Source organism: Pipra filicauda, unplaced genomic scaffold, assembly GCF_003945595.2.
Source record: "Pipra filicauda isolate LSUMZ 115617 unplaced genomic scaffold, ASM394559v2 scaffold51_size4534324_pilon, whole genome shotgun sequence".
Classification (NCBI taxonomy): domain Eukaryota; kingdom Metazoa; phylum Chordata; class Aves; order Passeriformes; family Pipridae; genus Pipra; species Pipra filicauda.
Window position 1 is genome coordinate 821,755 of NW_024104665.1, and position 72,089 is coordinate 893,843.

General features: G+C 42.4%; 1 protein-coding gene across 1 annotated transcript; it reads left to right on the plus strand.

Annotated features, from left to right (window-relative positions):
• The first annotated feature begins 4,907 nt into the window (after positions 1 to 4,907).
• On the plus strand, positions 4,908 to 41,275 carry PKDCC (protein kinase domain containing, cytoplasmic). The gene is made up of 7 exons (XM_027750306.2): positions 4,908 to 5,890; positions 19,852 to 19,974; positions 23,008 to 23,279; positions 27,092 to 27,171; positions 28,014 to 28,121; positions 37,917 to 38,090; positions 40,014 to 41,275. The coding sequence occupies exons 1-7, from the start codon at positions 5,225 to 5,227 to the stop codon at positions 40,097 to 40,099; spliced, it is 1,509 nt and encodes a 502-aa protein (XP_027606107.2). The 5' UTR covers positions 4,908 to 5,224; the 3' UTR covers positions 40,100 to 41,275.
• Positions 41,276 to 72,089: the final 30,814 nt, after the last annotated feature.

A 72,089-nucleotide genomic window follows, 5' to 3' on the forward strand; every position in this document is an offset into this window, starting at 1 on the left:
ACCTCTCTGATACAGGGAAGCTTTAATCTCAACTGCCTGAAGAATCAGGGCACACTGACATCTGGCACATAAAAACTGAACTGCTGCGCTTTGAGAATAACAGGTTAGGAGATAAAACACTTTCTCCCACTTACAGATGCTGTATTCACAAAAAATGCAAGAATCATCACAATTCACAAATGTAGTGAAAAAGGCTCAGTGCCCCAGCATCTCTTCCCAAGCTCTCTAAACCCCAGTGTTCATATTTTGCCTTGAAAAAATGCAGAGCACTGCAGGTAAAGTCCAAGCTTTTCCTTTTTCACAGGCTATCTGAGCTCGTAGGTTTTTGCTGGCTCTGCTAGTGACCATTTATTTTGGACTCATACCACACATCCAGTGTTTCATTATGCATTTTTGCTCCAGCCAGAACTAATACAATTGGCTGCATCTCAGCTTGCTTCAAATATACACGGGAGTGGGTTTCCTGAGAGAAAAGGAAGAAAACATCAGAAAAAGAGACCCTGCTTAAAGTAAAAAGCACTATAAAGATTTTGCCATGTAATAAAACTTACAAAAGGCTACAAAATATACATGTGCAAGGGTTCAGTGCTGGCCCCACATCCATGAGGGAAGAGAAGCTTTCCACGCTGCACTGAAAGCTGACAAATCCTTGGCAAAGCAGGGAATGACGGAGAGATTGGACATGGAAGACTCCTCAGCGAAAAGGCATGCAGGACGTGGACTCTATTTTCAAGGGACTTCTGGCCTCATGTCTGAGGCTGGACTTTCCAAGAAAGCTCTCTTTCCACATCAGCCAGAACAGGTGGCCAGGAATTCAAAAGGTAATGAAGTAATTAAAAAAAAAAATTAACTCCTTCATTGTCAAAGGGGAATCATGTGAGCACAAGACACTTCTGGAAGAACAAACTTCCTCAGGAGAAGCTCTGAACAATTCCGGCTCCCAATTTCCAGTTGCAGTTTAAGTAAGATCTTGAAGCTACCGATGCTTGAAAATGTGGGACTTCCTTTTTGGGGCCTGCCATCAAAATCCCTTGAGACCAACAGTGGTACTCGCTTGAAGATGCGTGCTTGTAAATGTACAACAGGGATAGTGGAGCTTAGCTTAGCAAATTTCATTGACCCCACAGACTAGTGATGCCCATGCAGCCAGGCTGGGAGCACAGAGTGGGACAGGAGCATAGGCACTTCAGACTGCTCCTAGTTGGGTTCGGAGGCTGACTCCTGAACATCTTTCCCATCACCCATTCCTGAAACACAAGCTTTGCCTCCAGGATGGCCATGGCTCCTGCAGCAACAAAATTATTTCCCCAAGGAGCAGTAAATGTATTGCCACGATCTTAATCTTATTTAGCGTGGCAGCATGGTTTTAATTTTTCCATGTTTGATCCCTCAGCTTTAGGAATATTGATAGCAATAGGGGCTGTGAAGATCAAATAAAGAGCAGCTTGTTGCATATGAAAAAATACCCTTCAGTCCTCACTCTCTCCGCGGTGATTCAGCTTTTCCAACTGCGCTGCCGAGATAAAAGGCTCGCATGTGAGCAGAAGTGTTAGCAAGGTCTGTAATGCTTTCAGCGCAGCCCCTTGAAAAAGAGTCTTGGCTGCGGGAGCAGATACTTTCTGCTCGCAAACCTCCTCCCGCGGCTGGGAGGCGCTGGGGGCGCAGCAAAGGCTGCTGCCCCCTTCTCACGCCAGCACTGGATGAGGCTCGCTGTTGACTTTAGCTCTGATGATGCACCCGTGTCGTTTTCCTGGGCAGGGCGGATTGAGGAGGCAGGCTGTCCCTCCTCGCCCAGCCGGGCCGAGCCGGGCCGAGCCGAGCCGGGCTGCGCCCCCACGGGCCGCCGCTTCGGCATCACCCCGGCACCGCCGCCCTAATCAGTGGCAGGCCCCGGGCTTGGGGTAATTAGAAACATCGAAGGGGCTTTCTGTCTTTTGAAATCTGTCTCTCAACATCAAAGTGTTCCGTGCAAGTCATCCTCCAGAGGCCGGCTCCCATATCTAAATGAGTGATGTATTTCATGGTATCTGTCGGGAGGGATATAATGAAGAAAACTGGCTTTGAGATGGAGCATGATGTGAAAAACAGGTGGACGGCTGTTACGGAGCATCTGTTTTGCGGTCCGGTTGTGTTCCAGTAAACTGCACAAACACGGTGGGCGCGCAACCTCCGCGGGCGCACAGCCTCTGCGGCGCCTGGGAACGCACCGTGTCACTGCGGACCTTGTCCCTCCCGTCCTGCAGGAAAAGCGGGCACTGCCCCTGCCTCAAGAAGATGTGCACTCCTCCAAACACTCGGGGATGCGGGTACCATGCGAGGTACCTGGCAAAGCAGGATCTCCTCTCGCTCCGCGCTGGCCCTGCCCCTCCCACGGGGCTGCCTTCATCGCCAGGGCCACCCTCCGCTTTCGTGGCGCGCTCGGCCCCTGGGAGAAGCCGGCTCCCCCCTCCATGAGGCAGTTGGCCTCGATTCGCCTCCGATTTGGCCTGTAAGTAATATTCCGCTGTTTTCACACCACTTGCTGGTAACGATTCCAGGGCCGCCTCCTCTGTCGGCTTGCACAACCGCGCCGACTGTATTCTGCCTCTATCTGTGCAATAATAGAACGTGTTGGCTCGTATCAACCAAGCCGTAAATCCAGCCGACCGTGCAAGTTTGAAGCGCACGGGCAAATCGCCGGGATTTCCCCGGAGGACGTGCAGGACGGCGGGTTGCGCGGCGGCTGCGCGCCTTCTGCGCGCCGCGCTAACAGCGCACCGGTGGCCCCCTCAGCGGTGGCTTGGCCTACAACGCACGGTTTAGGATGATCGGCTGGGTAATATTGCACGTTATCTTTTCAAGAGCCCTCTGCCCTGCCAGGGGTCGGGGGAAGAAGGGCTCCGCAGCGGGGGAGGTCCGGTACAGTCAGATCTCCCACACCTACCGCGGGAAGGCAACCCGAGCCTCCCGTCGCCTGCGGGGACTGGGGGATCCCACTCAAAACAGGGAGGGCTGCAGGTGTCACAACATCTCTGGAAACTCATATCATACCGTTATGAGCCCGCTTACTTTGAAAAAAAAATATTCCGGCTTGCAACGCGTGCTCTACACTCGTGAAATTCCACTGACTGCAGCGGGAACGAGCTGGCTCGGGAAGCCCGCAACCAAGCTGCCTTGGCACGGCTGAAAGGTAAAACGCTGCTCTCACTACATAAGAACAGAAACGATTACAAGAAAACAAAACAAAGGAAAAAAAAGAAAATAAAACAACTCCCAAAAAACCAACCAACCAACCAAAAAAAAAATCCTCCCCAAAAGCACAAAAACCCCAACACACCTTCTTCCCTCCTCCAAAAAAAAAGAAAAAGGCCTCCCCCCCCATGGGTTGCAGAAAGCATAAAACCCCGACTCTTCAACACCCGCATCGTGCCTCCCCCCGACCCGTGGTCTCCGTACCCGGGGGGAGGGCAGGTGGCACTGCCCCGGCGGGCGGAGCGAGTACCGCGGGGCGGCCCGCAGCGGGGTGCGGGAGCGGAGCGCCCGTGGAGGCTGGGCTGGGCGCCCGGGAGCCTGGTGCCCCGCCGGGTACAGACACCCCCCCCATCCCCCAGTTGTTATTTTTATTTTAATTGGTGATTACGCGCCCTCCCGTCACTTTTCTGCAGAGGTTAGTGGCTGCCTCGGGAGTCCCGCGGGGATGGGGCGCCCAGTTCCGCAGCAGTCCGTGCCTTTGCCACCCCGTGTGCGGGGCCGCGGGTGGGCTGTGCTCCCGGTTCCTGCGGAGGGCTCTCGGGAAGCAGCGACAGAAAGGCTCCGAGGCTGCTGGGAGAGACGGTCCGTCTCCACATCCCCTGCCGAGGCTGCCTCCGCCCGCCTCCTCTCGGTCTCGCCGCTGCCTCCGGTCCCCGGGCGCTTCCCCGCGGGTCTGGGCGCCGGCAGCGGCAGCTGAGGTTCCATGAGCTCCGTTTTCTGTCAGCACTGGAGGAAACGCTGGCGATCACAGCTCGCTGGTTCCCGGGAACCGCTGCTGGGGTTTTTTTTGTTTGTTTTGGTTTTTTTTTTTTTTTTTTTTTTTTTTACACTGTCTATCCGATGTGTATTACCGAATTGTCTCGTCCCTTTCCCTTATTGGCAATGATTTCCCGCTTCCATTGTGGTGAACTTTGCCTCGCCTGACTCTTTACGGCTTTTCTCTTGTTGATGGTCTCTCCTTTGTGGAAGTTTCGCGGGCTGATTGTATTTGTTAATTAGTTGCTAACAGCATCGTAATGTGGGCTTGATGGATAACCACGTCATTAGCGCTCACCCCTGCAATTCACATTTCCAACGGGGCAGGGGCTACCCCATGCCGAGCCCGTGATTTGTGGCTGTACTTTCCAATGGGTGACACGCACCCCCATCCCCTCTCTCCTCTCCTGTGTCGCGGCTGGAGGGGGCGCGACCGATGCAATTTTCACTCCGAATGACGAACCCAATAGCTCCCGGCTGCAGCCGCCTCCTTTCGCTTTATTTTGGTGGGGAAAAGGTATCGAGCCTCCCTCCTTTGTGTGGCTCTGTGGGTACGTGGGTGCTTGCACAACACACCCCCACACACCCCGTGGCTGCCTGAAGGGGGGCGGACACAAGAGCATCCCACACAAACCGCTGCCGGGGCGACTGTCTCCGCGCTGCGCGGACACGCGTAGGAAGCACCACAGCTCCCACCCCGCCTGGCGGCAGCGCCCCTGGCCCGCCCTGCCCGGCAGCCCCCGGCGGTAGCGCCCGACGGGGGGGGTCCACCCGCCTGCCCCGCCTCTCTCCGCGCCTTCCCCGCCGGGGGGCTCGGCCGAGCTTGGGAGATGTAGTCCCGGCTCCCGGGCTCGCCGGCGGCCGGCGGGACTTCTCCGGGGGACTACGTTTCCCAGGCCCCCCTGCTGCTCGGCCGGGCCGCGGGAAGGGCCGGGCTGTCAATCAGCGCGCGTCGGCGGGGGCAGCGGGACGGGGATCCCCCCCGCCCTCCCCGCGTCCCGCTAATAATAAGTGCTTCAGAGCCTTTAAAGCAGGGAGGCAAGTGTCATGCGGGCACGCCGTAAGGGGCTGAGCTCCGGCTGAGCGCCCGGGGCCGCTCTGCCGCCGGCATAGCCAGGAGTTTAAAAAAAAGAGGGGAGAAAAAAAAGGAGGAAAAAAAAGCCTCGGAGCTGGTTCCCGGGAAAGGGGCGAAAGGAGAGAAGCCCGAAGGGCTGGACAAGCCGTCAGCGAAGTGGCGATGAGGCGCAGGAAGACGGCGGTGGCGGCTGGCTGCTGCCTCGCCTTCCTCCTGGGCACCCTGCTCAACCTTCTCTTCATCCCCGGCTCCGAGCACCCGCCGCCGCCCCGCGATGAGGTGCCCTCCTCCCCGCCCGGCGCCCCCCTCTACCCGCCGGAGGAGGAGATCGGCGGCGGCCAGGCCGCCCTGGCGCGGCAGATCCGCGAGCGCTACGAGGAGGTGCTGCGCTACCGGCAGCACCGGGCGGCGGCGGCGGCGGGGCGGCGGCCGCTGCGGCCGCGGGAGCGGCGCCTGATGGACCTGGCGCCGCCGCGCACCTCGGCGGAGCAGCCGCGGCCGCCGGGGCCGCGGGGCCGAGCGGCGGCGGGGCCGTGGGCGGGCGCCTCGGCCGAGCTCTCGCTGGAGCCGCCGCTGCTGGGCTGCCGCGACATCCGCGATGTCAGCGGCGTCCAGTACCTGGGCTCGGGATACACCAAGGCGGTCTACAAGGCGGTCCTCAACCGCACGCTGGCCGTAGCTCTGAAAGCTGTGGACTTCGGCGGGCACGACATCGCCCATTGCGTGCGGCAGTTCTCCGCCCTGGGGGACTGCTACCGCCTGGCCGCCTACAAGATCGTCAAAGAGATGATCCTGCTGCAGCGGCTGCGCCACGCCAACGTCCTGCAGGTACGCGGGTCGGGCGCGGGTGGGTCGCGCTGATTTTCCACCGTTTTCTTAGTCCTGCCGCGGGCAACCTGTCGGAGCCGCCGCCACCGCTCCCAGCGCGCGCGGGGAGCGGGCTGGGACCGTGATGTGGAGCTCCCGGGAATTTGCACACACCTCCCCTGCCCTGTTCCGTGGGGAGCCGCAACCCCGCCGAGAGGCGCGGTGGGGGCCGAGACAGATGTCCCTGTCCCTGGCACGGCGGCTCCGCACCTCCTCTCCCCATCAGATATCCGCGGGGAAGGCAAGAGGCGCGTCGATGGGCGCTTTCCGCTGGCAGTAGCGGTTCTCACCCCCCGTTGACAAGTGAATCGCCCTGGCCGGGTCCGGGGGCACGGTCGGGGCACGGTGCGGCATGCGGCGCGTTCCCCCTACCGCCCGGCATCCCCCCGCGGCGGCTGGCCCTGCGGCTCCCTCTCTGATCTGTCTTCCTCGTAAACAAAATGAATATTGAGGTGGGGAAAGGGGCGAGGGAGAAGGCTGAGGAAGAACTGGGAGATCCAAAAGTACTCCCCAAATGCGGGAAATAAAGGCCGGCTTGAACGCGAGAGCCGCAGGCTCCGGACACCCCCGGAGAGAAGGCGGCGGCAGGGTCACCCCGGCAGCCTCTGCTTGGGCTCCCGGCGGGCGCAGCCTCGGCGGCGGCGCCTGCTAATTCTACGCAGCCCCCGCACACGAGTCAGCCCACGACGTGCTCACCCGGGACAGGCCGGGTGTGAGTCTTGCTGGCCGGTGCGCCGGCACCGCAGCACTTGCCAGAAGGGGCTGCATTGTAGGACTGTTACACATCAGCATGAATCTCAGCGGGTCCATTTGGATGTAAATGCTGGTATGGAAATTCCTATTGCGTTTCGCATAGCATGAGCGTTGCAGTAGAATAAAAAATGAACGTTAGACCAGACGGTCTCACAGTAGGTGCTTTTTGAACTGAATCGGGTAAAGGAGTTTTGTGTTTCTTCTTCAGCAGCTGCAGCAGGAGTACCAGCTCCCCCACGAGAACTTCGGGTCCCAGCGATCAAAGCTCTCGAGTTTCATATACTGTTCAAAGGCTGGTCATTATTTATCCATGCAAGAAAATAGATATTAACCAACCTTCCTTCATTCATTCCTTCCTATTTCCATATTCTTTCCTCTGTGGTGCTAGGTCCACCTATAATGCATAGGGTGAACAACATCTTGCAATACGCAAATACCTGTGCTCTTAGGAAGGATGTTAGTTGTTCCTGTTATGCTCTGATAAATTCTTTTTGGAAAAGCCGTGCTTGGGTGCAGCCATCGTTACTGACTGTATTGACAGCAAGAAACACACCCTAATTGTAAGCTGTGAGAGGATTTTTCTTTCCCCCCAAGATTGTCTTTTTTTTTTGCTCAGTGTGAGTTGGCCAGGTTGAACTTGAAGTGTGTATTTTTAAAGTCGTGAGTCATTTTGGTAGGTACTAGTGTTTCTTTCCCGTGTTATTTGTGTATAGTTTTCTTCTCTGGAAAAATTAATTTGTCATTAATTTGGAGCCAGCCACCCCCCCCCCCCCCCCAGAATGTAAGGGGGTTGTGTTGTCTGTCCCTTGCATGTGCGGGCAAGGGGGTCCTCCAATAGTGCTGTCGAAGCTGCCCACAGCCCCGCCCCCCCCCCCGAAAACCTTGGAGAAGTTGCAGTAATTCACTCCTCCATTCTGGGATGTCAGGTGGACTCTGGAGGGGGAAGCAAAGGTGAGATGTGGGGTGTCTTGTGGCGGGGAGCTGGAGCAGAAGCAGCTGGAAGATGTGCAGGCGCTTCCACCAGCGCTGGAAGAAACACGCCCAGCCTCCGTGCTGGGAAAATGCTCTCATGGGCAAAAATCCTGTCTGTTAATTAGGGCTTCATATTTACATGCCACCCAATTTAAAAATAGATTACATTTAAATCAGAAACATGTTTTCAATTTCGTTCTGATTTTGTGGTTGCGTTTTCTTTTGCCTGCCCTCCGGCAACATCAGCCCCGGTGGTGCTGCCAGGCTGGGAGCAGGAGCCCCTGAACGTTTCTCCCCCTTGTTGTTTAACACACTGCATTCTAGGGGTGCACAGGGACGGATCGCTGTGGCCTGGTTGAGGGTCAAACGTATGATAGGGGACTGTAAAAATCAACCTGACAGTGTCTGTCTGGGCACTGTTGGGGCAGCACTGTGGGCCAGGAGCAAGTCTCTGGTGTCATGCGGGAGCTCTACAAGTGGTGCAGAAAATGGGCATCGGCAAACAACATGAAATGTATTGATTATGTCTCTGTTAAAATGTCAAAGGGGACAGGATTGGCCGACCTCATGATGGATTTTTAACTTGTTTTCAACGGAAGCAGACCCGGGGCTTAGAATTCACTGTCCAGGGTTTGCTGCCGAGGCAGAGGAAATCAGTTCAAAAGTCAACGTCTTCTCCCCTCCCCTGCCTTTTGACAGGCGCTTCAGCTCATATTAGCTGGCGGACCGCACCAGCGACGGATGCCAAAGGCACGACACCACATCTATTGGGCCAGCAAGGGCCGGGAACTTTCCTGCTTTTGCTTCTTACCTCGTTTTTGCTCCTTTCCCCTCCCTCCTTGGCGACTCCCGGCGTACCCAAATAAGAGTCGGCTGCTATAAATAGCAGGAAGGACATGCCACCCTCCTGCCACCCTGCCGTGCCGAGGGAGGGCAAGGCTCGCGGGCAGCCCGCAGCAACCCCGGCTGAGGCAGGTGGGGGGAACCGGGAGGGTTTGGGCAGGGCGGCGACACCCGCCCGGTCACCCCTCCGGCTGCGGCCGGCGGGGTCCCCCCAGCCCCCGCCCGGGGCTGGAGGCGAACCGGGGCTGCTGGAAGCAAGTCTTCCTCCGCCTCCCCACGCTGCGGGCGTGGGAGGGAGCGGCCCCGGGGACCCATCCACGCAGGCGGCCGGCAGCCGCCCTGCCTTGAGCCCTCCCTGCTCTCCAGAGCATCCCCGGCCCCGGTCAGGGGCTAGTCGGGGTGAGTGCATATTCGAGTTTCTTTTGCTGGAAATAAAGTTTTGTGTCGGTTCAGTCCTAGGAAAGGGGATTTTCCTGTAAATCTCTGGCAGCTGACAGCCTGAAGTGTAGTTTGTAAGATAACAGGCTTGTTCTTTACTGTCTCAGCAGTTCTCATTCTGGCCTGTCTCTTGTCAAAATCAGCTTTTTTTTTTTTTAGCCATCCTTTTTAAAAGACTTGATTACTGTACAGTATATGATAGAAGGGAAAAGAGCTCTTTCCAGAAAGTACCAGTGCCTTCAGACAACATGCTGACATATTCACTGTGCCCTCTGCCTGGGGAAGGAGCCAGATGTGTCAGCTCTGGCAGATGTGGTGAATCAAGTCTAGCAAAAGAAACGCGGAAAACCAACAAGAGGGAGAGTGGTTTCACATTAGGCAATGCTGAGGCAAAGGCAGCTTGCCTTCCTGTTTTTATTTCTGTGCTCTGCCCATCACTTGCACGAAGGACCAGCACTGGGCCGTCGCCCCCCTTGCCCGTGCAGTCTGGGGCTACCCGAGGCTTCCTGGGGTGGCAGCCGCTGGGAAGGGCAGGTGCAGGCTGCAGTGGAAATATATTTGCTTTGGAGTGGGGAAGAGAGGGGTAGTTCATTAAAGTTGATTTTATAATGAAGGGCACTGGGGAAGAGGGGGAATTGGGTCACTGATTTATTGTAACAGAGGATTTAGTAGCCCGCTAATTGCTTTGCAGTCACTCTGTGTCAAATGCAGTGCCCGATCTCTTCCTTTCCCTCCATGCTGTGGTTTCTTTTCTTGCAGAGTTCAAATGCTGCTGTCTGAATCCTGGCTTTCCGTGCATTTTAGTGGGGAAGATGATTTAGTGTGCTTTAATTCCTCCCTGCCCATATTTGAGGAAGAAAAGAAAATCAAACCATTTGCAGTTAATTTCAAACAACGAGCACGATTGTAGTGACACAAAGGCAGTGTTTGATTTACTGTAATAACGTAATTATAGCCCTGGAGTATCAGAATTAAGGGTGTTGCCATTCTTTCTTCGTTTGCATTGCTGAAGAGAAGGGGAGGGAAGGTCTGAAACTGCAGATGTTTGGAAAAGTGCAAGCTTATTTCTGTGACAGCTATTTATCAGCACTTCCAGTGTGAGTTCACAATGATTCGTTTAAGAAGGAGCTACCACTTTCTTAAAAATACACACAAAAGCTCAGGGAAAAGGGTTGGCTTTGTCTGAGGCTGATGGAAGACACTAGCTGCTAACAGCACCGTTGGCTTGCTGGCAGCCCAGACAAGGCCGGTTCATTTGGTGTAAAGTTTAAACGTGCAGATGAAATACGAAGATGGCATCTGCACTAAAAAAGTCACCATCCAAATATCAAAACAGTTTCTGTATGAATTGGTTCAGTTAGTTCTATTGTATTTTTAAGTAGTCATGATTACAGTGAGAATATTTGTTTCTTGGAAAATTAATTGAGTACAATAGTGCTGCAAATAATACATCACTTGCTGCTGACAAGTAGACTTAAGATATTGTGCTAGCCAATCACAATATTTTTAAATACCTATTTTAAAATAAGATTTTCTTTTCTTTACATGTGATAATTAACAGAAGTTTTTACCCTGATGGTTTCCCTATACTTGTGCATAGCCAGCAGGATAGGGCATTTTTAATTTTAATGTGAGAATTAAAATAATAAAGCTTTTTATCCAGTTTTCTTATTCCAGGTGGAAGTAGACAATCTTTCCAAGTCTGAAGAAAGTCAATATACAATTAATTTCCGGTGCAAACACATTTGCATAGGGAGTGTATGGACTCTTGAAGATCTGGTCCTTCACCATCCTTCTTGCAGCAATCCACAATTGTTTTTGCAGAAGGCTGGGGGAAGGGGAGATCATGCTATGGTGGAAACAGCTACTCAGGGACTTCAGGGACTGCCAGCGGGTGGGCACTGAATCCCTTTTGTGATGGTAGTGGTGCAGGATTCCCAGCAATAAGTCTCGATCCCTGTCTGGCTGGACTTTGATCATCACATCTTTGAGAACTGCTAGCCTGTGAAAAGTGCTGCAATTGCTGGATGAGTACACAGAGAATTTGTGATTCTGAATTTTGGATGGGGCAGCAGAGGTTTCCAGCTCTTGGGGATCAAACCTTTCAAAACCATGTACCTAATGAGAATTAACCTTCCAGGCTGGAGCTGGTGTCGGTTGGGGTCTGACCATGTACCCCACATATACTCATCAGTAAGGCATTGATGCAAGTAGGAGGGTCATTTTACATTGGGAATGCTTTCTAATGCTTTTCTAAAATAGCTCAGTTGAGCTTTTTCTGGGACAGGTTGGCTAAAGATGAATGAGGCCACTACGCGGTGCAAGACCTGGCTGACACTGTTTAAATGGCATTTGTATCAGAGGAACTTCAGGTCTCAGACAGATGAGCCTGCCAGGTCTTGTCAGTGGCAGGAGAGGTTTGCAGCTCTTGCTGGCCACCTCTGGAAGTTGCTGCCACCACTGCTGCCCGGTGAGCAGTGATGGAGCTGCTTCTTTGTCCCAGTCAGTTCATTGCTTGACATTGCCATAGGTGCACCTTGAAGGAGATGAGACATCTAAGTCTCTTGGGTACCCTTCAAAATTGTTAGTGGTGGTTTGATATAAGGTGTTGGGACTGGACATTCATGTGGGTGGAGAGAAAAAAGCAGGCAGTGCCACCTACTGATGGCTCGGTGGAGACAGCCCGCAGCTGGTAACACATGTCCCCACAGCCCCAAGGAGCTCGGGTGGAGTGGAGAAGGGCAGTGAGAGCAGACAGATGCGGTTTGGCGAGGAAAGAAGAATTACACAAAGTGCTTCTTTATTGCAAGACTGCTTCCCAAAAGGCCCAGATGTTATCCTGCACTTTTAAGAGTGAAGAAAGGATCTGTTAACAAGAACTCGGGAGCTGCTGGAAGCATAGAGCTGATACAATTGCAAATCAGCTCTAACTGTTCGTGTCCCTGGAAGGCAAGCTGCACATCTTGATGCTGAAGTCACCAAATAACATTTTTTCCCATTGAATTGCTTGGGATGGCAGAGGGTGTTCGACTTACAAAGCTGCTGGTGGGAAGAGATTTCCATAACGCACGTGCCATCACATAAGTTAAAAGGGCTACGTTGTCCCTACTTTTGAAAGTAGCATTCATAAAACTAATCCCAGTCATTTGCTGAATGATTTCTATGGTTGCTTCTCAGTTTTATGTGCCACATAAATCATTCCAGAAGACTCTGGTTTGAATTTCTTCCTCCTTTATGGGGGCTGATGACTTGCAACCTCATCCAGTTTCTTTGAGGAGAGCCCAGCATTGCTTCTTCTATACAGTGGCTTGGAGAGATCACTGATCACCACAGGATGCTGTGGGTATGATCGACTTCTCCCTTGCTGTTTGCCTTTTTTCATGGGAGCAACAATGAATGAACAAGGCAATTCCACCCTGTCAATATCCTGACCTGGAATTAGTTATGACCAGGACAGAATTGTACAGAGAAGCACATGGTTTTTATAACTTACCCTTTCACTTCCTGCTGCCTGCCTCCCTGCCCAGTGTGGGATACCTAGGTAAATCTCTTTTCCCCGGTATCTAGTGAAAAGATGTGGGAATTGTTCAAAGCTGCACCCTGGAAGGTTGAGACTTGACACTAGAAAGGGTTGACAAACACTGAAACAGGCTTCCTAGAGAGGCGGTCAATGCCCCAAGCCCATCAGTGTTTAAGAGGCATTTGGACAATGCCCTTAATAACATGCTTTAACTTTTGGTCAGCCCTGAAATGGTGAGAAGTTGGAATAGATGTCATTGCATATCTCTTCCAACTGACCAACTGAAATATCCTAGCCTATCGGATCCAATCCAGTCCTATCTTTGAATCGTATAATTGTGGCCCTTTTGTACATACTCTGTCTTCTAGTTGCAGCTCTATTTGGAAAGGGCAGGCAGGTCTGTGGTGGTTGGCCAGGGAGACAGGAGATGACCCTTGGAAGGATATACCAAGGCTGGCATAGCTCTGCTCCTGTGGCCTTCTGCTTGCTGCCTGGATGCAGAGAGCGTTGGTGTATTCAGGCATTAGCTGGGGCCATGCTTGGAAGTGTTCCAGCCCTGGTTTGTGAAGTGTCTGCCTCAAATGTGCAAGCTGGAATTTTTTAAAGATTTTATTTGTGGATTTTTGTTCCAAAACAGTCATCTGATGGTTCAGGTAGATGCCTTGTGGCATCTAACTTCTATTGCCATTTTTCATTTCTGTGATGGCCTGTGATGACAAAAAACTTGACAAGATCTTGTTCTCATAAGCACTGTACTAATACTAATATTGACTCTAGACTGATTTTAAAGGAGTTGTTATTTTTCGTTGCACTTAGCTGAACTTGCTCAGTTTAGGTAATAGACACCAAATGTGGGTATTTTATATTGGTTTAGACTGAATTTGGAACAACTTAGTTTGGAAAGGCTTGCCTTTTTCTAAGACTATGTAGCTGCAGAGAGACTCCAAGCTTACTTTAAAGCTTATCATGATAAAGTTCAAAATGATATCACTCAGATACCTAAGAAACAAGAATTACAGAGACGGATTTATGTTAATGAACCCAAGACAAGTTTTTCTGAACATATGATGCACAGAGGTTATTTGACAGTTTTGTAATGCAGAATCATGTAATGACAAAGGGTTGAACTTGCAGTGTGGTGGAACTGAATGCAGTGGCTGTGGATGGAGGTGAGGGGAGCTTTGTGATCTGGCTATTTACAAGATAATGAATTATGCCTCCAGTGATATCAGCCTGTTTCCATTGAATTCATGGTTGTATGAGTGATCTATTTGTCTTCACTGGAAGACTTTACAAGAGTAGTCTGCTTGTCTGACTAAATATTTGCAGGGTTGGGCCTTGAGCCTGTGCAGTGCAATGCAAATTCAAAGTCCTGTAAATGTTTTTAGTAGAAGAATTTTCCACTTCAGAGTATAAGGAAAGCAGGGAGAGTAAAAGGGAGATAACATTACTAAATCATAAGATTATAGCCAACATAATCTGTGTCAGAGCAGCAGGTATGTATGGATATGTATACACACATATATATATAAAATATATGGAGATATCTGTGGGCCTCTATGGATACAATGACAGATATGGTAAGATACACATACAATTCTGTTTCTAAGTACTGCATTCCAATTTTTCTGTTAATGAAAATGTTTAATTACGTGTTCACTAACAGTGCCAAGTGTGAGGTTCTTGTACCTTCTAGTTCTTCTGGAGTTTAGTGCTAATCATAATAATACATTTATAAATAAAAGCCTAGACAGAGCTATGACTTTAGAGTTTAATATTTGAATTCCCCACTGCTTGCTCTAGGTTCCTGTATCCAGCAGCCAAGGAAATCCTGCCTCACAGCTGTCAGTGCACAGTTTGGGTCCTGGTCTCAAAAGGTTCTGCGTAGTGCTGGGGATACTCTGTATGAAAGTCTTTTTCCAGTGAAACTCAGCACTTTGCAGGGCTTGATTGCTGGATTTCAATGGAGGAAAATCAATTTATGTCTTGTGTGCCATCTCTATATATTCTAGCAGGAAAGTTGACATTGGATTGATCTTTATTAAGTTTAGACATTTCAGGGAACTCATCCTTTTTCCAGGGAGATGCATGTTACAGGTTTGCAGGTGCTTTTTGGGCTGAGTAGGTGGGGCAATGTATAAAAGTATTTTAGTATATATTTAAAAAATATATAAAGCATATTAAAATATAGGTGCAGATATCATGTATACATTTGATATCAAAACACACATATGCATATATGTCATATATACACACATATATACATAGATATGTGCTTGTGTATATATGTATGTATATTTATATGTGCATATACTATCAGCAATGAAGGCAAATACTTAAAACACGAGTTGCTAATAGATCTTAGTGACACAAATGTCTCAAATCATGTATTGGTAAATCATAGCTGTATCAGGCAGTACTGGGGGTTTCTACTCTTGCAGGGACTGTTTGAGTGCTCCAGGGATGAAAGGTGAATCCAAGGACTGGTTGCGTAAAAATATTACATTCACTTAGCAATAAAGTAGCTTGTAAAATGTGCTGTTCTGGTTTTGAAACATAGCAGCTCAAGCAAATGGCTCATCAAAAGGTTACCAGTGCCAGTGGGAGCTTTTATTTCCTCTGGGCACTGAAGCAGTTCAAAATACAGTCTTGACACAACCAGTTTTGATTAAGTAACCCTGTGCCCATATATTTTTGAAAAGAAAGGATGTGTGAAGTGTTGACTGCTGTTGCTCTTCATACAAGTGAGATTTTATTTAATTGCACTTTTCTATTGTGGACAGCACTTGTGCTGTACTGTAGTCAGTGTAGGCAAGTCCAAATTAAAAGAGAAGAGTGTTAGAATTCTGAAAATTGCTTCTGGTGTAATGCCGTTGAGCCTGTCACTTATGTTACAGCTGCTAGTGGTGTACTTGAAGTTCTTGTTCCTGGACTCATGGAAATCTCACATTCATTAAAGAAAAAAAGGGGAAATTTCCAGTTCTTGTGATTGTAGAAGAAGAAAAATATTCACAATGTGTTGTAATTTTTAGGGAAATGGTATGGTCTGTACAGGGGCATGTTGCCCTCCAGCAACCAGGGCAGTGAGCCTGCCACAGCCTGGCAGTGGAGCCAAGCTGAGCTGACAGAGCCCCTACTAGGGAAAGTGTTTGGAGACCCTGGCTAGAAAAGGTGGGTCCTACTGTTTCTGACTGAGCAACCTCCATAAATGAAATGTAACACTTTGGCAGTGGTTCTGGCTTGACATTTATTTTTCTGAAAGTCTGGCCAGGGCGCCTATGCCAATGCAGGAGGGCTCATCGTTTGCACAGACTTACCCTGCTGATGACAGCGTAATAAGCTTCATTTTGTGTTTTTATTCAGTAAGCATGTTGGCTTTTGTGTAGAGGATGACCTCTGCTTTTGCCCTCCCCCACTGCCTCAGCTCCTCTGAAAGGGGCACCTCTGTCCCCTCAATTTGTAGTAAAAGGGAATTGTAAAGGGAGGCAAACTGACCGGCTGTAGGGACATAGACTCCTACAATTCAATATGACTTTCACAGAGGATGACCTGTTGTGCCCAGCATGCTAAAAACTCTTGGTAGTCAGTGGGAGTTTTGGGTGCAGAAAGACTAATGCAGGACTGAGCCATTATGACCGAAAAAATCCAAACGGTGAGGGACTAATTCAGTAAACAGGACTACTTGAAATGAATTATGGCACGTGATGTGAGAACAGGTCAGCATTTCATATCTGGCGTACGTTTTTCTAAACAGATAGAAAGGCATCCCCATATCATGACTGTTTGCTATTAGATTCTACACAAAAATATATTGGGATGGCATTTAAATGCAGTGACTCGAGATAGCAAAAAGATGTGGGGTTGTATTTCTTTCCATTCATTTAATTGGAACCATGCTGATAAAGCGTATGAAAACCATCACTCTTGAATATGTCTGAAGTGTAGCTTTGTGACGCTGAGAATGATGTCCAACCTAATAGAATTTCAGATAGAAAAGATATTTTGGCTCATCTTTTGCTTCCAGCTATATTCAGTTTCCCCGTGTGGTTATTTTTCTTGTTATTTTATGCTCCAGCTATCTGTTTCTTACTTCACTGTCTGGGAATACAAACCATTCTGTCTCATTTCTGACCTTAAAATGGATTGGACAGAAACAAAAGGAAGTTAAAAAAAAAAGTGTTTTGGGTGGTACCTCTGTACTTGTTTCTGGTGTTGTGTAAGTAATCTTCTTAAACAAACGGCCCAAGTATTACTGTCTGGGAATATTTTGCATCCACATATATATGTTCTGTGTGCTGGGTGGTGGTTCATCAGGAGGGGATAAATGTAACCATTTTAGATGTTTAATTGGCTGTTGGGACTTGCCCAGTTTGTAATCATGGTAATTGCACGTACAAATATGGCCATGTAATTACATGTGCATTTTTGCGTTTACTTTCAGGAGTTCATTTAGAAAAATATAAATGCATCCCAATAAATCCTTTATATCTCAGATTTCTGTGCTTTTATAACTCTATATAATTATGTAATAACACTGCATCTGGAGAGGCTTCACTTAAGTAAAAGCAATAAAGAGCTCAGGTTAGAGTATATATATTTTGAGTTAGACTTATACTAACTTGCTCGGTACTGTGTTTTTCAGCTTGTAAGGCTGATTAAGTTCAGCAGTACTTGTGCAAAAATTTTTTCTTGGGAGAATGAAGAGCAATTTAGTATTAAACCAAAACTAGATCAGGTCATTTAAGCTTCCACAATGACTGAAATGATTAATGGGTCTTAATATAGTAAAATACACACTGAATACTCAGATACTCGGGCAGTGAAGAGTTTTGCCAAGGTACAAATTGCACACTGAAATGAAAGATTTGCTTATGAGCAACGTTCCAGATCTCTGAGATCAAACTTAAATCATTATTATTACTATTGACATTCATGAATTGAGGTAAAATAGACGCAAATAGGTACTGTAATTTCTACTTATGTGATAATATGCACATAAATAGATAGCAAGAATAATTTCTCAATATTTTGTGTGTACAAACATATATGTTTAATATTTTTATAATCAAAAGGAATGGATAATTGTTGTTTGTCTTCTGTATTCCCCGAATTGTTGTCACAAGTGTTGAGAATGTCTAATGAAGACTGATACCTTTTTTGTATTCAGTGTTACTTTGAACTAACAGTTATTGTGATACTGTTATTTCCCAGTCTGGATTGCTTGCCGATTTCCCTCATGGCTTTTTTCCCAATGGATAGTATTACTGTGCTAAGGACAAAAGCTGAACTCTGCAGATGATAAAGAAACAGATGCTAGATTTTGACATTCAGAAGTGAGGGGTTTTCAAACCTACTGAGATTCATCCTGCCTCCTTAGTCTGCCCACACGCAAGAGAGATGTGAAATAGTTGGTAGGGACTGCAGAATCCATCTTGTCCCTGAGAAAATAGTATATATTGTGTTAAATATTTTAATTTAATTTAATTTATGGTTAGCTCAGAAGGCTTAAACAATTTTCTGATGTGATCCTCTAAGATAGTTTGTAGCACGCAAAGATTTAACTCCTGTCACTAAGCTGCAGAAAAATGGTGTCACAGATGATAAGTTACAAACCCAAGTCTTGTCGGAATGGCTCTAAATTAAGAAATTATTGCTGTTGATATCTTTGTCATAGTTGTGGCAGTAAAGACAAAGGTCTGTTTTCGTACTTCAAATGTTCATGTTGGCATCTATCACAAATTCTCTTTTTGGCATGTTTTAAAATAAAATCTTCTAGCTCTTTTTTTTTTTGTTTAGGTTAATGTCCGTGTTTAAGCAGCTGTTTTGAAATACACTGCCATTTTTACACCAAAAAGAAAAATTGTTTACTTCTTTTACATTTTTTGGCACCCTTTTTTCCTTTAAATGTAGACAGCTCCAGTCAAAACTAGCAGCATGGTTCATAACAAATCCCGTATTTGCTGACTTTAGCCTGGTCTTTGCTTTTCTGCCTGGGAAGGTCACAAGCCGTAAGAATGTGCTTGATACTGGAATCTGCTCACAGCGGCTGTGTGCAGCCTCAGCCCGCTCCCTCCAGCAATGGCACTCGCTAGTCTGGCTCTGCTTTCCTCATGATTTCATGTTGGTCCCTGTTCTGGTCTGCGTGAACCTGGCTTCTTCTGCAGGGCCATATCTGAGTCCTCTCAGCACAGAGGAAGCCCCCTGTCACCTTTCCTGAGCTTTTTAACTAAAAGAGGTTTGAAAAATCAAATTACTCAAGGCAAGACAGTAGAGTAACAGCAACAGGGCATTTTTTAATGCTGCGTTTTCACACAGGCCCTTTTATTGCATGTTTTATTTGACTGGGGGCAGAGATTACATTTAATTTTATTTCATGTGCATGCTGTTCTGGCTGGAAAGTTGCGATCAGATCCTTATCAGGCTCATTTAACAGCCTCTCTGTTAGGGCTTGGCAGGGAGTTTGTAAAAGGCTGTCCCTCAGCCCTGTCAGACATTGTCCCACTCCATATAAAGCAAGACATCTCTTCTCCACGGTCTTTAAATATTCTTCTTGTGCAACTGTTTGTGCAAGTAAAAGTCATTTAAATGTCCTTGGAAAGCAAATAAAAGAAGAAGCTGGAGCATAGCTGAAATTATCATTTAAATGCTTTTAAATTGTAGAAGCTACTGGCAGATAGTATTTGGAGTATTTGCCCTGCTTCAAATGATACTGTACACAGAAGTCCATCAGGTATAGCAAGAGGCAATTTCTGTTTCTGCATTCATGGATATTTTAAATTATTGCTGTTTTTCTTCGTATGTGTTTGTGGTGGGTTGACCCTGTCTGGATGCAAGATATCCACCAGTGCCATTTTCTCACTCCCTTCCTCAAATGGAGAGGGGAGACAAAATATAAAGAAAGGCTTGGGGGCCAAGATAAGGACAGTGAGAAATCACTCAGCAATTACTGTCATGGGCAAAACAGACTCAACTTCGAGAAAAATTAATTTAGTTTTATCACCAATCAAATCAGAGTGGAGTAATGAAAGATAAAACCAAATCTTAAAAAGACCTTCCCTCCACTCCTCCCTTCTTCCTGGGCTCCACTTCACTCCTGATTTCCCTATCTTCTTTCCTGAGTAGTACAGGGGGATGGGGAAAGAGGGTTGTGGTCAGTTCATCACACGTTGTTTCTACTGCTGCTCCAGTGTGTGGGGTCCCTCCCACGGGAGACAGTCCTCCATGAACTTCTCCAGTGTTGAGTCCTTTGCATAGGTTACAGTTCTTTATGAACTGTTTCAGCGTGGGCCCCTTGTAGGGTCACAAGTCCTGCCAGAAAACCTGCTCAAAACCTCCTTTGGGAATCCACATGCTGAGGTACGTTACACTGATATTACCTGGTTGTGCTTGTTTTCAGCTCTATGGCTATTGCTACCAAGACAGCAATGACATCCCAGACACACTGACAACCATCACTGAACTGGGCTCACCTTTAGAGATGATTCAGCTTTTACAGACTTCCTGGGAAGACAGATTTCGGGTGAGTAACAACTGTTTTATAAGAACTCTTAAGAGAGAGAGGAATACAAAATAATATTATGAAGCAGGGGTTATGTACTATTCAGTGCAATTCACATTTATTAAATGTTTGTTTTGCATATGATTACATCTTCATTTAGAAACAGTATGTAGCACTCCCTTTCTGCAGCATTTAAGATGTTGTGCTATTTTGTCTGTTGATGTTATCTAGTTGCAGCCAGTTATATGGTTTTTACATGATATCTTCAAATATTTCTTTCTTGTTAAAGCTTGAGGGCCAGGATTTTTGGCATTGAGCATTGTGCTCTGCAACTGGGATTTAAACAATAGAAGGATGTTACATTTCTCTCTTGATCCTTATCACAGGTTTGTTTTATAATTGTTTTCTACTGCTTCCTGCTCTGTTCGTTTTTTACTGGAGGAAGAGTGAAATAAATGTACACAAATCTCAAACCCAGTTTGTCCACCGCATTGGCAATTTACCAGGAGCATGAAGGTCACACTTAATTTGTCCAAAATGAAGCCAGACTGCAGCAATGCTTTGATCAAGACAGCACTGTCTCGCTTGATGTATGTTGGGATGTGTCGTTGTCTGAAGTTAACTCCCTAGGACGTTGAAAGGCAGCAGCAGTCTTCATCTAAAACACTTTGGATTGCTTGGCTGCATCTGTGCCAGAAAATTAAAAGTGCGCCTGACTGATCTCGGAGTCGAAACAACAAGGTGCAGCCCACGTCTGTGCTATTGAATTCTTGCACTCTCTGAAGGCTGCGAGCAGGATGCCTGTCAGAAATGGTCCCTGGGCCGTGCTGCCTTCTGGATCGTGTCTGAGGGCAGTGCGGGAGAACAGCCTTAGTCCCGGTCAGACCTGGCACAGAGACCCTGCTAGCCAGTGTGCATGTGGGATTAAGTTCCTGTGCCCAGGAATGTTCCCTGGCAGAGTTTATTTTACTGATATAGCTGGAGCAAGTGTGTTCCCCGTGCTAAGCTTCAGGTCCCTTTTCCTGAAAGAAACCTGATCTTGATAAGCGGTACAGGTACTCATCAGGGCTCCCAAAATACAGAACCACCTGCCTTTGTCTTTTCTCATCCAGGGAATGCAAATAGCGGACTGTGACAGAAATTATGTACTGAGTAAATGACCAAGAGATATAGTAGATTATGGATAATAAACAGAGAAGTTTCCTTCCAGTGTGAATATTTCCGAGTGAGCAATTGCAAAGGGAGGTGAAGATGCTGAGCTGATTCACAGAGGTAGAATTATAGATGAAACATTCCTGTGACCACTGTAATGAAGTCATGCTCACTAGTTTGTCTAGGATGCAACTAACTTAAAGAGGAAGGAAATAAAATTGCGTCTTCTTGCTGTGTGAGATTTGTTTGTGGTCCAGTCCTGTTAACGGCTGCATAAATACATGACCTTGTTCCTACAAATAGTAATTTCCTTGTATTGAGGAACTCAGCAGTAAACTGAGTAAGCCAGGGATATGTGATACAGAGCAAAGCCTTCTTCTGTGTGCTTAAAGCTTGTCGTATGGGGGCATTTACAGTCTCAGCCTGGCAACGGGTCTGCACAGCAGAGCCTGTTGGGGTTGGTCACAGAGGTTGCTGGTGCAGGAATAGGGGCTTTTTGACATTTGAGAAAAGGCAATAATTTTGGATGACAACCTGTGTTTTTATTCAAGCTTTTTTTATTCAAGTCCTGGGTTTGTTTGCAATTGAAGATATGAATATTATAGGCTAGTTTGGACTGGATGTGCTTTTTCTATACAGTGTAGTGAGGGGTGACACATACATGAGTTTTATGTCCTTCCAGAGGGAGGAAAGCGTGGTTAAGTTTGGCATTCCATAACTAGGCCTATCTACACCTATAAGTATCTCCATGTGAACTATGGTATCCTGTAAGTAGGAGAAAAATGTTCGTCTGGTCAACCAGGAGAATGAGTATGTAGAAGCATGAGATAGTCCTAATGTCCCACAGGTGAGGGGTCTATGAGGAATAGTTTCAGATATGCTCAGCTTTCTTATCAAGGATGTGTTTAGGTGTTCCCCTGAGTGTATCATTTATGCCCCAAGATTGGATTTGACTCCTTTAATGCATGTACCCTTAACATTGTATTTTAACAGAAAACAAAGATTATGTATAAACAGTAAAAAGCTTGCTAGACTGACTAAGACCTGTTATTAATTTAATACATAAAATAAAAATTCCAGCGTTTAACTGTGCTCATATTAATGCTATATTTGCATTAATAGGTTACATAGTGGATTCTAAAGGAATGTGTGAATTGAAAACAGTACTCTGGTAAGGGGGCGGAGTTCAATGTTCATCGAATTTGCTGTCTAATAACAGTTCTTCAAGTTACAAACCTGCAATTGAAAAGTGAAACATCAGCGCAGAGCTCCCACCGCAGCCTCAAAGCGGTGCATGAGGGTCCATCAAGACATATGTGCTCTACCTTGAGGCATGCTGAAGAGTTACAGAGGAGCTGTGGAGCTCCTCTTTCTGGGAATTTACTTCCTTCTCCCCTGGAAAAAGCCAAACATCAGAGGAACCAGTGGAAAAAAACTATAAAAGCAGTCAAAAGGCATGATCAGTACAGAGGCAATACAGACACTGTCTGCAATTGGGGCTCCAGGCGTGGGTGCAGGGCAGTCCAGCCAAAATTTCCAGACCTGGAGTTTGTAAAAGAGCGGGATCAGACTGTGTGGTCAAGGCCTATGTGTAATGTCTTATTAAAAGTTAGTGCTTTTATTTCTATTAAAAGTAAGAATAGCAACAATGAGCCCTGCTTCAAGAATAGTGTGGGAAAGCACTGGTAAAGAAGCTTATTTTTGTTGCAGGTCTCTAAGGGTTTTACAATCAGCTATGTTAATGCTGTGAAAAATACCTTGGTTGCAACACTCAGTTTTGAGGATAAATTATAATGCTTATATTAAGTCATATAATTATGAACATATCTTCAGCTAAAGTGGTTTCGTTATATACTTTCCACTGAGAAAATAATGCAAAGTACCCATGTTTTTGTGTTTTAGATATGTCTCAGCTTAGTTCGGCTTCTGCATTATTTGGCTCACTCTCCTCTTGGCTCTGTGACATTACTGGATTTTCGTCCTCGGCAGTTTGTGATTGTGGATGGGGAGCTGAAGGTGACAGATCTGGATGATGCCAGCATTGAGGAGAGCTCTTGCACCAGTAACAGTGACTGCTTCATGGAATTCCCTGCGAGAAACTTCACCCTGCCCTGTTCGGTTGAGGGACGGTGTCAGAGTATGAATGAAAAGAGGAATCTCTACAATGCCTACAGGTATGTGATTGGATAAGGTAGTAGAGAATTAAGAGTGGGCCTAAAGCTTCAGCATCCTTTACAGTTATGCACCTCAATAAGCACATACTGCCTCAGAACCAACACCCAAGGGTCAGCGTAGCTGTGAGTAATTGTTTAATTTGTGAAAACATGTAGCATTTATAACTTTTGAAAAATTTTGCATACTCTGAGTGTGATTCACCACTCAGTGTGTTGGCTGAAAGACAACACAGAATCAGACTGAATTCTTCACATAGGTAGAGATTTTCATGGGAGCGAAGCAGAAGCACTTGTGGAGCTGGGGGCCCACAAGCTCTGTGGTGGGATGATTCCAGCAGCTCTTCTTTGGTGTGAGTTAAGAAGGGTCATCATGTGTTTTCCACCACCAGCTCAGTAAAGGGCTGATTTCAGAGGCAGAATTAGAGCTCAGTTCACATCCTGCACTCTGGCTTAATGCTCCTCGCCTTGCCAAAGCCTGCCATGGTAGGGTGATAGCAGCCCTGGTGCAGCCGTGGGGCTGCCGAAACCACCCTCAGTTGCTGAAAATCTGGGGTGTAAGCCCAAACCTTATAAAGCAAGGGGTGGTCTTTTCACCCTCCCCTCCCAGCCCTTGGTCTCTATGGGCAGGAACTGGGGGACTCACTCCCAGTGTCGTGCTCACAATGGGGGACACATAGATGATGGGTCATGCTGGACCAGTTGGCCACGCTGAAGAAAGTGTTCAGCTGGTGCATCCATGTTTGAAATTTGACTTTAAAGGCGCCTTCAGATTTACAACTGAGCCCTTCTGGGCAGTGGTTTTGTGTTTGTGGTCTCAGATCTTCCCCACTGACCATCACTCCCCTCGAAGGGGATGCTGGGGGAGCTGTGTCACTGCATTCCAGGGACTCAGTAGTGGGATGCTCAGTGCCGTGCTCCTTCTGCTGCTGCTGTTTGAGCTCTGCTGGGACAGGGTGGCTGCCTTGTCTGATCCAGATAGGAAGATGGAGATCTCAGAGCAGAGTCATAATGGTGTGCTCATTTCTTAGACTTCCCTTTCAAGTATCATGCCATTCACTGCCTGCCAGACCACAGTGAGGAGAGGCTGCTCCAAAGAGAGCCTTCCGCTTTGGTCTCAGGGCACTCACTGGCATGTGTGTTACATTAGCTGACCACACTGAAATGGGCTGCACCACATGACAGCCATCTGCAGTTGTGCAGTGCAGTATTTAGAGTGTCCTGCAAAAGTTTCCATTTCCATTTGCTTGGCTTAAAGATCTTGCTTAGCTTGCTAGCTTTTGGTTAAGACTGTTTTACTGGTCTGGCTAAGAAACCTTTAGTAGGCACCCATCCATCTCGGTGGTAAGTGGGGATATGTCTGTGGTGTGGTGGGCTTGTGGCAGGTTGCTGGTCATGCTGAAGGAAGTGGTCTTTTTCTATTACAGTTTTTAGTATTGCCTTTGAACCACTCACCAGCATGTATTGCACACACAGTGCCCCAGTGTTTTCAGCTCCTGTTTTAACTTAATTTGATAGAGACAGTGGGGTTTTGTTGAACGGTGGATGCATGTTATGGTAGGCTGTGACCACCCATGCTAGGTAGGGCATTACGACAAACCCTATGCACTTGTCTCAGAAGGTGAAATCCTCACTTCATTAGGGGCAGGCTACTAAATTTCTTATTTTCATGGATGCACTCTGTTGTTCTAGGCTTAGAGGCTAATCTCAGTAAAGGGTTGCTGGTGCTGTTAGGTAGAAGCAGCAATATGTCGAACAGTGCACAAACCCCCTATAATTGTCAAACATAGCACGCCCTAGCCTTGAAAGCATACTTAGTCTATCTAGCTGGTTTCTTTATGAGGTAAATAATTAAAGGAGAGAAAATATTTGGGAAAAACCTCTACTGTGCAAGAACTGGCCCATCATGACTTTCAGATGGTTACGTCCTGTCACAAATGTGTCTCTATGAGTTTTCATCCAAATGTTTGGGGGAACAGTTTTCAAAGCACTGGACAGTTTTGAAAGTAAGCATAATTAATATTTTGAAGTAGTAACCAATGGCTGAAAGGAATTCTCCATCATTGACAATCCTTAAATTAAGATCAGATAGTTCTCAAAAAGAAACAATTTGTAGGAACAAATGTAAAAAGATCTGACAGTCTGTGTTATGCAGATCACAAGGGATGCCACTGGCCCTGGAATCGATGAATAACAAATGTTTCTGCAATTAAGTTGTGCAGACGCCAGTGTCTATACATGTCAGAATTTCTCATGTGGGTGTTTGCGTTAGAACAAGTCATATATTTCTGTAGCCATGGAAAAACAATAACCTCCATGACTTGCTTCCAGCCAACATTTAGCAAAGTAAATGACAGCTACTGAATTTTTGCAAAGAACTATTTACAGTCAGTTGGACTCTGCTTTAGGGATAATCTCTAAGCAAAAAAGTGAGGTAAAATTTACAAGACAAATTATTCATCACAAATGTTGTGCTGCTCTTCAGATATCTGTATGTATTTATATTGCCTGTTTTATACTCACTGTTAAGGAAACCTACAAGGGGATAATCCCAGTTGGGAAAATCATAAATACTATTTTTGTAAGGGATGAAAAAGGGAGGTACAATTTCAAGGAAACATTCATTGTATAAGTAGAATTTCAACTCAATAATACCTGCATCTATGATGAATTTTTGGTATCAGTAACCTAATTTCTTAATTTGTGCTAATGTAAGGCGTCTGCTGGTCTCCCTCGAGTATGAGTCCCTGGGAGTTTCCATTTGACAGTGTGGTCTCTGTGTATGAAAAAGCGTTTCCTTTGCTTTGCAAGTTAGATGTGAAGCATGGAAATTTCTCAGTTGCGTTATTGTTCTTTTCTTCAGCTAATATTTATGTCCAATAGTTCTGTTTATATTGTTGATCATGAACTGTCCAACTCCATCTTAGGTTTCTGTGACACTGAGTTTGTTGCAATATGTAGTAATATTGGAAGAGTAATAGAACTTTAAAGGAAGAATATGAAAATTAAATGTACTACAAGTGATGGTAAAGGCATGTTGTTTTTTCTTTTGTAACTAAAAATACTAAAGTGGAGTGGTGGATTCTCCTTCTCTGGAGATACTCAACAACCATCTGGACACAATCCTAAGTAATATGCTCTGGGGGTCCCTGCTTGATCAGGGAGGCTGGACTAGCTGACCTCCAGTGGTGTTTTCCAACCTTACCCATTCTGTGATTCTGTGTGTGTGATTCTGTGATTATACATCCATCAGTGAATACCTACATGAATGCACCTTGAATATAGATAAATGATGAGAATAGAGAGGACATTCTGTATGTATTCCAGTGGGGTTAAAACAGTAGAAGAAGGCTTTCTCCTGTCAATTAGTTGGAAAATCTAACAAAAGTGTAGAAAAGAAAATAATAGTCATTTATTTGAAATGAATAGAAATATGATTTATGCACTTTCAGGGTTTGAAAAAAAAAAGCCAAACCCAAGACTTCTGGGATTGATTGCTTTTTAGTTTGTTAAAGTACAGACAACTTTGCAAATAGTCATCCATGGGGCTTCACAGCAAATTGCTATATTAATGGAACATTTACATGTAGGTACAAGGCAGCCTTGTGTATAACAGCGTAGTCTAGGTATGCCAGACAGCTGTGTGAATAGTCTCAGCTATGTATTTATTTGACTATAGAATATGGTTATATTTCCTGAATAGGTCACTGGCATATAAGCAATAGGAATTTTATTCCTTATGATGTTCAGGAGTTACCAGACATTTTTTTAATTCTTTAAAATCAGTTTCAATATGGGTTACTTTTCTATTGCAGGTTTTTTTTTACCTATCTTCTTCCACACAGTGCTCCATCCTCACTGAGACCATTATTGGATAAGATAGTCAATGCAACAGGTAATGACAATAAACATAGTAATGCCAAGTACTTAGTTTTTCAGTGTGACTACCGTGTTTGAGATGGGGAGGGTGCTGTGTTTATGCTCACTGCAATAGAACCAGATTGTTTTTCTATCCATGGTAAAATTACTCCTGTACAGAGAAGGCAAGAAGGGCCCCATACACCAGAGAAATCCCATTTTGAGATTTTATCTAGGCTTCACAGAGGTATTTGCTTCATCCTGACACCTCAGCGCTGGGGTGAACTGCATCAGAGTGCAATTCCTTGTGGGACCTGGAAGTACTTGTGTCCCCTAAAAAGAGAAATTTTAGTGGTAAAACCCAGAATACTTCCCCATTGCCAATGATACAAGTGGTGGTTTATACCTCAGAAGCCAGAGGCAAGTGACGTTGCCGTAGATGTTTACTGATTACCAAGGTAGAGCCTTTGAGTAGTTGCATGTGCCTGTAAATCTGATTCAAGGGTTTTTCAGTGCATTGTTCCATTGTGCATCAAAGGGGGAAATTAATGATGCTGGGCTATAGCTAATTAACAAGCAAAGCTTTGGAGTTCCCTGTAGTTGGCTGAAGTTCATCCCTTGGGGGGAGCTCACCTCAGTGTTTTCTGCCCACAGGCCTGGGATTCCCAGCTGGATGAGCCAGCCTCTGACATGCCTGAGTCATGTCAGGTGTGAAACCTGATTTGTAGTAACTCAAGGATTTCATGTCCACATCACAACACTGCCATGGAGCAGGGCACCACAGGTCTCTGGTGCTTAGGGCTTTACTCAAATGCAACCTCATTTTGTCCTATGCAAGATACTCCTCATCTAACTCATTCTTTTTCTATACTTTTGAAGGAGAACTTCACTGGGGAATAGATGAGACAGCTGCTCAGCTGGAGAGAGTTTTGAATCTGTATAAGAGTGGGGAGTACCTACAGAACACAACCCGGATGCCAAAAGCTGGTAAATTGGTCTTTCTTGAAACTTAAAATCTGAGACTTTGTCTTTATTTTGAGGTTTGGAAGGGTAAATGTGCAGAAAACAGGGCTCAATGGCCCTTGAAATTAGGCATGTGATAGTATTTTATCTGCTTTTTGATTCCTGGAGCTTTCTCAAACCCTTCTCACTGAATGATGTAGCTGGACATCCATAGGTGTGAGCAGGCTGTAATGGGAACAAGGAAATCCAAAGAGAGCATTGCTCTCCTTGACAGATCTATGGAAAATGCATTTCATCACATCCACACTGCTGTTGGGAGTATCAGAACCTGCCTAAACATATATTGCGGAGAATCTAACCAAGATGTGGTAACCCTCCATGGATTTCTTGGAACTTAAAGGTATTTCTTGTAACATAAGCACTTGTAGATGGGAAGAATAAAATTTTTACTTCCTTTGCGAGAGAAAAAAAGTGTGTCCCTCAGCTTCTGCTAGCAATAGAATAATAGAAAAAAAAGGACAGGATGAGAACAAAGCTGCATAATAGTATCTTTTTCATAAAATTTCTGCATGCTATTGAAACTGTGGTATGAAGTGAGCCACAGTCTTCCTAGAAGGGGTAGCTGAGGAATTGAACACGTTAAAGAAGATGATGTGTGCTGAAAATGACTGTTAAGTCCAACAATTGTAAAAGCTGTTTTGCAAATTATTTTTGTGTATGTACAATATTCATGTCAAACTGTCAACATAATTGACAACAAGTTGATAGGAAAGTTATGGCTTTGCTGCAAAAGCTCAGTAAAGAGGGAAAGATGGGTTCTAAATGAAGATGAATGTTGGCACAGGGGATTTGAAAAGTTCAGTGAAGCATTTGCTCAGTGAAAGAAACACGGGAGTCATTCTGGTCATAGCGCTGTTAACCTCAAAGGGCCATGATACCATGGATGAATTTGACCCACTTATCAGAATAATTCAATATTTATTTTGTTGTAAAATTGGCAGGAAAATTGTTGCAGGTGTTCGTTTAACTTTCTAATTTTCAGGTTTTCATCACAATCTGTGCTGAGTGATGCCTGTCAACACAGCAAAATTATTTTCAGCAGTACAATCAATAGTACAAACACGTCCTTTGTTGAAGAAGTGCCAGGAGGGCTGAAGTTGTTCTATGGTGCTGGTTGATTCGAGATCTAATTGCTATATCAGGACAAGATGAAGTTTTAGATTTTAGAGGTCTGTCGTGTTTATAAAGAATCTCAAGGAGAGAAGCTTTGGACAGCGGTAGTAAATGTAACAGTGCAGGTTTCTACTGATATGGAGCAGAGCTCCGTGTGTATTTGGCTACTGTAATAATTACACATTTTTGTGTTATTTTAATTCTGTAGAGTCCTGGATAATATAACACAGAATGTGCTAGCCATGTTCGTGGTTAGTTAGCTCCTTGATCCGCAAGGAGCACTTTTTATTTGTAGGACACTGGTCATGGAGTTAGACACTCTACAATGTGACCAAAGATGTTGAAAATCTCTAGATGCTCTACGTGACATATTTGGCTAATCTACATTAAATACCTTGCGTGTAATACTGAATTCCTTGATAGGAAAATGTTCTCAACCAATGGCAAGCCTGAAGAATTGGGTATCTTACTGGAAATTACACTTAAAAGAGATGTGTTCTTAGACTTAGCTGCCATGCGTTCAAGATGTGCAGGCCTGTTTCTTGTTTGTTCTAAGGCTACTTTAACCAAACAGAGAAGGTGTTGTAACTATTTTAAGGCTCCCTTTGCTTGCCAGAAAAGTATGAAGTCATATCATAAATACGCCTACATACCCATTTGTATCATTTTTATTCCAAACATATTCTTTCCTCAGCTGATATTTGACTGGTAATACCATGCTGGAATTAATTTTTAATGTCCTCAATCCAGAGATTCTGGAATTAGAATTTATTAATTAGAAATTATCCAGAGATAATGGAATGAGAAATTCTCCTGTTGAACAGTGAAGTTGCAGGAGAGGGTGACAGGTGTTCTTGCAAGGGAGTGGTGTCCAAGCGATCAACCTCTTCCACTGACAGGATGCTGCCAGCTGAGCATGGCATCCTGGCCACTGAAACCAAGGCTGAACAGTTGAGCAGATTAAATATTTTGTATTAATCTTGGTGACTAGTAGAGGAATAGACAGGAATTAAAAGGAACAACTGTGATACTTTCCCAAGATGTCAGCTGAGGTCCTCCTTTGGCTCTCTTTGGGCCAAAAAGTATTTTTAAGATTGTGGGATTTTATAAAATGTTTTCTTGTGTTGCTCTGCAGCACAGTGAAAGTTCAAGGAGAGTGTTTTTCAACCGAGTGCTAAATTAAGATAAAACTAGAGATGATCATTTGGTTCTCAGGCCAGATCACAGTTAGTCAGCTTTGCATTCATCTGGTGGTGTGCCAAAATCGTGGAGGCACAAGTTTGCATCAGTTTTGCTCTAGATGATGGAAAACTTACAAGGTGACTTAATCCCAGGATTTTTGCTTTCATGAATAGTAGAAATGGCAAGAATTACCAGTCTCCTGGCATCTAAGGGCTTGTGACAAAATAAGACCTTTCTGGTGTACGATCTATTTTGAAATCCTAAAAGCAGAACTGGAGGAGAATTCAGATCCAAGAATTACAAGGGTTTGTTTTGTTTCTGAAAAGAAGCTACAGAAGGTTTGTGTAATGGTGCTTCAGAATTTGCCTTAGGTCTAAATGCTTGGAATTACGCATTGTCTTGGATAGAGCATTATAAATTTGTAGTAGGAAAAAGGAGATCATGATCTTGGGCAAGTGATCTAAGGCTGTAACTAAAACATGAACTTAGAGGAAGCAGCGTGTTATCTATCTGAACTCACATTTTTGAAAGGAAGACCTCCTCCTGTGAACACCACAAAGTGAGAAAGGTGATATTGATAAGCAGTAGGGAAGTGACACGAAGAAAGTTCTTGTCAGCCCTAGTGTTCCCATAAATAAAGTTTAACAAGATGACATAGTCATATTACAGAAGGCCTTGGATATTAAGCTTTCACTGTGCTTCAGTTGTAAAGATTTTATAGTGCTGTAAATTATATTATGCTCTGGACTTTGGTTTAGTATCTTGGAGTAGAGGCGCAGGAGGCATTCGATAGCTATGTATGTGTTCTGTGATCATAAATCACACTACTGTTAATGTTGATGTAGGAACATTGCAGTGTTTAAAACAACACCACGAACAAATACTTTTATATTCCATTGACTGTTGGCCTCTCTTGCTGTAATCCAGAAGAATGTGAATTAAAACAGAAACCATGTATTTCTTCTGACATATTTTATCTAAAAGTGATTAAATAATTCCATTAATTATCCAGATTAAGAAGACTATAAAAAAACCCTACTGATGTTCATCAGTAAAGTCATGCCCTGGTATCAACATTTTTATCACTTCAATCAAGTGACAGTGATTTGTACTGAGTATTTGGCCCTTGAGCTAAGCCCCAGCCGTTCAGTTAGCTAAGAATTTACTCAGAAATGCATGAAATCAGCTAACACTAGTAAATTGGATAGCTTTGTTATTCATTAAAGCTAATAGATGACCCATTATTAGGTCTGGGGGCGTGCAAGCCCGCAGAAAGGCATAATTAGCTGCTGTTGTTAGCTGAAAGTACATTCTCAGAGCTAAAAAAACTGAAAGGCTGGACATAAAGCAAAGACACTTTGTTTTCTTTTGTCTCAAGACAATTTGGCAAGATTATGGTGTATGTAAATATTTACAGTACAACAGTGTTTTGAAAAAAATATTCTGCAGGGTCACTATAGCAACCTGCTTAGGAAATTGTAAATCCACCCAAGAATTACTGAAACTGGGGGGGATATGTGTTTGTGCACATCTGTGTGAGAGAGAGACATTTTGCAAGGCTGCTGGAATATTGTTGGAGGCAGTTTGTATATCCTGTGGCAGGCCGCAATGGAAAGGCTAAAAGTATGCTGCTGATGGTGCTTGAAGGTTCAGCTGGGAACGTACTGCAGCTCAGTCCTTGCAGCCCAGATTCCTGCCTTATCTGACACTTGTGCCTTTCGTGTTCCTTTCCCAGAGACCTGAAGGCTGAGGGGGAAAGGTGCACAGGGTTTTACGCATGGGCAGAAAGTCAGCCTCTACACCCTACCTTGCATGGAAGGCTCTCACATCAGTAGCTGGGCAGTTCCAGCACATGGGAATACGGGAGCAGGTTCCTTTGCACCCAGACGAACTGGCAGTACAGTGGGGCTGTGTTGCTCACATGTGTCTCCACCATGGTGAAAGCCATGTGTCCTGTTCACTGAGCAATGTGTTCTGCTGTTGCTAAACTTCATGTCCAACTTAGCAGTGCACAGTAGAATACCTTCTGCTGAGGTCCTCAGTTCCTTTCCAGAACACTAAAGGCCAAATGTCTTTTATAAACCCCGTAGGCAACTGTCTTCAAGCTTAAATACCGTGCACACATGACCCTAGGCAACTCTTAGTTTGTCTACCATCAGCATCATTGTTTTTTACGTGTATAAGTGTCTGTAGGATCATTTTAGGCTAATTGCCTTCAGTAAATCAGTGTGTGCTGCAGGGGTGGCTGTGAGTATGGAGCAGCTCCACAGCCCACTGAGCAGCCCTGGGATGGGGGGCATGAGGCAGGAAAAATGCTCCAGCTGTGTCATGTTAACAGGAATAAAATGTAAGGGAACATGGCGTTCTTCTCCTTATTTATTTGTGTTTCGGTGACAGCTTGCATACCGATTTAAATATGGCTCTACTGTAAGCACAATGGAAGCGCATAAAAAGAGACAAGCCTCACTTTGCTTCCAGCCTGCACACAGGAAGCAGTCAAAGGACAGAAATACTCACCAAAGACGTAGGGCTATCTCCTGGTCTGACAGCAAGCCCATGTCCTGCCTGGCCAGCGTGTCTTTCCAAACAGTTGGGATGCGTCAGAAATGATTGAAAGCAGAGACACATGGGATACGCCTACCCTCTCATTTTCTCAGACATACCAAAAAATAGCTTTCTGCAGCAAACTGTGCATAGGGCTTTGCAGGGCTCGTTTTCAGAAGCATGTTTAAATGTGAGGTATTGAAACACGAGGAAGATTTCAGCATAAAATGAAGCGTACTAAAAACATAAGTGTATTATTGTCTGTTTAGGATGTGATTCTGTTCTCCATAAGCTCCCTGGGAATCAGAGGGGACTGTTTGTAGAGCAAAACACTGCTCAGTACCACTTTTTGCTGATATTGGCAAGATCAGGCTCTTTCTGCTTTCTTGTAAGCAAAGCAATTAAAAGCAATTCCAGAGTGGACTGCCAGTGTTCCTCTTGAGAGCAGAGGAAAAAAGGAGGGAGAAAAAGGAGCAACATGATTTCTCTCTCAAGGATGAACATTGCTACGTTTGTGTCATTGACCCACGGTGTATTGGCAGGTGATAACTAGAAAAGAAAACTGGGCAAATCTCCAACAAGTAGCTGTAGTTGGTAGTAAAAATGCAATCTGGCTGCTGTGGCTGAAATAAACGGTCATTAGGACTGATTAAAGTCAGATTTAGGGTGATTCAGACAGGCTAACAGGGGGAAACCACAGGCGGTTTCACATAGTTTATTATATACTTGTGGAGTTCTTTATATAATTCAGTCTAGTACAGTCAAAATGAGTATGTTTATAGATTGTAGTTGGCTTTGGAACAATGCAGGTGATTTTTCATGGAAAAAAGTTCAGAATAAGAATTTAAAGCATTGACTTTTTTTAATAGCTGTTGCACTGGTCAGAGATGCTGCAAATTGCTTTAAAGATGCCTCTCTTACTTGTCACAAGAAGTAAGTGAGCTTGGTTTCAGTATCACTGTGGCCATCATAGGGGCTGGCTAGCATGCTAAGAAGCTTCTGAGAAGATTTTGGCCTGATCAAAGCGAAGTGTTTTGATTGATCAGAACAGGCTCTTAAAAACATTTTAAAACTACTGAAAATATCACAAACCCAAACTTCTGAGGATTGGCCATATTCAGCATAGAAGATATTTTGAAGTTTAAAAATGTTTACATGTCAGAAAAATGTTTCGCAGTAGGATTTATTTGTGTAACTGGGAGCTTCTGTATTAGCTCCCATATATTAAGCTGGAGTAAATCCATTATAAGAGACATCAAAATCAAGCTTACTGCACTGCATTTCTTTGTTTCAATCCTCACAAAACTAGTAGATGCAGGAAAGGATTCTTTTTCTTTTGTGATATGAGTAGGAACTCCTTGCATTTCTCTCATCTGTTCCTTGCCATTACCTTGATAGACTTTATGTACTGTGTGTCAAGCTATGTGTATGTACGCAAAAGTGTAAATTTATGGCTGCATTTATAGTATTAGGCAAGCATTTATTGGTTTTAAACACCATTAGTCTGGAAATCGACCAGAACTTTGACCTTTTTATGATGTGATTTACTGCCGTGAGCCTTCAAATTCCAAGGACTCCATTTAAGCAAGTTTCAGGTCTTGGCAGGACAAAAACCTGAGCTGGAGCTGTCTTTAAATCATTGGAATATTGCTTAATTGAGTGAGTAACTGCACTGTATCGACTAAGATGATAATTTAAAGTGAAGGGGAAGCCTAACTCTCCAGAGGGCTGAAGCTAATGTCATTGCTGGGGCACATCTCAAGGGAGGAGCATCCTTCGGGAGGGTCCTTCTAGTTCATGTGAGAGGAGCACCATTCTTTGCAACTCATACATATGAGAGCTAAAGGGTCAGCTCCCTAAATAGTCACTGTGCAAGCAAGAGATTTCAGTGATTTGCTGTGCAAATGGGCAAGGCAGCTACCTTGCTGTGCTCGAGACAGAGAGAGTTTTGAACACAAATACAGTTTTCTCAGACCGGCCCTTGGCTGGTGTTGCAATGAGTTTCTGAGCAGTTCTGACTGTAATAGGTTAAGAGGAGATCCCGTGTTGGCTTTCCAGGGCAGTGGGAGTGCCTGGCTGGTTTGGGAGCATGAACCAGGCTGCACGGCCATCGTGTATCCCACTATCTGCTTCTTCTGGCTGCCTTCCCATCGAGATGCTCCTGAGGAAAGGTGATCCTAGACAGCCATTCCTGCTGTCTGCCCTGCAAGTGAGGAGAGAGGCTGTCTTCCTGCCTTTCCCCCTCACTGCATCCCATTCCCCTCCCTGCAGGTAGCATAGGTAGGAGACTCAGATCCCCAGACTGCAGGCATTCAGCGGTCTGTGCCAGTTTGAGGGCCTGCCAGAGGCTGCGTTTTCGGAGCCTGTATGACTGTGTGCTTTCACTTAGACTCCAGTGGCTGTATTTTCACCTGTCTGGTGCTTGATGATCTCACAGCCAAAGGAAAATGCTCTTTGCATGTGGGTCATGCTGCTGTGTACCTGTTATCCTACCCTGTTCCCATGAGTCATTGGAGATGGTTGTGGCTTTCCCTCGTGTAGGAGCTTGCAGGGAGCAGCAAGGAGAGTAGGGACAGCCACAGGACTCTGCTGCACGGTGAGACCACCCTGAGTACTGGCATGGCTGTTTCCATCCTCTCTTGCACCCGCAAACCAGGACCTTGCCATCACTATTGCAGTTATTGTTGGCCCAACTCTCTTGATTAATGTGTTCAAGCTGCCCAAATGATTTACTAGGCTTGGTCACCTTGAAAAAGTCAATGGAAAGGGAGAACTTTATCTCCTACCTCTGACAGAGCCTCAGGTCACGTAAATCATTGCTGCTCTTTTGAAGTCTGTTTGCATCAGCCAAGAGCCTAACCCTTGACAGCAGTGTCAGGAGCAGTGGTGAGAAGAAGGAAAGTGCTGTTGGTGTACTGAGAAGCATATTTGTGCTCAGAAGAGTTTAAGATTGGATAATAATTCAAAATAGGGATCTTCCAGACGGGCCTCTCGCTTGCATGGAGAAAAATACACAATGTGGTATGAGGCTGCTCTGTGTAGTGCCATGATGATGTGCTGAGGGATGCTGCAGCTCCCTCCCAGCCCCAGAGCGGAGCCTGTTGGACTCCAAAAGTGCCATGGGGAAGGCCAGGCACGCTCCTTGCTGACACAGAGAATCAGGCAGCTGCTTCATCTTCTGCTGCCACAGCAAGGACCATCCTTCTGTGAATGTGCCGTGGGACTTGGCACAATGCAATGTTGAGTTTTGCTTCCACTGTGTGCAAAGAGGAGTTGTGAATAATCATATTTTTATATCTAGTCAACGTGGTATGTATGCTGATACAAATGGTTACATATGGTGCTAACTGCAGTGAATTGATTTTTTTGCTTTTAATTTGTGCACATCATTTTACTGACCTTGGCTGTTAGGTACAAATCAATACTCAGCAGTTGCTGTATGGAGATAAGAAAATACTATTCTGTTACATTTAATTGTTGTTACACTACAGTTGATACAGAAATTGGGAAAAAAAGGGACTTTACCCATCCAGACAGTAGCAGTTTGATTTATGCTTTGATTTGTAATCAGAAGAAATGCATATATATTTTTGATGGAGAAATGACCATTTGTAGTCTGGAACTACATTTTGATTTTTTTTCTTCTTGTGCATGAGTCTATGCTTGAATTATGAAAATTCTTTTGCTTTTTATTTAACTGGGACATGATCAGCTCTGATTTTGCTTCTTGGTTAGGAATGTTTCTTATGATACTTTTAATGAGCCAAGGCTTAAAATAGAATGCATTTACTACATTTATTTCCCACTGTTCCAGACTGCGTGGTGTGAATGAGCACTTGTGGAAGTGTACTTCTTTTCCCAGTTGAAATACTGACAGTTTAGAGTAGTAGACACACTCACTTTTGACTTGGTGGTGTTTGTACAATGTGCTGTATGAAATATTAGCAAGCTGAATCAGCAAAGGCAGGCTGAAAATGCCTGAACCAAAGTGACTTAAGAATAGGCTGTGAGTCAGAGTAGGCGGCTCTGGTTTTCATAATAGATAAAATTAGAAGAAATATAAAATGTATTTAGTTTTTTGAATAGGACATGGAGGGGAGAGACAGGAGGGAACCATTAATTTGTGCGTCTGGATGCTAAGTAGAAATGTTTATAATGATTAGTTGAATTTGGTGATGCATTCATTAGAGAAACCCCCGTCAGCGGCTGGGAAAGTGAGAGGAGCTGTGAACAGAGAACAAGAGGCAGCTCATAAAGGCAAGTGAGACTGAACGGCAGCCAAGGGAGAGGAGCAGTCGGCGAGGCAGCGCAGAGGCGCTGGGCGAGGACCACGCTGACATGCTCCCGCTACTTTTTTTACCCCTTCTCTTCAGAGGTCCATCGAGTGACTCCTCTTTTGTCCTAATCTGAGCAAGCAAAAAATGTTTGCTCAATTAAAAGCCTGTCTTTTCTTCCTTCTTTAAAGGAGCCGGAGAAAAATAGCATGCCCTTCTGAGGGAGAGGGAGGGCTGTGAACGCCTGGTCAGGTCTCACCCCGACAATCCTGCTCACTGTTGAGAAGTAGGACAGTGAGTCAGTTCATTCAAGTGGATGCTGTTTATTCAATGGGACATTCTTCCTGTAAAACTCCTAATAAAACCAAAGCCTCGCCTATGCAGCGGGGAGGGTTTTGTGCACAGACTGTTTATTTACAGGCACTTTCTGGAGAAAAAGGTGAGAAGAAGAAAGGAGGAAAGGAAAAGGAAAGTAAGGTGCAGAGCTATAAACACATTTGGGAGTAAACCAGGGCTGGTACACTATAACCCGTCAGCTTTTCCATCATATATCCTGCTCCTAAGCTGTCATAATAAACCTTGTCTGTTAAAAACAAGCAGTTCACTGGAGTTTTCAAAACGATTGCTTTGCTCTGGTTATTTGCAGAGTACAGACGGGTACCTGAAGCTTTTATTCCTGATGAGAACTACAGATGCTGGCCATCTTACCATCATAAGGGCTGCCTCCTCTCCGTGTTTGATGTCAATGAAGCCATTGAGATCTGTGACAGCTACTCCCAGTGCAAAGCTTTTGTCCTAACTAACCAGACGACTTGGACAGGTAGGTCATGGATGCTGTGGAGCAGAAAGCAGCATCCAAGTCACCTATTCTGGCTAAGTGTTTTAATGCAGATTGAAGAGTGTGTTGTGCTGGACTGTGGGAGCCACAAGCATCTAGAGGTAAGGTAGTTTCTGGAGCTTCAGCTGAGGCAGTTCCATTTTTGGTGAGGTTTCTCTTTGCCAGCTGTCAGGGGAGCAGAAACCTACAGACAGACTCATAGGAGCTGGCTCTACTGGGCTACAGCACATGGACCATAAGTTACCAAACCACAGGATCTGAAATTTTATTTTAAAACACAGCAGCAGAAATGAAACCTGTGACCTGTTTCCACAGTTAAATGTGCAGGACATGGTCCAACATCTGGAATTTAATAGATCTTTCCAATCCAGTGCGACACAGAACTAAACAGGTTGTGTTTATCTAACTGCGACTTCCCAGCTGATACCAGAGATGCCCTAGCACTGATGGGAACACTGTGCTTCTACGAGTAGAGCTTTGGCTAAAGGACAATGAGAAGAGAGTGTTTAAAGCCTGGTAGAGGAGGAAGTAGAAAGAGAGGTAGAAGTAGACCTTCCAGGGGAAAATCCTATTTGCAACCATTTTCTTGTCTAACAGAATACACTTGTTGAAAAGAGAAATACATTTTCCAAAAGGTCTGTGGGCCTGGCAGTCCCAGTGTGGTTCCCCTGAAGGCAGGCAGGCGGTGCCGGTTGACAGACATCAAGCGTAGAATTGGCCCCAGCTCACTGCTTCTGCACCGGACTTGTGCCTATTTCAAGCAGCTCCAGAACTATCTGAGAAACAAAAATGTTACAAATCACTGCTAAAAATTTCCACCAGCTGCAGCTCCAGAATGGATGAGGGTTTCAAAGAGTTGAATGCTGCAGCCGTCTCCCAACCCCACACCCCTTCCCTGTGTGCCCAGGGCAGCTCCTTGCCCCTGCAGCTGGGCCCAACCAGCTCTGTTGCAAACTGCAAACTAGCCCTGAGCAAACTGCACCCCACAAGAGTAAAGAAAAAAGACGTTTCTGTGAGGTACAGAGGACCAAATCCATGTTCTTTCGTACTCTTCCCCCAAGATAAAACCTGCACTGAAGTCAGGGCCAGTTTTTCTCCTACAATGGCTGGTTGTGGACGCAGATGTGGAAAGTACCTCTGTGGTCTTTGCTGCAAGGAAAGGCAATGATGATGCAGGTCTGTGGGGCAGCAGGAGCTCGCTGGGAGGCAGTGATGTGAATAAGGTGCCAGGTCAGTGAGTGTGGGGAGATAGAACAACTGTGCTGTGGCTCCCACAAATACCAAAACTCAGCTCCCACTGGCCTAGGATATGTGTGGCAGGTGCCTTACACTACCCATGCTGTTATCACTAGCTGCTACTTTTTGTGTGAGGAGTAGAAACCTTGTTCCAGCTTGTGTAAAGCCCAGAGCTACAAAGTGATCAGCAAAACCTATTTTGTAGAAAATCATGTTTAATGTACATTGCACTGAGAAGTTTTGGAAAGATTCAGGTGTGCAGATATGATTCTGCTCCTGTACAATCAAATCGATGGCCTTCATGTAAGCCCTTAACTCAAGCCTGTCTGTATCAGTGGGAGAGTCTTAAAATACTTTTTTAAAGATTATGTGAAATTTATATTAATATCTTTAGACCTTTCCTTCATTTACTGTGTTAGCTGTACATAGCTATATCTTGACCGTAATTAGGTAAGAGTAAACATTCTGAAACCGGGGGAAATTTGGTATAATTTTAGAAAAAAGCATTTCAGATTTATACCAGCTGAAGTTAAGCAGGACTTCAGTCTCGCATTGCCTGAAGAGTGCATAGGTTTAACTGGAATTTGCAATGTCAATATTTTGACATAGGCAACCTTTTACTCACTTGTAAATATTTTTTCCTTTTCCCCTCTTTCCTATTCAATGCAGGTCGGCAGCTTGTCTTCTTCAAGATGGCCTCAAATCATATTGTGCCTGATCCTGACAAAATAACATATGTGAAGGTGACAGACTGACACCTAAAGTGGCTCAGTCTGACACGTGAGTGATAAGAGCTGTTTGTGTATAAATATAGGCAGCTGTTAGGTAGAAGATGGCTGTGGCTGTTGAAATAATTGCACTATTACTCATTCTAATCTATAGAGTGCTAAAGGAAACTTTAAAGAAAAAACCTGCGTGACCAGGATGAATGTGCAATAAAACAACATTTTGAAAATGTGATTAAAAAAAAAAAGAGAAAAAGAAAAAGCAAAGCAAAATACAAGATATGATACACTGTTAGAGTATAATTTTGGTTACAAATCACCTGGCAGCTCTAGCTTTTCTAACCAAGGTTACCACAACATTTCTGACCTATACATGTGTGTACAGGGATGAAAGTTGATAATTTCTATGGGAAGTCTGTATCCTCCATGCTGACATTTATTTGGGTACATACAATCACAACAGAGTAACTGGAGCGTATCAGTTTGTATGCTGGATAGCAAACGTTACTGAGGACAATCAACATTTGTGTTAAAGCTATCGAATATGCAATGCCAGCATATTTGTCAAACGGAAGGAATTGGTTATGTTTAGATTTGCAAGACTGTAACTAATTTTCATTTTTGCTTCCAATGTTATCATAAAGTTTCATTTTTAATTTGAAAGAGCCATTTTGTAGATCCAGCAAATCACATAAGCATATGAAAAGTCCCACTGAAAGGGTAGGGACTTACCCAAGTGCTTTGCTGGATAGGCCTAAGCATATGCTTACAATTAAGCCTGTGCTTAAGACTTTTGTTGAATCAAGTTTGAATTGTTCAGGAAGCCACATCTTTGACAGACTGCTGAAGCAGTCCAGCTGGTGGAACAGTACTAATTTAATTACTATCTTGCAGTTATTCGTACTTTTTATCATCAGATCCTTGGTTTTCTAAGGCATCGCTTGCTAATTCTTAGAGTGAATGAAGTAAATGACCTTAATGATGTCAGATGAATGCTAGCCTTAATTCTATATAAAATGCATCTTACAGGCATGGTGTGTCTAGAGAATTTGCTTTCAGTGAAAGCAATAAAGTAAATGCTAAAGTGACCAATGTCATACTGTTTTGTAGTTTGTACAGTCAGGAAAAAATGTGCTTTTGTTTTTCAAATTGTTTATTTTTGTAAAAAAATAAAAGTAAAAGATAAATAAAATTTCTTTTATTCTTGCTTTTTTTTTGTGTGCGTTTCAAATAGATGGCTAAATCCACTGAGGACTTGGACATAGCGTATTGTATGTAAATTTAAACCTGGGATATTTTTTTCCAGAAAGGACTTTTTCCAGAAAGCTTCTTCCAGTGACTCCCAGTACAGGGTCTCTTTTTGGGGTACTTGGTGGCTTTGTCTGCGTGGTTGCCTGTCACAAAGTGAGTCATGGTTAGAAGACAATGTTTGAGCAGCCTTTCCTACTCTGTGCTTTGTGCTATGCTGCGACCAGTCTTTTAGCATTTGGAAGGGGCAATGATGAGAGCAGAATGTGATGGAATTGCTCGTTGGGCTAAATGGTGTATTTTCTTTAGCCAGGAGGGTCAGGGAAGGAGAGTAGCAGAGCCGGGGCAGCAGTGTGACCATACGGGAGAGATAGTCCGACAGCGACAGCAGCAAGTCTTGTCTCACCACGGTTTCTCTGAGATCATTGATGCCCTAATGGCTTCTGGCAATTGGCTGAAATGACATGCTATAGTGGCTGTAACTCACAAATTATCAAACTCCCAGCCGTAATAGCTCAGCTGATTGTGTCGCCGTGCTCTTAGGAACCCATCAATCATACTGTGGTAATAAACAAACACTACAGATTCTTTTTAAATTGCTACATAAATCATGCCAACACATACTGCGCAGTTCATTGAAGTGATATGGGTTGTTGGCACTGAGGTGCTGGTATGTATTTTAAAAGTCTTTAACCTCCTGTGATTTCCTTCCCATTAAGAGCTGCACCGTTCCAAAAATACTCAGGATTTAAAAACAATGTGAACACTTAAATTCTTTAGTTGCATTCCTAGGTAAAAAATACCAACATTTAAAAGAAAAAGAAAGTATCCAGGGTAATACTTTAATGTTGTAGTCAGGTAACTTCAAATAATTTAATTCCATCACTTTCTGCGCACTGGAAAAAAATGCTTCTTAAGTCAGGAATTGTTTATCCTTAGAAATAAAACAAACTTGCCAAACCAATTTACATCAGCTTTTGCACACAGAGATCAAGTAAGCAAGAAAGAAACAGCTATGAGCCAAGAGGCTGGATTCTAAATTTTAGCAGTAATCAACTTTATACAGGCAGGTTTATAATTCTGAGAGTAAAGCTTTCCAGTGGAAATGCTGATTAAAATCTTAGTAAAAAAGGTATGATACTACAATAAGGGAATTTAACAGCTGTAATAAGCACTGGTAAAATTCTGAATTTATGTGGAGAAGGTGACTTTGACAGCAGTAGGTCTGATTCAACAAAGTGCCTGACTGGCACTCATAGCATGGAAACCCCAGAGAAGCTACAGAGAAGGAGGAGGAGCAGGAAGCAAGGCACAAAGTGAGTTGGCAGGTCTGGGCCAGTCAACCTGCTTCAGATTTTCTGTGGAAAAGGCATTTATGTCTGGTTTTCCCCCTAAACTTTTGACTTGTTTTTACATTTCCTGGCTTCCTCAAGCCACAAGGTAGAAATATGAAAGAAGACACCCACAGGGCTTTAAACGATTGATGTCTGCATCACGTGTGCACATGCACGTGTGTGTATGTGTATACGTATTTATGTAAGTGTCACACTGAACAGGGAGAGCTTATTTCCTCAGTGAAAAACCAATTGGCTGTGCACAAAATGAAGTGCTAAACAGGATGTTGAGTTCATCTGGAGAGGTGAGAGCTGCGTGAAGCAGTGGGTGCTGCAGTTCTGTGAGGGGCTGTGCTGAGTGTTTGGTCCGGCCCAACAGCACAACGCCCTGGCTGGTCTGTGGCTCAGAGCTCCTCCAAGAGCTGCCCACTGTCTCCATAATGATTTGGTGAAGGGGTGGCTTTAGCCCTACCACTGTGAGTGGACTCCAGGCAGTGAAGCAAGCACTGAGCAGCATCACCTTTGGCCTGACATCCTGAGGGTTTTAGGGGGGACATGCTTTGGTCTTTGCTTAGATCAAAATAAAAATGTGTTCTTCTATTTTTCTCTATTTTGTCCGAGCCTACTGTTTCATCTCTGGTCATTTTTAAAATCTTTCTCCCCAACTTCAGTGCATCTTTTTAAGTGGAGGTCTCATTTATTCACTTTCGGGAACAGGTGGTTAAGACTCACATCACATCTAGAAGAAATCTGTGGTGAAATTAGTGGTATCACCAAGAGCATTCATCGCCATGAGACAAAGCCAGAAAACAAGGGGGTCCTGTTGCCAGCTGAGGAGTTCAGGTAAGTTTGTATAGGGAGTGAAGGGGATTGGATGGGCAGTGAGATACTGGTGAAGAATCTCAGAGAGATGTTCTTCCAACATGAGATAAAGGATTTTAGTGTTAGTACAACTATTCCTAACGTGCTTTTCCATGCCACTCACTGCTTCACTAAGGCATTTTGCTTAGTCCTTCTGCCAGCTGTGACCACCCAGTTTCCCATAAGATTTGTAAAAATGGCAGAGTGGGAAGCAGGGAGGAGTGCAATTCAGCATGAAGGTAGGTATTTCTATTGCCAGTTACTGTATGTGGTGTGGTAACCGCTGGGGAGCACTGTCCTGGAACAGGATCTGACCATGGTAGGTGCACAGTGAAGACCTTGTCCCTTCTCTGAAATTTACCTTATCAGTTTGTACCACAGCTCATGATATGTCTGTGTAGCCTTGTGTTCATACCAGGAGAGCAAAGGAGAAGATATAGGGACTAATCAGTCAGTTATAGGCAAGCATCCTGAAAAGCATAGGCCCACGTGGGCTTTCTCTGCTACGGTTCTGGAGAGCAGAGCCCCAGCAGCTCCTCACAGAGCTGTCCTGCATGGCTGCTCTCCTACATCCTGCGGTAACAGACACCCGGGGACATGCAGGAGCCATGCACTACAAGAAAAATTGGAGAGAGACAAAATATGTCCCATTATTTCACTGATGCTGACCCTATTAATGTTTATAAGACCCTGAGCCTTCATGCACTGTTGCTATTTAGAGAAAAAAAAGACGCTCTTGTTGACAATAATTTAGATTAAGCAAATGATTTAGAGGACTCATAATTCAAAGCATAGGGAAGGTGATAGTGAACATTCAGAGATCATGTTATGTTGCCTGTCAGGAAGTAATATATGAATACAACAATGTTCAAACTTTAGTAAGGAGAGCTTTATCTTGTGTTTTTTAGCACTTAATTCTGTGAAGACTTTACTGCAGCCTACTATAAAAAAAAAAAAAAAGAAAAAAAAGGAAAAATGGAGTGGCAAGACTGTCCACAAGTTTTTTCCGGGAAAACATATCCCTAACCTTTTGGTCAAAATGTGAAATGGTGTTGAAAGAAGTCAAACAGATTGGGGTTGAAAAGACTCATCTGAAGTTTTCATCAATTGACTGTGGAAAAAAAATGGGGCTCAAAGAAGAGGAACATTCGTGAAAAGCAGTCAGTATATAAAGACTTCACAATGATACTCTACTTAATGTTTTGAGATGTGATCATGGGATCCTTTTTTTTTTTCCTTTTGTCAAGAAAACATATTTTTTTCCTCTCTGCATTTTAAGCAGGAGTGAGACACATTGGGCTGGCTTGGGCTGACTGCCTCTGGAGCTCCCAGGGCCTGTAAAGTCCCTATCCTGCCTTCAACACAGACATGGGCCTTGGCAATTTAACTCATATGAGTATGTTTCTTGCAAGTAATAACAAGTGATTTTTTTTCAGGTTCTAATGGATGCTTTTAAGAGATACATTTTAAAAATGTGAAGGAAACAAGCCATTGTGTCTCTTCCCTTTGTAGTTCTGTGCAGTTAGCAATTGCCTTTGTGTAATAGGTGCCCTACTTCCCTGTGCAAACTGAGGGGAAATATAATTCAGTAGGAGCCACCCCATTATGAAACTGACTTTGATGTCAAGCCAGAGGGCAAACCTACACGTTTATTAGAAATTGTGGCTTTTAAACAAAAAAATCCCCACTAACCACAGTTTTTCAGCAGGTGACTGTGAGGCTGAGAAGGAAGACTAAACTATCGGGTGGCTACTTGAAATGATAAAGCCAGAATCTGATCTTACTTAGCTTGATTTTAGCAGTGAAATTCAGTTAATCCTTGATTTATGTTCACACAAAATAGAATCAGACTGTTAGATTTTCAAGTATCTATGGAGTGGGAACTCAGTAAAACATACCTCTTGGACCTAAATATTTGAACCATACAAGTGAGGAAAAATACACTGATTTTCCCATATACGCATGTGTGTGTGAGCAGATGTGTAGGTTCCTGTGAGATTTAAACAATGACAACATGACAACTTACCCTACTTTTAGGTGGAAGCTTTAGCAAGGTGCAGCAAATTAAAGACATGTTATTTAATAGATAATGTCATGAAGGGAATATGACTTCTACAGCTTTACGCTCACCGTTTAGTAGGTATAATGCCTTTCTTATTTATCATCTTTCTGCTAACTTCAAGTATGCCCTAAGAACAATTTCCAGTTTTCAATATTACAAGTACCTGGCATGTATGAAGATAATGGTACAAATTGGTGTTTGTGAATTACAGCTTTCTATAAATACACTGGAAGGAATGCAGAGCAGTCAGTCAGACAAACAGATGACCAGGGACACACTGGCACTTTTAGAAGTGAGTGTACTTAATGTTTTATACAAGACCTTGGCTTTGTGCAAGTTCATGACCTATTAAAAACCTCATATGACTTACTATCAGGTATTGCCTCATTCTTGGTTACAAGCTGTTGATCAGCATGAGTGCTACTATTTTTAAATGTTTTACCATCTTGTCCTTTAATTCCCAAGAGTTACAAACCTAAAGCCTGTTTAAAGAATGGATTTCAATTAAATGTCAGGTTTTCATTTGTGCATGTTTCTGATTTCTGTTTCATTACAGAATTTTGGTAAATGGCAGCTCTTAAGCAGAAAGAATATTATAGATAAAGGCATAAAATAATGCACATTTTGTCATTCAGGCAGTGAATTTGTGAACAGACTCTGCACTGTCTACCAGGAGAATTGAAAAGTTTAATGGCTTAGATTGTGGGTCAAGGTGGCAGATGTGAAAAGAAATCATTTTGCTGCCTTATATTGCAACATATGTTCCATGACCTATAATTATTCTGATATACACTCCATTTCTTAAAGACTGAGCTCCTAGAATTGTGTATTCATATGTGAACAAACTCTACCTCTGTTTACCACCTACTAAAGGGTATGAATAAGAGGGAGCTCTTTAAGTGTAATAATGCTCTTGCAATTCAGAAAGCAGTGTAGCTGTGGTGCAATTGATTCTGCATGTGTTCCTTGCAGTTACAATCAATCGACAGTAGTTCATGGCTAAAGTTAGCAGAAATTCCAAAGTGAACGTTGATGCTAAACGAAAATATCACAGGATTGCAAACATATCTCATTCTAAAAGTAGTAGGAAAGGGACATGAGAACTATGTAGTAAAAAAGGTGTAAGAAAAACAGAAATGCCATTTGTATAATAATGTTTGTATAATTTGCTGGAGAGGAAAAACAAATATGCAGTACCAAAAATTCCACCCCACATCTCAGGAAGACATTAACTCTTACCTCTCTGAAGTCACCAGCCCAAGTAATACCAGTTCACAGTTCCTTCTGTACCTTTTGCAATTTATTTCTGTCCAAATTTTAGTCTTATTCTTGCTCAGAAATGGTAGACTCTTTGTGTGTGACAGAAGGAAACTGCAGCAGTGCAGTGACTACTCAACCAGCCTTGGTTCTTGTTTCATGTTCCAGTTCCCTCACCAAAGTTGCATAGAACATACCTTCAGCTTGTTTGGGATAAATTCCTTAACTAGTAGTGTTCCTAATAAAATTTACTATACACTATTTTCCTATGATGAGATAAAGCACCCTCCAATGCCATCTAGTGATGCTGATAGAATCCTATTCAAAAACCAAAATCTTGTGCATTCCAAATAAATGTTATACATGTGTATACTTATGCTTTCAGAGCAAACCCAGAACAATTTTTCTTCAACTAATTTCAGCAGGTTTTACTAATTTACTCAGTTAATTTACTATACTACTAGTATATTGCTTTTTTTTTTCTTCTAAATTGCTTGGTGATGTAAGAGGCAACTGAATCTGCTCCAGCTGGGACCTTGGTGCCATATGCCATGTTGATTGCCCTTCATTTAAACTCTATCATGGGACAGACACTGTGAAGCTGCCTGTTCAGTACCTTCCAAGGGGAATGAAGCTCACTTTAAAGCAGAGCTCTATATGCAGGATCCTACAGAAAAAAATGCTAATAATTAAAAAAATGCACATTGTTTATTGTAGGAAACTGTATATGAATGGCATCAAATTTCTTTTGCCATGTCCTCCCAAAGCTGTTGAGGCTGATAAGATTTCATACAGCCACAGAATATCTGGGGAAGGGAACACAGAAGGAATAGAGAAGGGAATGGCAAATTTGCTGTGTTTAATGTATTGGACACCATCTGTATTTTATTCAAATAGGGTTATATATTTTGTGAAAATAAAAACCAGCCTCATGAGTCAGTGTGTGCAAGGCAGTCACTTGAATATATATAATGGGAAACATGTTTTAGGTTGGAAGTTGCAAAGGGAAATCAAATGTTTGAAGTGTCAAAGTTGGAAAAATATAAAATACGCCTGACACCGTAGCTATTGAAGCCAAAACGAATAAATCATCATCTCAGGAAAGAAAACCCCACCAAGTTCTTGGCTATAACCTTCATTTTCCTATACTCAAATAAAATTACATACAACCTGATAATTTAACCAGACTTGTCAATAAGAACTGATGGCTTCAGCAGACACTATCACTTCATGCTTCAGTGTAGACTTCAGAAGCATCCAGTAATTTATCGAAGAAGTAAATTTAATGTCAAACTTTTCAAGTTGATAGATAGAAGAACCTTACACAGTGAAGCTGATGTAAAATATGCTATATTGCAGAACACTAGAGTGAAATTAAATTAATGCCAGCTCAGTAGTTCATTCCCCATATACAGCTTTTCCTGAGCGGTTATATAAGAAGTATTTTAGTATCTTTCTAAGTAGTGCAAGCATGACTTCCAAGAAGGAATTTGAGAGAAGCTTTGAGGTTGCAATAATAGGAGCCTGAGTTTACACTCCAATTTCAGTTACAGTTTCAGCATTGACTCTGGTCAAGTTTTAAGCCATTTTCTCTTCATGATGGCTGTCAGAAATGTGATTTGCAAACATAATAACCCCTATCTGTGCCTGTCTGTGGAAAGTTATTGGGACATGGCTTTGTGTGCACCAAGGTTTTATTTATAACAAATGAAGTAGTCTGACGGAGAGATGAAAGTTTTTTTAGTTGCAACTTGACATGCAATGATTTGGGCAAAGTGAGGACATTAATTTACTGTTTTAGGTGCGTATGTACATATTTATTTATTTGTCAGAAGGAATAGTATCTGGAAATTGCAAATCAAAATAATGACATTTTTATTTGCTGAAAATAACCTAGCTGGCCTTTTACTTGCTAAAATACATTAGCTGGTCTAAAGTTTCTGCTGTGCATAGCCTGGGGTGAAGGCACCAATGAGAGAAAGAGTGATCAGCACTGGATATGGCATCCCAAATCTCTCTTTCACTCTAGCCCTAGATACATGTTGCAAAAGGCTTTTCTTACCTGTTTAGGCCCTGTACAGGTCTCAGAGGACCATGGTCCCCTGGGGAGCTGTCGGAGTGCTCCACCTACTCTGTTCTCTCTAATTTCTCTCTCTTTCCCAGCTGTGACCCATAGCAAGAAGTGCAGCTTCTTGGCCATGGCTTTACACTGTGAGAACACCCCACTTGGCCACCACCATTACTTAGCCACATGAAGTATGTTTAGATGTAGATTGGACTTGCCCTGAATGATGCCAGGTAAGCAAACTGGGCAGATGATACAAAGCCTAGTACCTTCCCCCACACTAAGCAGCATTTGGATTTTGAAAGATCATGTAAAGTTAGGTATCCAAAGCTGTGGTGATACTGAGAGTCTGTCATCCAGGCATCTTTCATCTGTTCCAAAATGGAGTCTGACTAATAAGCCAGTAACCCTGGCTGCGATGTCTGATAGTGTCCAGCAATTGACCTTGAGGGAAAGAGTAAGCACAGACCTGACCTTTCTTCTCACAGTCTCCTCCTCTCTGTCAAGCAGCAGATCAGGATTTCCATGAGGTTAAATTATTAAACCAACTCCAATCATTGCCTATAAGAGTGTCATATCACTTGTCTTGGCAGCTGTGGCAGGACCAGTATCTCCTGCTTTGAAAGTAAGCTTCTCAGTTTTGTCTTGGTGCATATACAGCAGCAGGAAATTGTTACTCTCCGACTAAATACTTTTCTATTGGTGTGATATCTTAATTAAATCTACAAATGGAGCACTTTGGTGTTTTCAATAATTTTTTTACTCTGTGAATTACTTTCAATATTTGTTTGTTCGTCAGACAGAAATGCTGTCCAAGAGAAGCCGGAAACAATGCTCAGTTAAGAATCCTTATATTAGCACATACAGTCCACATAAGGCCATTTAAAACAGTTGTTTAGCAAAGCCCCCACAAAGAAGGTAGGGTTTTTCACCACCCTTGGAGATTATTTTAAATATCTAGCAGTGGATGATATTGCTACATGTAGATTAGAATTTCTTATTACTTACCCCTACAACAGTTAGTTTGGAAAGTTTCTTAAGGCATCTCTGCTAATAGAACTAAAAAAGGTGCAAAACTACAATCTTTTTGGCATATATTACTATTATGTAGATCTGGACTAAGCAATAAGTTTCTAATTTTCCCGGGCATAGTTTGTAAAAACAACTGAGGCAGATTCAGTGTGATCTGATCCTGTACTGCAGGATCCCCAGTCTCAGTTGTTGAGTTCTTGTCCACAGTAACCTTGTTGAATGAATGGATTATAGCTTGAACTAATTCACAAATTATGGTGAGGTAACTGAACACTGAATTTGGCTATTAACTTCAAATGACTCTTTGGAAATGAGATATCTATTGTGTATATTTTTTAAAATATTGCTGTTAAATTCCTGTTTGGAATGCAAATTTTAAAGCATGTTCAAAAATTTCTCTTTTGAGGTCACCTGTTAATCAAATATACTTCCTAGAAGACATTTATATGCATGAAATTGTTTTCCAATCTCCAAATGCACTTAACGTGATAAACTTGAGAAGGTTGGTGATCAAAGGTATTAATTACTCTGCTTCATGTGCTGAATACCTTTACTGTAAACGAACATAAGAGATTTGATCTGCTTTTCAATATGGGTGAAGATTCTCTGAACAATTCTTTATCTCCAAATGTCTAAATTTCCCAGATATAGTTATCCAGCTTTCTGGTAAATGTATAAGGCTACTAAGAACAAAATACAAAGGATTTGGACAAGATGAGATTCCCTTACTCTTGAGGACAACTCTTGAGAACAAATTACATTCTGTCTTCAAATCAGAAAAATATTTGGGAAAAACTGTAGGAGTGCAGAAGAGAGAGGAGGAGAGAGTGAAACCTGCCTACTTTCCTTAAACTGTTATGCTCATTCCTGGGACTCAACTCGGAAAGCTTACTGCTGTCACATGAGGTGCATGAGAGGCAAAGGAGGCTTAAAACATTTATATTCCAGCTTCTTTAACTTGCCTTTCTTAGTCCTTTTGCTTTCTTTTTCTCTATCACATTAACTATCATTTTTATACAGCAGTTGTATGTGAATTGATGACTTAAATTGGTTTTCTCATGAAAAGGTCAAATTCCTACTGCCAACCCATCCTTTCTGAACTGGACTGCAAAATGAGGGCTCCTCACGCAGCCTTTGCTCTCAGGCGAGTTCTAGCCCAATACAAACAAAGCTATTGACTTCAGCATGCCTGCTTGTATGAATAAGGCCTGCAAGATACAGCCTGTACATTCCAAATTGCCTCTTTTTTGTACCATTCACATCAGGGATTAATATCTATGAGAGGCTTTTGTGAAGCCTTCACCCTCTTGCCCTTCCACAGCCCAGCAGTAGCTATGATTTCAAGGATGCAGATAGATTTTTTCCTTCATACTGCCCTTTGTAAAACAGCTCTTTAGTTGAGCTTGGAGAAACTGAAAATTTTCTTCCAGTCTGTAATTTAAAGCCCCGAATTACCTTTATTGGAATACTGATGGAAGGTCAGAGAGCTGCTGCTTTTCAGTTCCCACTGCCAGTTGATAGTTCCCTACCCTCTATCAAACTTTCAAAATTAGAGAATGGCAGTGGCCTTGGAATACAAGCTGTCCATTAGCTCACCTAAGAAATGACGTGTTGAATATTCATTGTTCCCTCTTGCAAAATGTCATTTTTCCATGAGTACTGCTTAAAGCAGTTCAGAGAATACATTTGCATAAACCGTTTGTCAGAAACAGAAGACTCTTTGTGAAGAACTATTAAGAAACCACATAATCTACTTTTCTGTTCTTATGCAAGTTCTAGGGAGAAGACAGAGCTCCTTTGTAAACAGAATCTGAATACAAGTGCTGGGTATGTTTTTTCTGCAATCAAGACTCTATAAATAATAAAATTGGAGTTCAAAACCAGAAGTACCTGAAATTGTTAAATGTAATGTTAATGATTTCCTGGCAGTATATGAGATTCAGAAAGTTTAACACTATTTATACCCATATTTACTGAGCTGAACTCCCCCTCCCCAGTTCTGCTAAATAAAGCTGTAATCAATCTGCAATACAAATTCAGATATCTCCAGTTCCTGGGGAAAAGCATTTTTATAATACATCAGGGGAAGTTGATTCTGTAAATTCAGTTGCGGGTTTTAATAGCCTTCATAATTCATTGCTGTGTCAATGATTTTCTGCATTTATTGCCTGTCTGAGCCCTTTTGTCTATATAGGTGGCCTTGAAGTTTGCTTTTTTTAAAGATACCACCTTTCCTCCTTAACGTTTCATTGCCCTTCTCCAGTAGCTGATCTCGTGCACACTTAAAGAGGCCCTCCAGCACCTCATGATCACATAGATTGAGGTAAGCCAGATAAGTAAAGGCAAACAAAGCCCAAGTGTGGCACACTGAGCAGCCAAAGAGATTACTGCTCATGCGATTAACATCTTTTCATACCCCTTCTTCCACCGCAAGATGGTCTTGTTTCCTTTTCACTGGACAACACAGTTCAAGTATTTACTTGTTGCATTTCCCCACAGTGAATTACTCAGGCGTTTCTACCATTCCCTGAGAGCCCTGTCTGTGCTGCTGAGGGAGCTGCAGGGGCAGTGCTGCTCGGTGGGGAAGCACTGGCAAAAGAGCTCTGCATGTGCTTTGCTGGGCAGTCTCAGCAGAGAGCACGTTCATGTAATCGCCTTTCTGTTTTATTAATGGATAACTCCTTGTTTGAAATGAAATATGAAACCTTTGCAGATAACATATGCCCTTAGTGCATGGTGACAGTCAGTTGGATTAGCAGAATGCAGACAAGTTACCTGCAATTATTATCAACAAAAGTCATACGGACTAATTATATATCACCTTTAATCCCAGTGTATCGTTCTCCTGCCAGCATTCATTTACATTGGCCAGCCATGCTAGGTGCTGAGTGCCTCCTGATACCAGGCAAAGTCATGGTGCCCTGGTGTTTCCTGGGGCAGTGCTGGACCTGGCTGGAAGCCCCACAACACTGTTTTCTGTGTGCCTGGTTTTCCAGCTGATTAGATTCCAGAATCCAAATAGAAAATAAATAACTTGATAAAGTTAAAAAAAAAAAAAAAAGAAGTAGAAAGGGAAAAATATCATAACCACCCAACACAGGAGGTCTTGTTTAAATTACCCATATTTAAATGATTGTATAATTATATTTTATAATTGCACAGTTCTTCATCCAGCACAGTACCCACATGCAAATGCTCTGTGAGACTGCATTGCACTACAAATTAAGCCCAAGATAAAGTAGATAGAAATATTCCTCACTACTCATTCCTTATAGTATAACCCAGACTAGGGCCTCAAATCCTTGATCCATGAACTTAGTTAATTGCACCAAATAGCACACAGTCAGCAAGAGGAACTGAGATATCTTTTCTTGGGGGCTAAGGATAATAATTCCTATTGAATTCTACAAATGCCCTCCCTGGATTTGAAATTAATTTATTTGGCTCACATAATGTTTGTGTGATCAGAGTTTACCATCTCAAATATTTGCAGAAAGTGGATTACTGGAAAACTTGACAAAACACATTTTGACTTAAACATTAAGTCATTCCTTCTGGCCGTATTGGTTCACACATTCAGTGTAGAAACAGAGCCAAACCAATCCAAGGCCTTTTAGCCAATCAGTAGGCAGCACAACCCAAATGCACTTACCAGTAATTCCAGTCAAAAATTAAAAGTGTATCTGAATAAGTGGACTCAGTTGTGAGTGACGTGCATGTATTGAGAAAAGAGACAAATATCATTCAAGTCTTATGGGCTTGCCGCAACTCTGACTGAAGCTGAAGGGATTTTTTCCAGTAGGATCTTGAGGTCTAGGATGTGGTGTATGTCCCATGCCTTCCTCTGTAGCTGTCTCCCGCTTCCTGTGCTCCCTCAGCGTGCTACCACCCCTGGTGGGGTTTGCCAGCTTGTGACGAGAATAGAGTTAAAACTATCCACCAACTTCCTTTATCAAGCTAACCAAGGAACAAACCAATGAAAATCAGAATAGCATTTGGTGGAAATAGGAAGTCTTTAATTTATGTTGTTCAACATCTTTGTTGGCAGCATGGAGAGTGGGATCGAGTGTGCCCTCAGCAAGTTTGCTGACAACGCCAAGTGTGGTATGATCAACATGCTGGAAGAAAGGGATGCCATCAAGAAAGACCTGGAAAGGCTTGAGAGGTGGGCCCATATAAACCTCTTGAATTTCAACAAGGCCCAAAAGAAGGTTTAAATATTTAAAAATGCATTGATGGCAGTCACAGTATTTTTTTCATGATCATTAGTTCATTATTTATTGGTTCATTTCATTCATGAATTGCTTTTAGACACAGTGAAAGAAGTATTCACCTTATACTCTGAAGGTTTTCAACAGCAGATGAGTCTTAAGCACCCGTTTTTTCTTACCAGCATACCTCTGTTCTGAGCTCTGGTACATAACAGCTCAACCTGTACTAGTCAACAAAGTTGGCTTGATAACTGGTGATACAGGCAGAGAACTGAACAATTAACTCTAAGGTTATTAATAAAAGCATATCCCACATACCTATTCTATCTATAGATCTGAGAGTTTTAAAACAGCTTTGTGCTTTAAGCAGATTATTTACTTTTGATTAGTAACAGCATTTAGCTTGGCATCCATGGATTCAACAGATAGCATCCTTGCTGGAATGCAGAATTGTTCTAGGTAGTATTCTTTTCCCATGACTGGGATGGATCAGGTGGCTTCAAAAAGTGGGCTGCTCTGTGGCAGTGTGCGAGCTTTACTTTTGAGAAGTTTATGAGGTAAACTGGCTGGACATCAGTATTCCTTCTCTCACAAATATGTTAATTGGACATATATTTGTACTGAGAAAATGAGTTACTAAAAAGCAAACACTCCAAATGAACAGTCTATTTGGTGGCTTGCTGCAGAGAAGGCTGATTAATATGGCCCACAAATGCAAGAGGTTCTGGCAAATAGGATTACAAAATCCAAACTAGGTGCAGGATGGTTTTTACAGAATGGAGACCTGCCCAAAGCCAAGGGTTTTTGCAAGCTCTTATATCCATTCTCTCTTTCTAGTCTGACTTGTGTCCAAAATAAGGTGCTGGCAGTCAGCAAGTTGCTATGTATCTTGCAGAAGCACAAACTTGTTAGCTGAGTGATGACTCCAGACTCAGCATTCCCTCAGCTCTCACTTGTGACAGTGATTGCCAAAGCTAGTGGTGAACCAGATAAGGTCGGAGGAACAAGCAAGAAGTACTCCTTTGGATTCCTTTTGAATTTTTGAACAGTGACACATCATGTGGCCTTATGTTCCTTAGATAGCCTAAGACTGTGCATTCGCTAAGGAAGAATGCAGAGTCATTATTTCTCACTCTGTTTTCAAGCATGAAATTAAAAACTCACATGTTGTGCCAAAATTTAAGGGTTTGTTACTGTAGCAACAACCCGAATTACTAAGATCACCTTTTTTCAGGACCTGGTGGAAGACTAGGTTAGCAGAGTTGCTGTAACCTGGGGATCTCCTGGATTTAAAAGGAAAAAGAAGGATGAAAGTGGCAGGACAGTGGTTGTTCTGGTTTTTAGAGAAGGTTAAGACAATGCTCTGGCAATAAAGGGAGGGAGTGTGATCTACTGGAGACATCTCTGCCCAAGCACTTAGGGGAGGCAATTGCTTAGGTGTTGCTTGAGCCTCACCATCTCTGCTGGCTCTGTTGTGTTTATGCTTGTGCCACAGGGAAGCATTTAAAGCTGCGACGGATCCAAACCAGCCTGGTCAGCTGGTGTTGTGGATGAGGGCTTGGGAAAAGGCAAGCCACTTTAAACGAATTCCTCCATGACAGATGCAAGGTGGGTGGAAACATCACCGGAAAGTGGTAGATATGTTTATTTGGCAAGAATTCATTCTAATAGTCCCAAGACACCCATGATATTTCATATCTAAACAGAAGAGTAACTGCCACATGTTGATTCTAGGACATCGCTTCTACCAGCTAAATTTACTACTTTTCCAGTCATTGATCTATCTGGGAATCCTTTTCAAATTCATGTGAATTTTATTAAATGTTGGGTAATATGTGACCTCATCAAGTGAATGCGGTGTCCACTTGGGAGACTTTTGTTCTATTCAAACTTTTGTTGACAATGCAGCGAGCTCTGCTCTGGGCTGCCAAGGGGGCGGGCAGCCGGGGCTGAGCGTGCTTTGATTGATTTGCACAATAGGAATGAAAATATTCCTGAAACCCTTGAGATCACTCAACTCCTCCTGCCAGACTTCCATGAAATATAACATGCAATCAATTTAGCTTACAGCCATATTCTCCCCTTTCGGCCCCCTCTTTCCTTTGGTGTGTCAGCGAAGATAAATGAAAGAAGCAATAAGGAGTACAAACAGCAGTAGCAACGAAAGCAGCAATTGCTTGTGTAGGGGGGACTCAGGGTGCCAGGCCAGAGCAGAACCCACAACAACTTGACCAAACACAGGAATGAATGAAAGGTCCTTTTGAAAGGGCAAAAGAAAGACCGCGTTGACCTCTTTGCAGAAAGAGGAAACTTCAAAGGGTTTACAACAGTTAAAAGACCCAGTTACACGCAGCAAAAATGACTTGCATTGGACGCTAACACAGTGAAACTAAACAACTTCACAGTAAGAGATATAGCAGAAGGTGGGGTAGAGGGGGCATATTTTCCGCTAGTCACTGGAAAAATGTCTAAAAGGCTAATTCTGTCAGTTTGGTGTTAGGTGTAAGGTTATCTTGAAAGCCATACATGTGAGGAGAACAGAAATTTAGTCAGAACTTCTAACAGGCTTTGGAAAAGTCAGGCACATGTTTTCTTTTAATTTTTCTCATCTAGAAATGGTCCCATGATGTGCTTCTTTTGGAAACATTTGGCAGTTCCTTATGTATGACAGAAAATGTGTTTGAGGAAGTTAGAACTAATGAAACAGGGTATTTAACAGAGAAAGCTTCTGAATGATCTGAGTGTTGTATATGATTTATGGAAACAGTATTGAAAGAGGGAAAAAGTGCTAATTACCTGAGATAGTTGCATTCTGCTGTTTTTCTTCAGCCAAGGTTCAGGTTTTTTACTTGCTCAAAACAGTTTGGAAGGTATTTGATCCCACATGCAGTTTTCAGCAAGAGAGAGGGCTGCTGACTGCAGTGGGATTGTTTGTGCTTAGGGTTAAGCAAGTGCATAAAACCTTTTGCTAGACAGCAGTCTTGCAGGACTCTGGCTCTGAATTCCAAGGATTTGAGAGCAAGTAAGTCACAGCACTTCAATGAACAAAGACTTTCCTCTTTAATCTGCTCTAGTTGGGAAAGATAAGACCTCAAATGGAATCTACTTCAAGACTAGATTACACATTAAGATAAGCATAGTACGATAAGGACCAACAGACACAGCTTCTGTAAGGGCAAATTGTGTTGCTCTATCTTTCAAGAATTCCTTGAAAAAAGTGCATAAAGTAAGAGATGAAATGTATCTTTCGAACATAATTCACGTGGAATTTCAAAAGACTTATGACAGGACCCTTTGTGAGAAGTTTTGAAATAAAATAAATAGCAAGTCACATTGCCAGCCAAGAAGATGCTTAGAATTAATAGAAAATAACTGATTTTAAATTAAGAGAGCAATGAGAAAATATGTTGGACTGCTGTTTATTGTTTGAATTATTTTGAAAAAAGAGTTTTAATGCAATTTGTTAACAAATTGTTCTGGATCAGTAACAACTAAAGATGACTGTTAGACACTCCTAGAAATACTTGTATTTGCCCACAGCATTCATTCTTCCATCCATCTATCAGCATTCTGGCAGCTGTAATGAAAAGCAGTATGTATTAGAAAATATAATAAACTTCTCATTATTATAATGGACTTTGATCTAACATGGTTCCTTGAGCAAACAGATATGAATCATTGTGAGTATTACAGCTTAATAAATATATCTTTCCAAAATAAACTAACAAAGGGAAGGATTAGAGAAATACTTCACAGAAGTAATATCTCACTGTAATAATGATTTGATAGAAAACTACCAGTGATACATTTCAGGTTGCACCACAGTTCAGTTTTGGATGCCTCAGTGTAAGTAGACATGCTAGGCAGAGAAAGCCTCTGGAGAAGAATGACAAAACAGGTTAAAGTTATCTGAAGATTCTCATGAATGATTACTCCAACTATAGGCATTTGACATATAAAGACGGGGTTAACAAAATATACTTTCTTAAATTTAAGTTTTCGATTTTTGATTCAAAATTGTGGGTTACCAGATGCATGGTCAAACTTTTTCAGCAGGAGAGATGGGAGCCCATTTTCATGAGAGCTACAGACACTGTTCTTTGTAGTTACCTTCTACAGGCTTTTTACAAAGTAGTCCATGTATCCCTTTATCTACAGCCCATGAGCTGAAAATGACTGGCTTAAGTGAGACTAAAATGTGATTTCAAACATAAAATAATGAATGTCAATGAGAAGACTAGCCATCCATTTCTTTCTTCTTTCCCCCACTGTATAAACATTTCAAGTTATCTGATTGAACTCAGATTCAAACACTCAGGACATCTAAATTAAAGGAAATACTACTTTATCTATTTTTAATAGTAGTCAATCTGTGATTCATTGACACATGTAACTAACTGCTAAAACATGAACATAACAATCAGAATTCAATATGGGTCCACTGTAGTTCCTGGGTGGAAAAAGGTTTTGATTGGTTCAGCTTTTCAAATCTACACAGGAACTTTTCAGTTTTAGGACAACTCCTCAGTTTGGTAAGTATTCAACTTATTTTTTTTTTTTTAATGCCTAATAAAAAGGTATCTTCTCTAAATCTATATCTATGTAGAAATCATGTCCATAAATATTTTACCAGAGATAGTAATTCCATAATATAATTTAGCAGAAATTTGTCCTATACTCAGCAATACTGAGTATACTGAGTATACTCTGGGGAATTTATACTCTAGTCTTTACTGGTATATAAGACCATATGTTTGGAACAAAGTATCTGTTTATAAATCACCATTTTTTTCAGAGTGCCATTGATATCAAAGCTCAGAATGACTAAGACATTAATGCAATATTTGTCTGTCAGGTTGGTTTCATTTTTCTCTGAATATATCAAACCAATAAAGTGAATGTGCAAGGTAAGACTTTGTGAATGCCCTGTATTAAAGTACTGTATTCATATTAAATATGGCATAAAACAAGAAGCTACTGCCTTCTTTTCTGCCTTGGTGAGCTTTTATTTTTATACTACTAGATGGATAGGAATAAATGGTACATGCTTCAGCCTGTTGACTCAAAGTCACTGATTATTCTTATGTGGATAACTGCAGTAGCATGAAGATTGATTACAGTAGCTCATAAGCAGCAGCTGCCATTTACAAATGCCAGCTAGTGCTTCTCATGGGGATTTGTGATAGAATACAGAAATAAGCCAGAATTACTTCTATTAGCTGAATACATGACTTTTTTTCTTATTTTGCAGTCACATTGTGTTTCCCCAAAATAATCTTTTTTAAAACACTGGCTGATTTCAAGTAAATTTGACCAGGTAGCTGATATTTAGAAGGCAATTAAGTTCTTACAAGTAGTGTCAAAGTTGGTGATGAAGTATGAGAGACAGAAAGAGGTTTTTCAAGTGTCCTGTCTAAAGGAGAGGCTGTCACGTATATTTATTGTGCATCAGGGGATGTATACAACAAACAAATCTAAGTCCTCAAAAAAATCCACGGTTTTGTAATTGTCAGATGCAAGCAATGCTTTCTCTAGCCAACCCAGTATATGTGTCAATTCATGTTGTGTATCATCTTGTGATCACACAGTTGTGGCAGCTTGGCTTTTAAAAGACAAGCCATAAACAAATTTCTCTGTTTTCATACAGATGCAGTTCACTTGATTTAAAATTAACAGAGTAATAATAACTAGGTGTTTTATTTAATAAGGTGAGTTCATAGTGGAAACATCACCCAAGTAACTCTGTTTAGTTTTTAACCTGGTGCAAGTTTTTTAACAGTGTAGATATATGTGTGTATATGGATCTATGAGTGTGCATATATGTGCATACATTTTATACAGTGTATATACTTTAACCAAGACTATCAGTTTGAGAACTTTCTTCAGGCTGTTTTGTTTTAAACAGGACATATTTCTGCCAGCTTTACAGTGAATATTATCTACTGGTGACTTACTCCATTGGTTTTATATCAGATTGCTCATAGATTAAAAAGCTAATCAGCAGGAGGCATAAGTGCTGCCAAGTTTTTCAATTTTATCACAAAGCCTTGTGATATTTGTTTTTTACTGTGCCTTAGGTGCTGGGATAGGAGAAGTTTGTGGGAATCTAAGTTTCCATTAAAACTAGGAAATTTTAGTGGAAACTTAGACATACTAACCTTTCAGGATGTGGATATAAATTGAAAATATTAAGCAAATAACCTCAGAGGGTCAAGATACAAAAAGGCAAATACAAATATTTTTCTTTCTTGAGACATTCTCATGATATGTCATAATTTTCCAGTGTCAGTGATGAATGGAGTGTCAGAATTTTTCATCAACATTAAAATGCTATGGGGTGCCTTCAGCAGAGATGAAATATAGACATTTGGTTTTCTTCATGAAGAGATAGATCAGCCTAATCAATATGTGGGGCTGAAAAACAAGAAAAAATACTATTATGGATTCAGCAGAATTATTGCCCTTCATCTATGACAGTTGTCAGAACTATTAATCTCCTGCCTGAAATCAGATTGCTGAAACTGTATCAGTATCCTTAGCAAGTACAAGCATGTGTCTCTTCTCATTCAAGACAAGCTTTGGTGTATGATTTTCCTGATGGTGGTTTTACAAAACTTTGTGTTTCAGTGAAAAATAGAAAAAGACTGAAAAGCTAGGAGGATCTAAAAAACAAGGATATACCTTGTGTGCAGCCCAGGGAATAATAAAATGGCAAAGCACTGATGGAAAAAGAGATTCATAACTTTGAAAAGTTTCTGTTCTTTGTTTGTGGGGAATGTCTAATCAAACTGTATAACAAATAGGGAAACTTTACTCCATCAAGTGCAGTGGACAAAGATTAAAAAAATAATGTCAATTTGGCTGTTAAAATGGTTAACATAACCTCATAATCCTATGCAAAGTGGTAGTGGTTTGCTAAACAGTTCACTATTTTCTTTTTATGTTCTTGTTGCGTGTACTCTAATTCCTCTCAGTTAAGTTAAGAGGACACACTAAACTTTAAGAAACAGTGTAATAAATTGCAGCAATCTAAAAAACTTCAGGACTGTGCCATCAGGAGTAATGGCCTAGCAGAAATAGCATGTATTTTAAGAAATATTTTTAATCAAAATCACAGACAGAAAAACAAATTTAATGTACTCAGCTGTAATTTTCCAGGAGTAACAATTTTCCTCTGCTGTGAAGGGTATTCTGGATGAAGCCACCTAAAAGGACATTGAAGCCAAACCTTTAAACAGAAGGTAATCAACTGGTGAAAAAACCCCCAGAAACTCTCTGTTATTTCCCTCACACTAGTTATTCTGTCTTTGGCTCATCCCCAAAATAAGCCATGTTTCCTGAGATATAGCTCTCCCTGGCTCCTGATGCCGTCTCTCTCTCTCTCTCCCCCATGGATACTCTCCCCAGTGAGAGTATCGCATGGATATTCTCTTTTGCATTTTTTATAGCATTCGCATCTTGAGCTGTAAAAGATTAAATTAAAAGAGTATTTGACCTGCCTTCTGTGGTCAGTGCCACTCTAGCAAGCAATACATCACTGGAGGAATGTCAACTTCATGACCCATTACTCAAATGAGGCGCCAACTAAGAAGAGTGAGTTGAGAGATCCAAAAGTTTTAAATTTATTGTCATGATACATCTAAAAATAATAAAAAAATCCTCCTATAGTACAGGGAGTGGGAGGCAGAGGAAAGAGAGTGTAGAAAGTCTCTCAGGTCAATCAAAACTTTAAATAATATGACTCTGGCAAGCAGGTTTTTTTCACATGAGCTATCTAATTTTGCTAATTTGATTTTCCTCCTTGTGTAAAAGGCAAAATGTTTTTTATTGTCCCTCACTACAGCCTTTAGACTAGATTTTGGGCAGACTTACAGTGTCAGATTGGATTTGGATGGATGAAGATATACCAATCACTCCACCCTTGTGTGATGAATTGTTAGGAAAAAGGCTTTTCTCCAGAGGGTGGTTGGGCACTGGAACAGGCTCCCCAGGGAAGTGGTCACTGCCTGTCTGAGTTCAAGAAGCATTTGGTAAGTGTTCTCAGGCACATGGTGTGATTCTTGGGTCTATCCTGTCCAGGGTCAGGAGTTGGACTTCAATGATCCTTGTGGTTCCCTTACAACTCGGGATATTCTATGATTCTATGGTTATCCTGAAGCAAGGAGGACCAGTTTGTGACTCAGCCGCTACCCTGCTGCAGTTTTTCAGACCGGATTGTGTAAGCTGGGTCTCATTTCAGGGGAAACAGTTGGGGCAGCAGTAGCTCCAGAAGTTTAGTTTGACTGTCCTGTACCTACCACAGAGTAGCCATTATTTCTGCTTTCATACTCTTTCCAGCCTCAGGTTTTCCTCATATCTTTCCTGCAGCCTCACTCTCCCTTGCCCTGTGGTCCTTCTCCATTGCTCTTTTGTTCTTATTTCCATTTGGCTTTTCCATAAAAATTTCTCTTTCCCCCCCCCTTTTTAAATTGTGCATCCTACTGACTCATCTCTTCTGGGCTACCTCTTCAGGTACACATATCCTTGAAACAAATCTGGGAAAGGAAAGAAATAACTTCTTTGTGGACATGGCACAGTTTAACCCTACTGCCCCACTCAGTCTGATACATCTGCATAAACTTTGTACTCTTGCAGAATGGGTATTTTTAAGGATTTCTGTAGCCAATAGTAAGTGAAATGAGTATTAACAAAGTCTCAAGACTGACATGTGCTTCGGGATGCTACTAGAAGGCATACAGGGAGGAGGAAGGACTAATATCTGTAAGCCAGGGCACAGCATTTCAAGCTTTATTGTAGAACCTGAAGCATCTGGTTTCTGATGAAGAAAGGCTGAAATACAACATTTGATGTAGTCAGAGGTAGATCTGTTTGTGCTACTGCTCTTTTAGAAGGCTTAATGAAAAAAGTACAACCACAGGAGACTCAAAAGTAAGGCATTAAAAGGATGAGCAAAGGATAAGATTTCAGCCTAGTTTCTGATGCGTGACGTGCTACGGAGTGCTCTAGTAGGGAAGAAATTCCAGAGACCTTCAAGAAATGAAGGAATTTTTAAAAAACAGTAAAGATTTCAGAGCTGCACTGTGTTACAGTATTCTCTTTTGAGTATGCATAGTTTCACAGCTTCTGCAGTGCCAAGGATTTTTTTTCATAAACTTTGTATTTGATCTTATGAAGTATATAACTATATATTATCTGACATTAATACACGGTAATATAACTACACAAGGCATTTATGAATTAGTTGATCAGACTTTTGAGGAACCCCAGCCCCGTGGAATGGAGAAACACACTGTCTGTGCCAAATACTGCCATAAATTGTACCCGTATGACTCTGATGCTGCTTGCAGCAGTTTTGATAGGATTTTAAGGATAGGAGAGAACTGAATTCAGACTGTTGATATAAATATCTCCTTGTACATGTGTAACGGTTCCTACCTTTTTTTTCTCATCAATTCTTCTATGGCCCTTACTCAGATCACAGTCCTGCTGCAGCCATTGCTGGGTTATTTTCCCGAGCTGCCAAGGACCCAACTGTGTTCGTTTGGGATTTGTCTGCATGGAGTTTCCTGTAAGATTGAGGCTTTTGCTGCTTGGAAAAAAGAGAGTCCAATTCATTATGTTTGACTGGCACCTAGGAAAATGAAGCTTTAACTGTAAGTGTATTATTCTACTAGTAATAATTATAATAGTAATTATAATATTATTGCTATTACATTTTCCTATGACATTATGGTACTAAAATATGTTATTATATTTTTATTATTACAATAATTTACATAGTTTCACTATATTGAAACCAAGCCATACAAACACACACATATATATATAGATATTTATATGAAGAGAGAAACACTTTTTGAAACCTAGTTTCATAGCTGCTGAAAATAGCTCATTTTCCGAGCTCTGGCTTTTTGGAGGGATAATCCCCAGCACAGTAGTAAGCCAAGACACTGTAGGCTGGAAACAAAAGTATATGACTCAAAAGAAAGGCTCTTATTCATGGCAGAATTACTGCAGCAGCTCACACTTCTGTGCTGGGACAAAGCAATCTCCAGAAGGGTGTGATCTTGGCTGAGGAGAAACAGTCTGAGTCCAGTTCTCCACCAGGTTTGGTTTGTGGTGTCTCATGGGCTGACAGGAAGGTCAGTCCCTACGCAATAGCTTGCCCTTCCCCGAGGAGCTGTGAAAAGCTGTGCAGAGCTCACTCCTCCGGCCACAGCCACAGAGGAAACAAGCTATTCACACACAGGCTCGCTAACACAGAGGTCCCAAAGCAGCTGCTGGCGCTCCCTGCTATTTTGGCACCTAGAATCCATTTTTTTAACGGTACTCTGTAACAGGTATGAAGTGTATCTGAGCATTGCAATTTATAATGCCACAGAAGGGGGAAAAAAAAATCTTAAAAATGACAGCACAGCAGTGGAATACTTAGCTTAAACTTTGGCAAAATAATTATCTTTGTGCACTATACATAGTGTGATTTATAGTATGGCTTCATGAGAGACCAAATGAAACCCTGGGGTGAATTTTACTCAAAAAGAGCAAAAGTAAGATTGATGAACTGGAATTTTGCACATATACCATTCCACTGGACAGAGACGTCACTTCTGATGCTAGGAGTCCCACCTATATATTTAGATTTTAATCCATTGATTCTTACATATTTTGCATAATTAAATTTGCATATTTATACATAATTATTATGAAGATTTATTACAGTGCCTCCCAGACATGCCAGATGCTTTAGGTACAGTTCCACATACACATAGTTCTCTGTTTCAAAGAGCTTAGAAGCTGGAAATGGAAGCTTGGAAATGTCTACACTCAGGTATGGCTTTCCTCACTTTACGTGCAAAAGTGTTTGCAGGGTTGGGCCCTGTACAAACAGCTGAAGTATGAATATGGCAGTCCTGAAAATCATGACTCTTGGACTTATTTGAATGCCATTTTTTTATCATTTTGGAATCAGAAATGAATAGATTTAATACTCTTCAAATCTAACTTGTCTTGGAGATTATTCAGGGATGTAAATTTGGGGGGGGAATACTCTGGAAATATCTTAATTTTTCTCTCCAAAAGCCATATCAAAGTGCAGCGGTACAAAGGGGACCTGAAAGCCCTTGTGAAAGAAATTGCTTTGGCAGGAGTGCGCTGAAATATGGCCATAGATGTTTCTGCAAGGAACCTTCTCTATGGGGGTTATGGCAGTACTCAGGATGGATTTTCAAGAAATTCCCATTGGTTCTTTGATCAATACATCTGGGGCACAGTGGGGGTATTCCAGTCCTAAGCACAGTGGAACTAAGGTAATTTTCGGGGTGGTCAGCTTAATTTTATCTTCCTCAGAGTGTGAAGTGTCTCCAGGAAATGCAGCACAGAACCACAGGGAGTTTTTCCACACTGAAACACCCTTTGTTCCCCACCCCAAGAGTCAAAGCAGAACCATGTGCTGCCCACAGAGCCCACCCATCCCTCCACTGCCTGTCACTGAGTCATTCCCCTCCAAGAGTGCTACTACACCAAAGCTGGTGCTCCTGTACGCCATAATTTGCCTGTGAAAGTACTTTTTGGCCAAGCCTAATGGATTTTTGAGTGGGAGGGCACAGTTGGTCCCCCGGGTGGTGGTGGCACTCACAGGCCTATGGTGTCACCTGGTGATTGCAGGGGCTGGTTGGAGCCCCAGGGCCCCACTGGCACCCCCTTTCCGCCCTGTTCGCACTCACTGGGCCTTTCTGAATGTTCCTTTTTCCCCCACACTAACCCAAATAAACAGAAGTTTCCATAATGATGATGAATGTCCACCAAAGGCTAAAATAATGTGCAAGTTTCTAATTTGTTTTTAAATATAGTGATTTTATTTGTGAGGTTTTTTGTGTGAGCCTCTCAAACACCATTAAACTCATACTCAAATATTTACAATGTGTTTATACTTACCGTGTTCACCTCTGAACAAATTGTTTGACCTTATTTGCAAATGTGTTACAAGAACTCCCAATGACAGATGATCTTTCATAGGAAATCACAACATGTAAGTGAAATTGAAGCTATGCTGCTGCCCCGTGCAGTATATCAAAGTGTTCTGATCTCCCTAAAACATAAATTTGTGGTGCAGCCACCCTGGCAGACCCTGGGTGGGGATGAAGAAGGGTCCTCCTTTAACCTCTGGTGCACAGACGCGCACTTCAGGGGTCAGTTTACACCATGCAAGATGAGGGCATTTGACGTGCAAAACCTGCGGGGCTGATGCTACCCAGTCACTCAAATCACATAATTAATGTGCTTCTGGGTTCCAATAATAAACAATTCTGATGCCTACTCACTACAGCCAAACTTCCTTGGCTAAATAAACAGCTTTTTGCTTAAAAATGTCTCTTATCCAAAATGAAGTTTTCCATCTATCAACCAATCCCACTATGAGCTTGTGTTTTTATGGTTGGCAGGGGAGACAGCAACTAATCTAGTTTCCCACTGATTATGTTAAGATTGAAAGAATTTATTAAAGAATTATTTATGTTTCTGTACCTATAAATTTTATGCTGACATTTGCTCACGTTATCTCCAGACACAGTAGTCATACTTAAACTATGTCATTTTAGCTAACTAAATATTATTCTATTTATGGAACTAATGGATGGTACGGGAAACATGAAATAAATATTGAAAGAAAATTTAGATCACTCAAATGATATATTTTTATATCTGAATGTCTAAAAAACAGGCATCAAAGAGCAAGAGGGGGCATACCATTGTGTGTCTTACCCCATTGAGGAACTGAAAGGATCATTTCAAAGCATTTCCCATTTGCCAATAAAATGGTTTTAGTCAGACTCTTGTTACTCAACAGCTCTTAATAAGATGGATGCACTGCAGGGCAAGCATTTTCTTCCGCAGGTAGTGCTGTGGGCAACTTACAGGTTGAGAAAAATGGTGAAGAGCTCCTTCAAACCCAGAGATCCAACCCAGTCCTTACATCCACAAATTTTGTGTTGAACCATTTCCATGGGTATCACTGAAGCTGCTGTAAGTCAGCAATCCTGATTTACAGTATCTGTGTCCAGTAAAAGAATCAGGCCAATTACAGTTCCTCAAACAGGAGCCTAAGCAATGTCTGTTCCCAGTTTAGACACAGTCTAGACATCATTCTTCAGCCATCCTAAAGCCTTTCTGGAAAGACAATATTTCATAGTCATGTAATCATCGGCTCTTTGTTGACATGACCAATATGAAAGTCAATTGGTGTCAGCTGTAGTGGTGATTTTGTGATGGGAACATCTACTCATTTTTTTCTGAATGAGACTTAGTCTTGGCCACTGTTAATAGGGCACGGATGAAAGCTCCAGATCCTGTTACAAGTCCTTTGAGTAAACTAGTTACTCATAATTTTTTCACATAGTTTATCTCCTTTGATTTGTAAAATTGCTTCCAGTTGATGCTTTGGGTCCAGGTGCCTTTTGAGTAATAAAAAACCTTTGCACCAAGCCCCAGACAAATCCAAATGCTCCTTTCTACCTATTCTGATAGTTTAGGTGATGCTGTATCTTCCCCAGCCCTTCACGGTCCTTGAATTTTTCATGTCTGTTAATTAATCACTCTGACACACAGAGTTCTGCCACACCAAAAAATGTTGTAAATATTCTATATATAGTCCTCAAATAGGACTAGCAACTAGGGATTTCTGCTTTGTTCTTTTATCACACATATGTTTTACTTTGATGTAAACATTGTTTCAAAAACAGTAAAAAGAGCTTTTTCATGTTATGCATAGATTATTCCATAAACATATGCATCCTGTCAGACACAGTAATAATTAGAAATAGCTGTAGTTTCATTGCTGACTCCATAGTACTTCAAACTTCTTAGTTTTTTAAAAAGTAAAAACCAGATGCACATCTTTGATTCTGAGTAGAAACTCTCTCATTTCAATTAATTTCCCTGTCACTAGGACTCATTTAGTGCTCATAAATAATAAATCAATAACAAACCAAATAAACTCACTACATTTTTAAAATTTTACAACATTAACATTTCACATACAAAATTCAGCTGGGTAAAGGAATTGAGGCTGGTTAAATTTGAAAATGTCCCACATAAAAATTAAAGTGAAATTCAGAAGTGTTCTTACAAAATGACTGATTTTTTTGTTGTCATTCCTGAATATTTTTTTACTATTCAGACAAACTGATGACATGTATAAACCTCTGTTGTATCATAAAAATGTAGTCAAAGAAAATTTTATCATAAAAAAATTGAATTAAAAAGCTTTCAGAGGGATGGTGCATTTAAATGAGTCATGTCCCACGCAGAGAGCTCTGTGGATAATAAGATTGGAGTACTCTGTTCAACACTGACATATTTATTTTTAATAAAACATTTATTTTTAATAAAACATTAGTACAGGCTGTACTAGACGGTCTCTTGATAACAAAGGCAAAGTTTAAAGGTGTCATTTGCTCTTACACCTGTTCATGCGTTGAACATCTTAGCTGGTAAGTATAGCAATGGCAATAAGAGAGAAGTAAAAGTGTGGTGTTTATTTAAACCTGACTATCACAGGTAGCAGTAGATTAATTTTCATCATGTTTAATAGATTGGACTCAAAACTCAGTGAACTCAACAAAAATATGCCCAGTGCCTTCAGGATGGATCAGGCATTTTTATACTGTCTGGTGTTAAAGTTCAGTGCAGCTACAAGGAAGTCATCTTGGGCACCCTCAAGGCCCCTGCAAAATGTTGTAGTTTCAAGCTGCACTTGTCCCTTTCAGCTCCCCAGCTCAGGGCCATGCCACGTGCCCTGGGGAAGTGTTTTGTCCTACCACTAAGCCAAGCAGAGTCTCCTGGCTCTAAACTGGATGGCTTCACCTAGAGGTACTGCAGCTGCTCAGGGTAAGAGGGCCTGAGTGTCAATGGGCAATTGTGCTTGTCAGCTTTGCATCTTTCACTTGCAGCCCCTCCCTTTTTTTCCCTACCTCTTTTATAAACAAACTTTTCAGGAAAATTCTGCTTTGCAAGGAGCTGTGCCAAGTGACATGCTTAGTGAACTGTGCTACCCTGGATAATTAAGAAGAGCTAAACTCTGGGTTTGTTACAACAGCTTTAGCTACAGAGCTATTATTGACACTGTGTAAGTATCAACAAAATAATTGCCCAGCGATCATACTTCAACTTTTATTTCTGAAATGCATTAAGTGAACTACTTCTAATGCTAATGTCTCTGAAGATTAATTAAGAGGGTTGGAGAGGAAATTTTTTTTAAAATACAGTTCAAGAAGTAACTTTTTCTGCCAGATGTTTCTAATGTAGCTCTAGGAAACCAAGTGTCACGTCACCTAAAAATTAGATTTGGCTCAGTGGGAATTTCCAGTACAATTTTGTTTTCTTCAAAATTATACCAGTTAGTGAAGAACAGAAAAAAATAGCTTTTCTTTGATGACATCACTGCTACAGTTTTCAAAAAACATTTAGATGGATAGCAGATAATCTGACTGTTATGAATTTCACAGTGTGCTTTTGACTTTGGTGTATTTGAGATAATATCACATCTATCACAAAGAGCTTGACAGAGATGCTTTCTCTTCAATTCTCCCTTTACAAACAGGATTTGATCTACTTCCTCTTCTCCCCTCTGAGGCCAAGGAAATTCTTTCTGCTCACTCTTCGAGCATCCAAGTGTATGTAAAAAATTATTTTTGGTGTCAGGTATGCACTGATGTTCCTCTGAATAAGCATTTTGTGCTAGAAGAAATAAATTAAATACTATAAAATGAATAATGCTCCCAGGATTCCTTCTGCTGCTTAGCCCTCCAGTGCAAGTGGTGCCAAGCCTGAAAGGTAAACTAGAGTTTTCCCAGCTTGTTAAGCTGAGTCCTGAAACCTTCTGTGTTTGAGGCAGTGGGATACTGAGTACTCTACCACTACAAGCTCTTGTGGTTTTATGGCCAGATGGAGGTGGGATTTAAATACCAACAGGCAGCAGGATACCAAAATTTAACTAAGTATCTTAATAGATAAGTGGATAAATCCGTGATTACATGCTGCCAATGGCTCATTGTTCATTGTTCAGAAATAAATGCCCCTAGCAATCCTTCAGCAGTAATGATATCAGCAATACTTATCAGAAACAGACTGATGCCTCTGTACAAATGGTGCTGATAAAGAACTCGCAAAGCAGAGCAGAGCAGAGAACAATTCAAACGAGTGGAATGAACAAAGGAGTCTATGGCTTATCTTTTATGGCATTTTCCATGGCTTCAGAGTATCTGACAGTGGAGCTGATGGGAATATATACTTTCCATGACAACAATTACGTATGTCACTTGCACTTTCAATGTCTCTGCTGGAGCAGAGCATGCTCAGTCTCCTGCCTGCTGATGCAGGATGGGGCAACTCTGGCACATGGGATAAGCCACCACTTCAGCTATACTGGCCCCAGAGTGATAGGTGACTTAAGGTCCTTAGGATGGTGTCTTGGGATGGTTGTTTTCTGCAGCTACACCTGTTTGTCTCCAGATAAATCTATTTTTTTTTTTTTCCATAGTCACCACAGTTCTCATTCCCAAAAGAGTAGCCATAGCAGAAACCCCCAGGGTCACCATTTGTCACTCTTGTATTTGCTAGACCATTGTCTTACTTCATTTGTACCATGCTGTGGGTTTCCTGTAAGAAAATATTAGATTTTATTTTAATCCTCATTTTTATGTGATGAGCCTCACATTATGTCTGTCCATATCCCTGCCGTTCCATGAACAGGGATGGAACAGTTTGTAAAGATGGACTTGGGACTGGAGCCTACATTGCTTTAAATAATTAAAATAATCATGCTTAAAATAATCTTGCCTCATCTTCTTTCTTTATAACAAAAATGAAATGACTCATTTCATTTACACTACCTGAAAACAGCGGAGCTTTTCTCTTTCCTTGTCTCTCAAAACTTATTCTTGCTCTTTCTCCTTCTGCTTTTGTTGCCTTCTTTCCCATCCTCCTTTTCTTTTTTTCACTATAGGGTCTTTGCTGTGCTCATTAACACCGTATCTGAACCTGTGATGGCTTGCTTTTTCTGCCTTCAAAATAATTGAAACAAATTTACTGTTAATGTTGTCCGAATTTAAGTTTGCACCTACTCCAGAGGGAGTTTTGTACTGCAGTAAAGCAGTTTCGTAAGAGCAAAAGTAGCAGAGTGCAAAGCCAAGAAGCATTTTGTAAAATAGCCTGGATTGAAAAAATAGTGATCCTTTGCTCTTAGCTGTAGTGCTTTATAACAAAACACTGAAAAAAATATTGCAGCACAAGGAACAGCCTTCCAGCGTTCATTGGATGCATTCCTATGAAAGACCTTCTTGTCAAATCTAAGAGCTGACACAGAACTCTTATCTGAGCCTCACCTAATATATAGATTCCTGTTGCTATTGTACTGTGGAATAAACAAACTCAGACAAAGCAATATCCAGAGTAATTCAGCTCACAAACACACAAAAACAAGTTAAGAAATTGGGATGATTTACAGTTTACATTAAACTGAGAGTCAAGTGGCTTGAGGAAAGCTCCAGCAGAGAATGCATGTGAAGCAGAATAGAGCTTCATTGGACCTCTCTACTGGTTGAGCACATAGCACAGCTTTGTTGGAGCTGTTGTCCTTGCATTCTTGTGTGACTGATAAACAAAGCAATCTTGCATCCTGGCTTATGAGGATAAAATTACTAGTCAGCAAATGAATGTTACTTCCTTGGGCAATAATAAGCACTTAAATATGTGCTACCTGTGCTGGGGATCCCAGAACTGGATGCAGTACTCCAGGTGGGGTCTCACAAGAGTGGAGTAGAAGGGCAGAATCACATCCCTTGGAATGCGGTTGGCCACCTGGGCTGCAAGTCATGGCTCATGTCCAGCCTCTCATCCATCAGCACCCCCAAGTCCTTCTTGGCAGAACTGCCCTCAATCTGTTCATCCCCAGCCT

Excerpts from the sequence above, each read along its gene's own strand:
- PKDCC (XM_027750306.2), top strand. The coding sequence starts at position 5,225 with ATGAGGCGCAGGAAGACGGCGGTGGCGGCTGGCTGCTGCCTCGCCTTC. Across the intron at positions 5,891-19,851 it reads GCCACGCCAACGTCCTGCAG|CTCTATGGCTATTGCTACCA; the intron begins GTACGCGGGTCG and ends GCTTGTTTTCAG. Across the intron at positions 38,091-40,013 it reads TAACCAGACGACTTGGACAG|GTCGGCAGCTTGTCTTCTTC; the intron begins GTAGGTCATGGA and ends TATTCAATGCAG.